Source organism: Adiantum capillus-veneris, chromosome 5 (genome assembly GCF_014529385.1).
Source record: "Adiantum capillus-veneris isolate H3 chromosome 5, ASM1452938v2, whole genome shotgun sequence".
Taxonomy (NCBI): Eukaryota; Viridiplantae; Streptophyta; class Polypodiopsida; order Polypodiales; family Pteridaceae; genus Adiantum; species Adiantum capillus-veneris.
Genome location: NC_140935.1, coordinates 91,305,490 through 91,377,578, shown reverse-complemented (window position 1 = coordinate 91,377,578; position 72,089 = coordinate 91,305,490). Strand labels below are relative to the sequence as shown.

The 72,089-nt window shown below is 44.4% G+C and overlaps 3 protein-coding genes and 1 pseudogene across 3 annotated transcripts; 1 reads left to right on the top strand and 3 right to left on the bottom strand.

Moving 5' to 3' along the window:
- Positions 1-12,175: 12,175 nt before the first annotated feature.
- On the bottom strand, positions 12,176-60,480 carry LOC147457712 (D-lactate dehydrogenase [cytochrome], mitochondrial-like). The gene is made up of 16 exons (XM_086512536.1): positions 60,217-60,480; positions 59,690-59,971; positions 57,135-57,211; positions 55,620-55,692; positions 55,382-55,485; positions 22,755-22,791; positions 22,578-22,639; positions 19,311-19,407; positions 19,166-19,240; positions 18,964-19,072; positions 18,782-18,891; positions 18,642-18,704; positions 18,438-18,517; positions 18,083-18,213; positions 12,626-12,669; positions 12,176-12,461 (listed from the first exon to the last, which is right to left on the bottom strand). Exons 1-16 carry the CDS (start codon positions 60,478-60,480, stop codon positions 12,342-12,344), a joined length of 1,728 nt encoding a protein of 575 aa, XP_086368662.1. The 3' UTR covers positions 12,176-12,341.
- LOC147457715 (uncharacterized) lies at positions 22,784-36,272 on the top strand. Its single transcript, XM_086512537.1, has 2 exons — positions 22,784-26,191; positions 29,567-36,272. The coding sequence occupies exon 2, from the start codon at positions 33,477-33,479 to the stop codon at positions 34,011-34,013; it is 537 nt and encodes a 178-aa protein (XP_086368663.1). The 5' UTR covers positions 22,784-26,191; positions 29,567-33,476; the 3' UTR covers positions 34,014-36,272.
- Positions 49,047-50,613, bottom strand: LOC147457714 (uncharacterized; annotated as a pseudogene).
- LOC147457713 (D-lactate dehydrogenase [cytochrome], mitochondrial-like) lies at positions 51,300-55,241 on the bottom strand. Its single transcript, XM_086512538.1, has 3 exons — positions 55,014-55,241; positions 54,821-54,935; positions 51,300-53,350 (listed from the first exon to the last, which is right to left on the bottom strand). The coding sequence occupies exons 1-3, from the start codon at positions 55,032-55,034 to the stop codon at positions 53,274-53,276; spliced, it is 213 nt and encodes a 70-aa protein (XP_086368664.1). The 5' UTR covers positions 55,035-55,241; the 3' UTR covers positions 51,300-53,273.
- Positions 60,481-72,089: the final 11,609 nt, after the last annotated feature.

The window sequence follows — 72,089 nt, the reverse complement described above, 5'->3', positions numbered from 1 at the left end:
GTTATGAAAAAACGGCACTGATAAAAAATTTGCACAAAATGATGAAATAGCCTGCGCAATACTGCTTGTAATGGAAACGGAGGTCGAAATGAGTCTGAATCAAAAATTTGAGTAGATCAAGCTTTAAAAGTTTTCCCAAAATATTTATCGACCTGCAGACGCTCACCAAAGCTCACAAAAATTGAAGAAAGTGAGCATGCGTGTGTTGGAGCTGTTGGTGACTAAGTGTGGGAGGATGCAACCTACTCTAATACCAATTTTTGAAACTCTAGCTTGGAGAAGACAAAGGAAGCTCAAGGCACACAACAGAGAGTGTATCACTTAGTGTGCAATGGAAAGATAGATATCCCTAGAGTGATGGGAGTATATACAATGTGAGGGGAAAAATGACCCAACAGTCCTAAGTGTGTTCACACACATCACTACCACATGTACGTGATAACAAGGAGAGATAGTTTGTATGAATATGATTGCCAATAATTTGGGGTATCCAATTGGATAGAATGTCACTCATAGTGAAAAAGTAGATTGGGTTATGCAACGATTGAATGTTAAATTGCACTACTGGAAATTATCCACATGGCCATTACATGTTTGCTTGCAAATTGTTCAAAGTATCTTCATGTCTTATGTTCAATTCTATTTTCCATTGCTGCATTGGCCTCACCATTGTCTCACTTCTCTTATGTCATCCATTTTTTCTCATTTGTGGCGAACTCATGCTCAGAAAAAAGGCATGCGTTTGATGTCAATGGAGAAACTTTGCACTCCCAAGCGCTTTGGGAATCTCAATTTCTTGGACTTTCGTCGGCATGTTCTTGCTAGAGAAGCTATGATGTTGCCTGCTCTTGTCCAACAAACTCGGCCTTGGGCCCTTATCTTGCCTGCTTGTATTAGCATGTTGTTACTTCCTTCTTTGTTTATTGGCAACCATCTCTCTGGGATCTCATGTTGTTAAAGTTTTGGCATCTCAAGTTAACTGCCCAAAGTGATCCCATTATTTATTTTGGCTTTTAGGTATTTATTCACTTATTTGGTAGGGCAATTTACTAAGGTGGGTATATATGTGACCCCTTGACCCCATTGTATGTTGTATCAATTCATTGCCAAGGTTGGTTGGTTCACAGTATCTCTTTCTCTCTCGTGCTTTCTCCCCTTGGTCTCTATGCTTCCGTATCATCAACTTTGGCATGGTATCAGAGCCTTATGCTCGTTGATTGCAAGGGGAGGAGAGCGCGTTGCAAAAAAGAAGAAAAGACGAGCTTTGAGGGTGCAACATATCCAGATGCTAGCTTTGAACATTGCCGATGGTGTGGAGTCAGCACTTTGAGAGGCAAGTTTTCCTCTCCTTAGCGGCAGGGTGTTCTGAAATTCCATCGCTGTCAACATTGCGAGACGCCTAAACCTTATGGAGCTTAACAGTTCTAGTGAGCTGGGTAGAGTGTTTTGAAACGCTTGTTTCAAGAGCTCATGAAGTGTCCCTGAATAGCATCCTGAAATGTTCTGGTTGGCGAAAACTAAGTTGCTTGTTGAGATGCCACCTCTTGCAGCTTATTGGGCAGCATCTTGAAACATAGGGACACTAGAGCTGTATATAAGTTTATCACCCGTGTTTTGAATTGCCCATGGCATGGAGGCAATGTGAAACACTCAATGTCGATAGCATTTTTTATTGCATTTCAAAACACCCATGCAATAGGGGCTTGGGAAGGTAGCAAGGAGTTATAACCAACGACGATTTGTTTGGCTCAAGAGTTTGATTAAGCCAAAGGAAAAACCAGGAACTCATAAGAGGACAAAGACAAAGGAAAGCTTGACAAAGATTACAATAATAAATATTTGACATACGAGATTGCCATGGCACACGTGGTGGCGACCACGTGTGCCATATCACACGTGGTCATGGCACACATGGTGGCGACCACAATGGCCACGACACCAGATTTCTAGTCAGAGGGCAGTTGTGCCGCAACTAGCTTCAGTCAAAGAGAGGCTTGTGGGTGGCAAAGAGGGGCAAGAAGTCCTCCGTATAATTAAATTGGACCCTTGTGTTGGTGTTCAAGTTATCAGTGTTTGAACACGTGGGTTGGAGTTCATGGCACATGCATCCGGCAGAGAACCAATCAAGCGTATCTAAAACACTATGGATAAGTGTACACCAATCCATTGTTGTTGGTTGGATTATGAACACGATGGGTTTCAAAGTTCATCATTTGGAAATTTTGGACATGATGTGTTCATAGTTCACAAATGTGGATTCTTGGACGTAGTGTGGTCTATAGTTCACTTTTCTAAAGGCAACCGATGTTCAAGATGGCATTCTTTTAAGGTAAAAAGTTGAGGGTAGCAAAACGCTTCTTCATCAACTTGGTCTCACTAATCATGTCCACTATGGGTTGCAAAGAGGGTTTTAGAGTTTTGGCATCTCAAGTGAACTACCCAGAGTGATCCCATTATTTATTTTGGCTTTTAGGTATTTATTTTACTTATTTGTCAAAGTCTAGATAGGGCAATTTATTGAGGTGGGTATATATGTGACCCCTTGCTCCCATTGTATCAATTCATTTCCAAAGTTGGTTCGTTCCGAGTCTCTCTCTCTCTCTCTCTCTCTCTCTCTCTCTCTCTCTCTCTCTCTCTCTCTCTCTCTCTCTCTCTCTCTCTCTCTCTCTCGTGATTTCTCCCCTTGGTCTCTATGCTTCCACATTGTCGACTTTGCCACGTGTTTGGCAAGATGGAAGGACACATTCCTAGATGCCCACTTACCTCTAGTTTGATTTCTTCTTGGAAAAAGGTTACTATTTATTTATCATGGCATGGTCAAAATCAAAGGGAAGGGGATTCTCTTCGATTGGAGAGTCTTCATTGGAATCAGGCTTTCTCTCTTACTTTGGTTGACAGTTCGCCTCGCCGCGCTTACTTTCTTTCTTGTCGTGGCCTTCGAGTAGTTGGTGATGTGGCTGATGAGGTGGGCTAAATATTTCAATTCCCCTTGCCGCTTGACGTTTTGGATTGGGTATGCATTACCGTCAGCTCTAGAGAGAGCTTCAACACATGCTCCTTGACTTTTTACCCATTCCGCTTTTGGCTGATGGTAACCGCATGTCTGATTGGTTTTTTCGGGACACCCTTGTTGAGGCTATGTCTACTTCATAGGTTTATGCTCTTCTTCTTCCCCATCCCTAGATTGCTGACCACTGTAATTCCCTATGGTCAATGCACAAGTCTAATACGTGGTGGAAGAAACTACTCTCTGCCTTGTAGAAGATCTGCTTGCCTTTGATGGAGCGGTTGTTTCTTTGGCAATGCGTGCTTGGAGTTCACCGGGTGGGCTCTTTTCTCAATGCGCATCATATATGCTCTTCTCGTTGTGTTTGTTGCTAGACTCTGAGGAGATTGTTTGTCACCTACGTTGGGATTGTTGCATTACTAGAGGGGTTCTTTGTCGCATAGCAACTAGTATGCGGATCCATTTTCCCTTTATGGTCTTCCGCAAAAAAGGTTTTGGGTTTTTGGCGTTCTCCTGCCTTCCATGCATCAATTTGCGATCTTCTTATGTGAGTCAAATTATGGGCTTATTGGACCATGTGGCATCAAAGCAATGGCTGCATGTTCCTTGGCTTTGATGTAGATCCTTTTAGTTTTTCAAGCTTTCCTTAGGCAATCTTGGTTAAGTAAGTAAAGTAAAAATAGATACTATTTTTTTATCAAAATGCAAGAGCATCAATCAAAATGATTAAGTGTTCTATAATATGCAAATGTTTCTAGGAGAACAATCATTTAGTGTGATGAGAAGTGATAGACTACTACTATACCCTAACAAATCACATGAGAGTCTTTGAGGATGGTAGTATGAGTGCTCTAAGTAATGTAATAGTTTAATGTTTGAAAACAAATTGAATAGTCCAACCAATTAATAGTCCAAGTAAGCATTATAGTGATCAAACTTCAAAAAAAAACTTGTGTTTAATTGCTCAACTGAAAGATTTATGTGTAAATCGACTACATTCCACTAACTAATCTCATGAGAGTTTTTTTTATTAACAAACCAATGTCAGGCGCGAGTAAGTATTGCCCTACCAAATCCTCAATATTATTGTGATTAAATTGCGGACCAGTATCAACGCCAGCCAATAATGCCAAGGCCGATCAAACCCAACATGGGAATAAGCACAAACTAGTAGATGCAAGTTCAAACCTTATTTAACTGCTAAAAGAGTTCCTCGCCATCAAGCTCAAGGGATGGAGCCACATTTTCTCAATCGATCCCCCAATATACACACATTTCTTAAAATAATATATTCATTTGCAAACTGCAGAAAAGAACAAAACAAACAACAGTATTCTGTAACAGAAAACATATTTTACATTTCACAATGAGTGTGGCACCAACCTGCGACGACGGATTTTGCTCAACCAATTCCATAGTGCTTTAGTTTAAGCAACCAAACGACAGTTCAGCAGCAAGTATTGACCACACTCTGCTCTTTCCAGAAAACACACACACACACACACACACACACACACACAAAATAAACTGAAAAAGACCTCATGTACAAAAATGCATCACGCACATGCACACATACCCATGTTCTATAGAGAGTGAATTAGACCATCACCACTATTTTTTACTATTATTATATGAAATTGTATCAATAAATTTTAAACTTGTATCAATTTATTTGATTCAAAAAAATGGTTAGAGTATGATTTGCACATGTACACACACACTCACTCTCAAACTTAGGAGATCCCTCCTTCCCCCCCTCCCTCCCCTTTTTTTGGTGGGTATCTTATTATTATTTGCTTAGGAAATTTTTTGGATATGACTCTCACCCAACCCTCAAATTTGAATGGTGGCCCTAGTTTGCATTTTGAAGACTCATTAAAACTACCTTTTCACTAGATGCACAAAAAGAAAGTCATATAAGTGCAGCCTTGAGAAAGCTCTCATTTTCTTTCTACACAAATTGAAAGGGTATAAATAGGATATTCAAATACTTTTTTGAATATCTTTCACTTGTTTTGAAATGTAGTGGCTTTTTGAAAGCTCTCATTTTCTTTCTACACAAATTGAAAGGGTATAAATAGGATATTCAAATACTTTTTTGAATATCTTTCACTTGTTTTGAAATGTAGTGGCTGCATTGACAAGGAAACATGTAGGACCATCACCTATACTTTTTCTTTTCAAACAAAGACAAAAGATGGGAAACTACTTTCCCTACCCTCTAAAAACTTCTCCCTCTAACTCTCATGCACACCAAACAAAAGAAGTTTTGGAAACACACACACACACACACACACAACTCCCTCCTATGCATTGAATTTTTAAAAAAATGGTATTGCTAAAAGAGGAGGAAATGGATTGTAGCTTTGCTGTCTTTTATCATTCTCTCTCCTTCTCACATGTACACACACACACTCTTACAATATTGTCTCTATGCAAAACAGAAATTAGTGTATCTAATAATAGGTCACTCTACTCTTCAACAGATTAAGGACATATGAGGATAAAAGGGAAGAAGAGTGACGGCTGCAAACCAAGAGAGCCTTGAGTATACACAAGCTTGAGTTGTACTACATAGTAGAGCTTGAAAGACTATTTGCTTACTTTCAATTTAGCATAATTCTATGATAGCTACATATGTTGCGAGGCCAATCAAAGTATAAATTGTAGCACTGTATCAATCATCAAGGTACCCCTTGGACATCATCAAGGTACCCTTGTACATAACAGTTTGGAGGTGATTTGCAACATGGCATTACTTCTTGCCACAACTTCACAGGTGTTCATCGTTTTGTCATCAATTTTAAATTTGGTGAAGAAATTGTTGCAACTTTTGTACAAATGTTTTCATATGTCTTCGCACACCCATGGGTACATGCATGCGTGTGCACGTATGTGCGCACGCGCTCACGCGCGCACACATACACAAGCAAATCAAAACACACCCTCACTTGAAAATACACTATACCTACAAAAATGCATGCTTATGTATAAAATCATGTGCGCATGTGCGTTCGTGTTGTGTGCACGCGTGCACACACAATCACTCATTCAAATGTAAGTAAGCAAAGCTAGAGATTATAACTAAATATATTTCTAATTGACATGCGCGCGCGCACACACACATACACGAACACACAATAAGAAAATTTGATATAGTGCATATGTATATTGGTTTATTTTTTACATCCATACAATGAAATTTAGGGTTTTGTGATAAATACAATAGGGGATTATATACTACAAATGTGATGATGGTTTTAAATATATAAGTTCTATGGACACACCCTCTACATTTATAGATACATGCAATCACAATAATATTTTTGTTGTGAATTCAATGTCTTGAGAAGATGTTCTCAACTTGTGTGATTACAAAATAAGAGATTGTTGTAAGTTCTACTTATCAAGATAAAACTCATCTCTATGAAATGGTGATTATTTTTTGCTCTCTCTCTCTCTCTCTCTCTCTCTCTCTCTCTCTCTCTCTCTCTCTCTCTCTCTCTCAATGGATAATTTACCTCATTATTGGAGAATGCAATATGCTACGCATTGCTAGATGTGGCAACTATAACACGTGGATGGGAGGCGCTTTACACCTATCACCCATTCAATACATGATTAATTCTAACTATGTAATGTCTGGTTGGTTGGCAGGTGAGTCTCTCATCCCTCAACTAGGAATGTTTGTGGCAGAAAGCATCTCCTACAAAATCCAATTCCTTTGTGAATTTATCTTTGTAAAGATGATTAATGCTATGTTCTTTTGTAATTTATGATCATAAAGATAATTTATTTTGTATTGAAACTTCAATCTAGATTGTACTTAAGCATATGATTCCAATTGTGGTTAGGATTAAAACATAAAACACACACGCACACAAGTATGCCGCTAAGTAAGGGGAAAGGCATCCCTCACCTTTATTTATAGTGTTTGAGGGATGCGAGAGCATCAATCCAAACAGGAGAGGATCCCACCAGTCAAGCCTCCAAGATCGGATCAACACCCAAGGCTACTAGATACATAGAGTGGTAGTGGATTTTTGCGGGATGGCTGAAGAAGCGGTCTATAAGCGTAGCAAGCACATGGACCTCTCCTCAATGGATGTGAGGAATATCATTAAAGAATGTCTGTCTGAAGATTTTGCGGATGCCTGAAACACTTGGGAAGGCTCAGAACCCACCACTGAAGTGGTTATTCTGGTGCAGGAACTTATAGATCCAGTTGCACAATATGCTCTAAATGCTATTATTTTGCTTTTCTCGGGTAAAATGCCCTTTGCACAAGATGTAGGCTAGTGGATTGACTTTTTGCTCAAAAGACAAGCTATGAGAGGGGTGTAGGCTTTTATGAGGTTTTGTTGGCAGATATGAAAGCTCGATCGCAACTATTGGAAATTCTACCTTTGTTTTTCAATATGCAAATGACGCATGTATTGCTATGGGCACTTACTAAAAATTACCAGAGTTTGATCTGCCACAGGTGTCCAGTCTGAGTGGAAATAGTGGGATTTCCACGTACTCAAAAAAACATTTCCTACCTCTTTTGGTACCACAATTAGGCAAAGTCATATGCCCTCCTAACTAAGAAACCAATTCCAATCGATTTTGTGTGATGTGGGATACAAACAAACCTACACCTATTGGAATAATGGTTAATTCTAGGGATCCTATGGTAGGCAAAAGCCCAAATGAGGCAAATTTGTGGGTGCTTGTTTTGGTTGCGGTAAATGTGGGCATATGCAATATGAATGTCCAAAGCCTCTATTGAAATTGCCGCCTTTTGCTATTCCTTCATATGTAAAGAATAATGTTCCTCCCTCTGCTTCATCTATGAAGAGAAAGCTGGGTGATTGCAATGGAAGCAAGTAATCTGAATAGGATAAAGATAAAAACAGGACTACCAAATGTACAATCTAATGCGAGGAATGATGCTAAGAATAAAGCAAAAGTGGACGATTTCAAAGATGGATGACAAACACCAAAAAGGGTGGCTAAGACGCGTGCTTTACCAGTGTCAAGAAACTATGTGCCTCTTTTGGATGTGGGGGGCAATCTGCATCTACCTCTAATGACAACAAAACGCTAGTTGAAGCGTGGGATAGAGTGGTTCGTTCATACAAAGATGCTTTGATTAGTGTTGTATCCGCGCCAGCAACAAATATGCACTTTCCTTCTTCGCAAAGAATACATATGGATTCTTTGTTGTTAGTCGTTGGCATGGATGCAGATATGTCAATGGGAACTATTTCTTCGTAGCCCCTTCTTGTTGTTCTTTTGTAAATATTGTATAGATGCATTCTCCTCTCATATGTTTTACATACAATGTGCGTGGGTTGTGAAATCACGATAAGTGGAAGCTAACTTGGCACTATGTACATACACATAAAGCAAATCTAGTGGTTTTGCAGGAACATAAACAACATGAATTTGCAAGTCAATCTTCATATTTTGCAGGATTTTGGATTGCTTATGCTGGCATTGGTACTTATTCTGGAGTTTTGATGATGGTATGTCATGAATTGCAGCCAATATTGGCACACAATGACCGTAAGGGGCAATGGATGGTTGTTCAATGTCTTGTTCAGGGGAATGTTTTGGAAGTAGCTAGGATCAATGCCTATACTACTACCACCCAAACAAGTTACCTTCGACAAGATCTAACCAAATACTCTTGGCGGTCGCATGCATTTTGGTGTGGGAACTTTAATAATGCGCCTGCAAACACTAACAATACATCTGGTCATTCGCATATGTTGAGTTCTGAGCGTTTCTCGTGGGACAATATGGTATGTGATGTGGGTATTTTAGATTTGTGGACAGAGGTTACACTTTTGCTCATGTTACACACTTGAGATATCGAGCAAGGTTGGATTTCTAGTATTTTCTAGGTACACAACAATATGATATGTTTGCATGTACCATGAGGGTTGATCGTTCCTTTACATTGTCTGATCGTTTCTCTCTTTGGCTGCTGTTTTATTTTGATCTATCTTTTGATGAGGCCCCTCTTCCTCCTAAATGGTTACTACATATCAATATTGCATACCTTTTGCATAAAGCTTTTCAAAATATGGTTGAGGCAATGATTCCTTCTCTTGAGGCTCATATGATTTTTTATGTGGATGTAGCCTGGTATCGTTTTGTTATGCATATCCAGGCAATCATACAAGACCTCGTACTTGGTATATGCAACGGCAAAGAGGTAAGGTGGAAGCGGATAAGGCAATATGCCAAGAGTTGGAAACGCTTGGAGATTCTAGGCAGCTCACTGTCTCTGAGCAAGAGACCTTATGTGATGCTAAATTTCTTTGATGCATAATAACAAACGAAAACTGGACAAATGGAAAGTTAGATCAAGGCAATTTGCTCTTATGGATAAAGGTTGCTCATCAAAACATTTTTTTTAAGCATTTGCATCATTCGCAACAATCCATGGCCATTAGAAGAGTGAAGGACAATGCTTGCCAATGGACTACTAATAAAATACAATTAGCACACTGCATGGTGAATCATTTTCAGCGAGTGCAACTCCTGAAACTCGCAAGAGGTCTAGCAAGCTAGACAACTGCTCTTACCGTATGTACATCCTATTATGATTGAGGACGATGCAGATGCACTTGAGGCTACTTTTACTGAAGCTAAACTATATAGAAGTCTGCTGCGTCTTGTCGTTCGGAATCCCCTAGGCGGGATGGTCTGACGGTTGAGTTTTTCCTCCAATTTTGGGAATCACTGAAAACAACCTTTACTCTTCATGATGAACCAAGTATGGACTATGCAATGTTTGCCACAATCTTGGAAAGGACGTCTAGTGAAATTGTTGCCTAAGCAAGTACTTTGTGAAACCTTTTCAGATTGGCACCGATTACTCTTATGTTGGTCATTACAAATTGATGTAAAAAATGATTGCTACGAGGATTAAAGACAACTTGTCTTCCTGCATACATGCCACTCATTATGGATTTATTCCTCGCGGACAAATCATGGATAATCTTGCTAATGCTTTCATCGACATTGAGTAAGCAAAGTGTATTGGCCAAGATGTACTCATCATGCAAGTTAATATAGAGAAAGCATTTGATACTTTCAGTGGGACTTTATTGCACAGGTCATGGCGGGCTCAGGTTTTGGATTGAATATGTGTCGTGTTGTTTACTTTCTTTACAAACACAATCATTCCTCCGGAATAATTGATGGTGAACTTATGCAGTCATGGAATCTTGGTTGTCCGATTAGGCGAGGATGTCCATTGAGTGCCATGCTATACGCTATTGTCACTCATCCTCTACTGCTTATTTGAACTCCTTGAGGACATATGGTCGATTGCATGGATTGGAATTACCTTCTCATAATCATTTTATGGCGCAAGCGTCTCGGATGATTATATGTTTTGGCATAGAATTCATCGACGATGTTCGTTGTATCATGGATGCCTTACGTATTTATGGGTTGGCTGCTAGGTTTCATGTAAACTTTCAAAAATCTAAGATGTTGCCATTACACCAAAAGGAATGCCATTCTATATTAAGGTCATGTGAAATAGTGAAGTTGGATTAAATAATGAGAGATCTTGGATACCCGTTGGCTTGGTCGGTGAACAATACTAAATGTTAGGGTTGGGTTGAGCACAAGATTAGATTCAAATTAGAGTATTGAAAGTTGTCTACTTGGCCATTGCATGTGCGGCTTAAAATAGTGCAGTCCGTTGATAGCATATATGCAATTTTTCTTGCCATTGTTGCAATGGTCAGCTCGCCGACTTCGAGCCTTGATGTCTCAAATCTTGGATCATTTTTAGTCTACTTCAACTTCGAGCCTTGATGTCTCAAATCTTGGATCATTTTTGGTCTACTTCCTCTCATAAAAAGGGATTGCGATTGCTTGCTATAGATAAACTACGTACTCCAAAGAAGTGTGGTGGTCTAAATATCCTACATTTGTGTTCGCATGTTAATGCAAGGAAGGCCACGTTGTTACTAGTACTGGTAGAACAAAAGCAGCCTTGAAAGCTAATGTTTTCTTTTTTTTGTTCTCGTGCGGTTTCTACACGTGCCTCTGGCTATTGGCAGCCTTCTTACGGGGATGTTGGAAAATTTCAAGCTACAATTCCAAGATGCCCCCCTGGCTTCCAGTCTGGCAAAGGATTGGACGAAGCAGTTGTCATGGCATGGTAGGGATGTTGAGAGTTGCAATTCACTTAAACGTGAGTTTGAATCGGAGTTTCGTTTTTTATCAAAACTTGATTCAACGAGCTCCAAGACGGGCATACTTTCTCTCCCAAAAAGATATTTATGTGATATCGAATGTGGTGGATGATGATGAGCATGTACTCTCATTTCGATAAGCAGCTCCTGTTTTTTGTCTCGGAATGCAGTATAAAAACGCATGGCAGATTGTCAAGGACATTGTTGATTCTAGATCTCCCATTTCGCCACTTGTTGTGGAGATCGACTTTGTGATTGGTATTATGCAAGATCTCCGTTCCTCTCTTTTACAATCATCTCTTTGGCTGGAGGAACAATATAATAAGGTATGGCATATGGATAAAGGTGCTAAATGGTAGCACAAAAGAGTCGTGAAAGTGTGGCATGCTAAACTTCCATTGAAAGAGCGATTGTTCTTGTCGAGATGTATTCTTGCGGTTCTCCGAAGTAGTAAATTTTTTCATTCAAGAGGAGTGGCCTCCTCGAAATGCGTTCGATGTGGTGCAGGTAGTGAGAACATTCCACAATTGTTGTGGTTATGTTCACACGACAATTTGTGGATTACATCTTTGCATGCCTTCGCAATCGTTTTATTGGGGTACAATTTGGCCATTAGTTCTAGATATTTGGAGTGCTTGAATTGTATGCATACTGTTTTCATTGGGTTAGATTCTGAGTGCTTTGGACAGTTTGGAAGGACGTAATTATCACATGCTTCGACAATTGAGGTGGATTATGTTTTCCTCTTCAAAACATTTGCTAGGGATTTGGATGCTTCCCCCTCTTTACTATGAGCTCTACTTCAGCTCGATTTTCCTCGCCTTGAGGTATCCCATTAGTAAATCAAATGATAGTACTGGAAAAAAAAAGTGTGTGTGTGTGTGTGTGTGTGTGTGTGTGTGTGTGTGTGTGTGAAAGAGAGAGAGAGAGAGAGAGAGAGAGAGAGAGAGAGAGAGAGAGCTTGATCAATTTCTGGTTTGACGACTTTTGGTCGAGTGTAGTTGACTACAGTCTTCCTACCAAACCGCTTCTGGATTGAATTTGGAAGAAACTCAATATCAATGCCCATTGGATATCTCATGAGCTTCAAGTTTGTAACTCAATTTCTAAATGTTTTTGCTATTGCTTTATGAGCAAAACTTAGAAGGTATCACTTTTCCTGGGTTCATGATGTTTCCTGGATCAAGAGCTTGTTTTATTGTCTGCATGGCTTTGAGGCTCTCTGCTCCTAGCTCCTTCTCAAGGTACTGCATGCACCAGAAATGGCAACATCCAGGGCTTCATATGAAGCTCTCTCTCTCTCTCTCACACACACACACACGCGTCCTTTCTTGATAGATGGAGGACACACGCACGTATATCCATCCCCATGTATTTTGCTCTTTTTTTCCTATTTGAGCATGAAAACTACCTTTGACTTTGCAACTCCGACACCATGCTCCCCATTGCATGTACCTGAAAAATGTTATTTTGTCATGAATACATCCAGCATAGGTATGAAGAGACACATATTGAAAAGAACTTATGGAAAATTGAAATCAACTTGGACCGCGCATGTATAACTGTAATTCCTGATCTGAATTTTAGGACTTAGCTGCCCAGGTTGGAAAAAGTCACAAATCCTCAACCTCCTCTATGGCATGCAAATAAGATCTTTCCACAATAATTTTCCTTCTCTAGACTCTCTCATAAAAAGTTCTCATATAAAAAGGCTTTACCTTGTCGTTTTGTAAAGCCTTCTCTTCAGTATTGTACACTAATCTTCTTGTGGCCAAAACCACACCTTGTCCTTTTGTAAAGCCTTCTCTACACTAATCTGAACCTCAACATACCTACCTCTGCCAGCCACATGTTCAACAACAATAAGATCCTTATTCACCCCACACCGCAGTCTTTACGTCCTTTTAGGTGAAAGCATGAATAGGTGGTACACTTTTAAGGGTGGAAGCTATTTTCCAATAGCTATTTTTTCAAAAGTGGGGACTCGTAAAAAAATTTGCAAATCAATTCTAAACTTTTCGCCCATTGTAGATTTAGGAAGAGCTATCTTTTGATATAAAACATGCCCTAGATTTTCTTCATTTTGGTCAGACGCTTCCAAAAATAGCTATGTCCCGGACATAGATTGCTTTTTTGTCCAACCACTCACGCGTTCACCCTTTTATGCTCACAGCTCTGTCCTTCCAACAGTATGGTGTTCCATTGTCAACTCAGAAAAATAGAAAAAGCAACAAGGAGAACAGAAGAGGAGGACTAGAGCCCTCCATGTGCGTATTACTGGTATCAAAGACACCGAAAATGTAGAAGACGAAGTAAAGGAACTCTTGCAACGCATGGGCATCCCGGAACCTATGCACACACAGGATAATTTGGAGTTATGGGACCTCCTCCAACACCTCATCTCCCTCTATCATCCGATCTTCCTCCTCAGGGGAGCTAGGATCTTGCAAGAGGACGAGTGCCATAGATGCTTCAGTCTGCTCATCATCTCTTCGATAACTTTCATTTGATTCCTACACAATGGTCACAGGTGATCTTTGGTTGACTGACTTTGGAAACAAGGAATGAATTCCTGAAGAAGAGACCAGCACTTAAGAAAACTGGAATATTTATGGGGGATGACCTTACTTTAGCACAAATAGCACATATGCAAGAGTTGATGCAAGAGATCAAGGCAGCAAGGGAGAAGGGAAAAATTGCCTTTTACAGAGGAGGGAAAGTAGTGGTTTTGGAAAAACGCATAGCATGACGGTGTGAGACATATGGGACCACACTCCGGATGGCGGCATGGAATTGTAATGGTTCATATAGGCTGGATGTGGGTGCCTTTGAAGATAGCTTCAGAAATAGAGACATTGTCTTTTACTCGGAGACACATCAAAAATCTGGACAGTTGATGCCAAGTGTGACTGGCTATTTATGGGAGACAGCTTGTGGGCCAGACGCTAGATCCCAGCATGGAAGTCGAGGTTCAGGAGGGGTGGCAGTCTTATTCAAGGAAGAGTTGTAGCCGCTATTACAAATTGTCCGGAGAGATGACCAGGCGAGATACATGTGGGTGAGACTGAGAGCTGAGACAGACAGATTCTTATACATTGCTATATGTTACTTTCCCCCTAGCACATCAGTCTATACCTCACCTAGAGGGCAATCCCCTTTCTCTATACTTGATGCTAACATATGGGAATTCTCTAGAGATGGAGATATCATTCTCTTGGGAGACTTTAATGCCAGGACAGCCAACTCCCAAACGGTATTTTATGATACCTCGGAGGAGATGCTTAGAGAGATGGATATATCAGAGATGGGACTTGACAGACACTCACAGGATAAAGAGCACACAGAGTATGGGAGATATCTCATGGAGATGACAACTACGCATGGTCTGGCCATACTTAATGGTCTAGAGATTTTTCCTTCGTCTGGGGGATTCACATGCTTTCCACACAGACATGGGGCCAGTACAGTGGACTATGTCATGACTTCACCGAGCTTCATCTCTCATATTCAAGATCTCAGTGTGGGCCCTAGGCCTGTTGGAGTAGCAGTGGACCATGCTCTCCTGACTTTTTCAGTCTCTTTCCAGTATAGTGTCTCTCAGACACCACGGAGGATTGCACACACACGGTATACTTTTACACCAGAGACGGATTCAATCTATGTGGAAGATATTTACAGACGGATGGGGGCAGCCGAGCCTGTATATACAGTAGAGGAGATCACCACTTTATTGACGGAGATTTTGCATGGGGCAGCAGCAGAGGCATACCCACACACTCAACCAAATCAGAAAAGACGTTCTGGGAACATGCCTCAGAATAGTTGGTATGATGAGGAGTGCAGAGAGATGAGAGTTCAGATTCAGAGCGAGCTTATACTTGGAGTCATTACATATAGACAGTCTCGGATTGCCCTTCGGCGTTTAGTGCGACGGAAGAAGCGAGCCTTTTTAGCCCAGATGGAACGTGATTTGTATCAGCTCTTTTTGAGCCGAGATTCAGGTGAGACCTGGCGTCTCTTCCATGAGCACTCACCTCCTCCAGTGATTACCTCTCCCGAGATTTGGGGTCAATATGCAGCATCATTATATACAGTACCTGGGCAACCACCATTACCAGACCCTCTAGAGCCATGTCCAGCCACTAGTACCTTCTTTACCACTGAGATGGTGAAGAACGCCATTGACAGGATGAGGACTAGGAGAGCATATGATCATGATGGTTTGGTGGCAGAGCACTTGATACATGCTAGAGATTTACTGTCAGAGGTTCTTGCGCGGTTGTTTAACCGTGTCATGTGTGATGGACTACCAGAGTCCTGGAGATTATCTACTATTGTACCTCTTTTCAAGGCAGGGGACCCCACGGTACCAGGGAACTACCGTACTATTATGATAGGGCACACATTGGCACAGTTGTATGCATCCATTCTTGAACAGCAACTGAGTAAATGGGCAGAAAATGAGGGCATACGAGCAGCAGGTCAGGCTGGATTCAGGAGGGGTTTCTCCACTTTGGACCATATTCTTACACTCTGAGCCATTATTGAGGAGGGTCGGGCACATGGGAGACGGATGTATTGTTGCTTTGTGGACTTCTGCAAGGCATTTGACACAGTGTCGAGGGCCAGATTGATGCACAGGCTACTGAAGTTGGGAGTACCCACAGAGATCATATGGGGGATCATGGCTTTATACAGCTCAGTGACTGGCCAGGTACGCACTCCGGAGGGGATTTCTGACATTGTTCATTCCACTATTGGAGTGAAATAGGGGTGTCCTTTGTCCCCTACACTTTTTGGTATGTATGTAGATGAGGTCTCTGACTACATTGACAGAGAGAGTGACAAAGGCGCTCAGCTGGCAGGGACATGGATCCCTTTATTATTATATGCTGATGATATTGTGTTAATGTCAGAGTCGCCAGAGGGCATGCAAAGACATTTGGATGCATTGCACAACTTTGCAGAGGATAGTGGACTGTCTGTGAACCTTGGTAAAACCAAGGTTATGGTGTTTAACACCACACCACAGTGGGTCAAGCGATCGGCACCTACACTCGTATATGGCCAGGACGCTGTGGAGTACACAGATGAATATACATATCTGGGGGTGGTATTCACGGGACCGAGGTTTACCTTGAGGAGAGCAGCAGAGACTAGACTATCAAGAGCCTATGCGGCGTTAGGAGGGCTAGAGAGGATGTGTTCGCAGGTTCAGTTTCAAGAACCATGAACAAAACTATGGCTCTTTGATACTTTGGTTGCTTCAGCTATGCTTTATGGGGTCCAAGTTTGGGGACCATCTGTGAATCATGACAGTTGGAGGAACATGGAGAGACCCTTGATATTTATGATATCCCGGATGATTAGAGCCAAGGCCTCGGTACCACATGCGATTATTCGAGCGGAGGTAGCCGCCCCTCCTATAGAGATTGAGGCTCTTACCAGATCAGTGTCCTTTATGCACAGTCTATGGGATACACATAGAGGCAGATATACTAGATTGGCTCTTGAGTCCTCTAGACAGTCAACGATGCAGGGAGATGCATCATGTTGGTATGCGCAGATGATCTCATGGTTTCAGAGGCATGGTCTCAGCATGGATAGATTGCCTCCCTTTCAGTATTCCCTGGATGCACCCTCCCTGCCAGTCACACGGACGGAGATCACTAGACTCATTCGTCAAGATCTTATATAGTTGGACACCAGAAGGACATGGGTAGAGCCGATACAGGAGTTGGGCACGAAGATGGCTTTCTACAAAGAGCACCTTCTCCAACTTTCAGGGGATGGGTTTGTGACTCGTCCGAACTACATGGACACTCATTTATCTCATGGTCTGCGATGTGCTATTGGTCAGATTCGCACATCCTCACACCAGCTGGAGATTGAGACGGGTAGAGTCAGAGGGATACCACCAGAGTCTAGGATATGTCAACTATGCGGTAGAGAGCCAGAGACAGAGCTACACTACATATGCCACTGCACTGTGTATTATGAGATACAAGGGCGCTTCCATTGCTTATTCAGGGAGGGTTTTGGACCCCTAGATAGAGTCATGAGGTATTAGGACCAGAGATGCCTTGGCTTATATCTACTTGAGCTACACCGACATAGAGACAGTCTGTTGGGGAGACATGGAGTACAACAGTCGCAGAGACAGATCACAGATTTCTTTGGATCGAGGGAGCCAAGAGACCAACCACCAGCACAGGGTTGTACCCGCATTCATACCAGAGGCACCCTCATTGACAGGGCGATTGAGCTCGGGAGATCGAGACGACCACGACCGAGACATAGGAGCACACTACATCGACGGAGACTCCAGCACAGGATCAGAGGCATTCTAGCACGACACCCAGATTGTCATTGAGGGCCTATTCTACATTTTCACATCTCACATTTCACACTTCATTTCAGTTTTCATTTTTACTTTCAGTACTTCTTGTACTTGTACTTCAGACATTGTATTAGATTCACCACTTTGTATCTGATGGTCTCATAGGTCATTTTGGCCTTTTGAAGACGTTAATATATCATTTCATTTCTCAAAATTGAAAAGCATCATCCAATATACATGCAACCGCCATCCAAAAAATTAAAAACAACTACATCAGGACAGAATTCTACTTCTGTGGAGCTTTCCTTGAAAAGTGTGCCTCCTGACAAACTTCAATCTACTGAGTTATAGGCCTTCTCAATATTTTGGAGGCATAAAAGGCAAAGGTTCCAAATGTATGATAACTGTTTAGAACAGTTCCAAATGTATAATAAATGTGTATCCTTTAAACTTTATCTTGTCTTGAATTTTGTTTATATCAGATGGAAAATTTGAAATATTCTTTTAGTAATCATATAAAAACATCACCTTCCATTTCAAGGGCCAAATTCACTATGAAAGTTGACAAACGCTTGGCTTCTTGAACATCCTCGTTACTCGAAGAATCAAACAAAATCAAGGTATGGCAATTCCCATCACCTGCATGTGCAAGACTTGCACTGGCAAAAACAAATTACACTTATCTCAGTTTTGTACAGCAAACTTGAGCAGAGAGTACTGAAAAACTGTCAGACAGAGCCACAGATATTTAAGCAACTCTCAATAACCCAATTCAAAACTCAAAAGTTTGGTGGTTCATGAGTTTACAAGAAGTCGGGAACTCATGATCATGTCCTACGTCACAGTTAATGAGCTGAAGCTGGAGAGAGGACTAAAAACTAACCACATTAAGAATGAAGAATCTGTCTCATTTGTTGTCCTCGAGATGCATTCTGCCAGCCTGGATAGAGGCACACATACGTCCTGTGTTTCAAAGTCTGAGCCATGAGATTCATCACTATAAAACTTCTAGGATTTGCTTAGTATGGGACTTTCTAGTTCACTAGGTGTACACCATGGTACATGTACAGATTACAACTTGACTTACTGTTGATATGGCACCGGTCTTTTCTTGCATAGCTAGACAAGCCCATAATATCTCCTTGCGCATCTACAAATAAGTGAATGAACCAAAACTATTATGCTTTAAGACACTAACAGCACTGATAAATGGCATAGAGAGCATACCGTCCAAAGTCGTTCCTTCTCCTCTAGAAGTTCAAAGAGCGTGTAGGCATTCCCCTTATGCTCATTGGCAATCTTCTGAACTTGCATGCTTTGCTCCTTGGCATACGCATCTAAAGCATAAATACAGTTACCAGTCTGCACCTCATATTGTTGTGAATCAGTATAATAAGAGAAGACTGCACCTGTGCCTATAAATTCGAACATTAAGGTTGGCTTCTCAGGAAATGTTTTGTCATTTGCTTTGTTCAATGCCTTCATCATGACTTCATCCAGCAACTCAAGGCGGCTTGCCTAAGCATCGTTGAAGGTACAAACAACACCAACCATAAGCTCTCTTTCCTCAGTCAAAATCCTGAAGTCTAAAAATTCCTTCTGCGAGTTTACCTGAATGCCACTGTGCATTATAGCAATAGCAACATCGGCAGCATCCTTCACACTTTCAAAGCTACAAATAGCGACCTATACAACATCTAAGCTTCTCATATTTTTAAGATAATCATAAAACCAAAACAGAGCCTAATCCACCTACAGCAGATGATTCTGGAATTTTTTGGAGACAAAGAGTAACTTCTATCAGTACTCCCAGTGTTCCCTCACTCCCTATCAACAATCTTGTCAAGTCGTACCTATGTTACACCAAAGTAAGCAGCCTAAGCTTGATAGAATCTTTTTGGCAAGATCCATTAAGGAGAGAGAAACCACAAGTATCCCAATAATTGAAGGAGAGCATCTCATTTACATTTCAAAAATCCACAAGAAACTCTATAATTGAAGGAAACCGTCTCGTTTACACAGACCTCACTTTCATAGACCTCACTATACACACTAACAACCTCTTCAAGTGACCTGTGCCACTATACAGTAATGATCAAACCAAATCAGTGGGGCCCTTTACTGTTGATAGTCTGAATACTCATTGGCTTAAGTTGAAGATCATTCTTCCTGGTGAAGATGCAATGCACCTAGTTGCACATATCATGCACCCGAGCCAAGTCTATTCCACAGTAAAAATCATTAAAAAAAAATTGCAGAGCTTTAATGCAAATCAAAAGGAGAAAATTGCAATATGAACACACATGCCAGTCCTCTGTCACGCAAGAGTAACAAAGAGCACATCAACACCCCTGTAATGAAAGCATATCTCGACACTTGAACATATGTAGCCAGTTTAGGTGGTTTGACATAGATTAACATTAGGTTCAGGTTACTTAGGATACCTTTGCTACAACAATGGGGACACAACATGGCAATTTTTCACTGCACTAAAATGGCAATATTTTCACCAAGTATTGCCCAACCTTTCCATAATAGACAATACAAAAGCAGAAATACTCTTTGCAACATCACACCTGAATTAATCAAACAATGGAGTTCAAGCAAAGCCTAAAGGGAATACACTCACCACATTGCCCCAGCCTTAGGTGCTGGTGAGACTTCTATCCATGTTATACAAATCGTAGGAGACCTTTTACTTGGTGGAAAATGAAAAATGCTCACCTAAGCCCATGGTTAAAATTACAGTTTTAGCGAACACATGGCAAGTCAGGAACAAGACATTGCCCACTCTATGCCAAGCTGTGAAACAGTTTACTGTCTAAAGATTTTTCCTTTAACCAATCCACTAGTAGATGTCATTGAATCTTCATATTCATCAAGGCAGTTGGCCACAAAAATGGCTGCCCAACTTGATTGGAATAGTGAAAGCTAAGAAAAAGCTGCCTATTGCATTTTCATAAGAGTGAAAGCACAAAAGAGGACAAAAGTTCATGCACTCGTGCGCTAACAACATTTCATGCCACATATTTACAGGGTAGGGAATAGGCGGGGAGCCCTGATTTTGGGAATGGTCAGTAGGTGACCATTCCCACCCGTCAAGGGAGGGAGGTCGGAGGCCAATTCTCTGTGCTGATTTGTCAAAGCGTGATCTACGGGTTCTGCGTACTGACTTGCCAAACCCTCCTTGACCTACGGGTTCTGAGTGCTGAGGTGGTGCCATATTCTCAATGCTGAGGTGGAGAGACCTGCATAACTCTCTTGACATTCTGCATGCTGAGTTGGAGAATCGTGATTGGTATGGAAACTGTCCGTAGCTTCTGACAATTCTGATTGCTGAGTTGTCCATCAGCTGACGGTCACATTAGATTGTCTGAGCAGGAAAGCCGAGGGGATGGAGCAGGCAGACCTGCTGCCCCGCTCCTCCCGACCTTGACAAATCAAACATACACAGCAGATGAACTTTGCTATTAGAGAGGCATCATAAGGATTACAGTCCTTATAAGGTCACCTATACTTTCCTTCAAGTCTCGTCAAGGTCGGGACTCGGGGGTTGGAGCATCCTCGCCTTTCACTAGGAGGCTTTTATCTGTCGTAATGCTCTAAGGCACCATCCAATGCTTAATACATCAGCACAGACACAAAATGAGCAGAGATGTCACTATCAGTGCACAGAATGTTGAGGCTAAGAGTCATCCTAGTGCTGACAAGTCAGCGTTGGAAATGGATCAGGGTGCTGACAAGTTGGCATTGGAAATGGAACAGGGTGCTGACAAGTCAGCGCTGGGAATGTTCGATGGCGACAACTGCTTGATTGAGCAAGCTCTACATCAGCACACGGAATGATCGATGGCCCTGCAGTGATCACCTGAGACTGCATCAACCCTGTACCCTGCACTTGTTTGTGCATTAAAGCACAGGTTTGGCGGCCCCCCTCTTCCCGGCATCTGACCACCAGGAAAGGTTATTGGCTGACCTTTCCCGGCATTTGCTGGTCGCCATGAGTCGCCTGGATTACAGGGAAAGTTCAGCCAATGGCCTTTCCCTACATTGTCATGGTCGTTGGTCAAGGGGCAGATCATCAGGGCTGTACAATCAACTGGCATTATTTTTTGGAATGTCAGCATGCAATCGCGTGATGGACGACACCTCAACATGGGGAACGTCAGAACGCACGGACACTCTGCAGACGAATGGCTTTCATCCAGCTCAGCAATCAAAATGTACACTGCTGATGATTATTGTCGCCCGTTCACGCTGCTGCCAACACCTCAGCCTCTGGATTTGCCAGGCGCACACACAGATTGCAGACCAATGACGATTCACCACCTCAGCTCTCGGAATAGCTTCTGCTGTTGACAACTCAGCATGCAGAAAGTATTCTGGCCCCTCTCCCAACGACCATGACGGACGGGAATGGTCCCCATGCTGCTCCCAAGACTGGCTCCCGGCCTCTGCCGCTCGCCAGCTTAGAGCGCAAGCATTACTGGGAATGGTCCCTGAGGGGACCATTCCCTACTCCATAACAGTCACATCAACGCCAACTATGCACTCAAGGCTACCAAAAATCTTCTGTGCAAGAGGTCACATAGGTTTTTGAAGCTGAGTGGTAACAACACCCAACGAAGTTGGGCGGTAACACAGTGGACTCAGGATAATACAGTCACCCGCTTGTATAATGAATGGTAAGGTGCTCGTATATCCAGTTATAGCATCTAAGACAGCATCATGAAGCTTCTCCAAGGGGCATTGCTTCTGTTCAAATCAGTCCCGCTGTAGCTCTATTTAACAAATTAGAATAAGTAACATGAATTTGTTTGCTACAAACTCCAACACTAGAATAAACAACATGACCGCATATTGCATCGAGAAACACTGAAAAATTTCTAATATACATTGTATAAAGAAAAAATCAATAGTCATCAACAGAGACAAATTCAGCAACAATAACACAAGCTCAAGCATCACATTCCAACTAAAATGCATAACAATAACCCAAGTTATGTGACTTTCAACACCTTACCCTGCTGCACTCTTACGAGCTCGATTTGCAGTTTTCACCACAGTACCATCTGCCAGCACAGCCTACTACAGTACAAACCTTTAGGTTGAGTTTAATGTTCCTTCTTGAGAAACATCTCAAAAAATTTCAAATAACAAACAGCCAAAAACTGCTCTAAAACATTTTAGAAAAACATACCCTGATTGCAAGAACATTATCCTTCATGGTCCCATATCTGGATCAAAATTGGGTCACATCACAATAGTTGGATGTCACAGAATGAGCCAAGTCAAGACAGCACGACCACATACAGCTTAAAGCGCAAGCAATTGTAAACTCTGTGCTCAATACAAGTAATGCAAAAAAAAAAGTGAGGAGAGATCGATAGTCCATAGGCATTCAATGTGTCAAGCCCCACCTTTGTATAGACAATAATGCAGTCAGCCCACAAAACGTTTTTCAGATTTGGGATATACACAGAACATGATCATGTCATTTTGTCCAAAGGAGGAGGAGTAAATTCGTTTAAGCCTAAAGGCCACAGGCTACAGCTTAGCGCTCTTCACATGGGGCTGGTGCAACAATAAACTTGGGATCTGTACTACAACGCTCAGAAACTCTTTTAGTTAAGTAATTTGAGATGGTAATACGAAACAAAATGAGGAAAACCCACAACAGGAATTGCATAGGGGATAAAGAGTTTGTGATTACCCAAGAATGAAGTAATGGCAACATGTTGATAAGAGAAAGCTTAGAAGCAATCAAAGCAGAGCTGTTGATTTCGAGCTCATAGCTCTTTAGAACCAAAACTGAAAAGATATGATTGTAAAAGGAAACGTTTAAAAAATGCAAATTAATTAGCTTTATCATGCCTAAACATGAGCACATTGCAAGATCTCCAAAGTGTCTGTTTCTAAATTAGCTAGTAGACATATCAGGACTATTGGTTAAGTAGCAGATGCACACAAAGAAGGGGAAGAAGGGGAATATGCTGGATGCCTCATCTTATCTGAAGGGGTGACATAGAGCATCATAGATAGAGTACACCTAAGCCATCCAAAATCGGACACTCCTTGAGTCATTCTAAAACTAGAGTATTGTGATAGGGGGATGGGTGACACAAGGTGGTATCTGACCATCTAGAACACACATTCTTGATACATCAAGGGGGTCATAGAGCAACGCTAAGAATTTGTTCCATAAAGTTTGGAAAGGAATTGACCGGATTGTGAGTATGTCTAATGCATCACAAGGTGGATGCTCCAAGGAGTCATTCTAAAAGAATGACTAGAGCAAAGGGATGGGTGACACAAGGTCATATCCAACCATCTAGAATACACATTCTTGATACGTCAAGGAATTCGTAGAGCAACACTAAGAATTTGTTCCATAAAGTCTGTTGTCAAAGGACGTTATCTTCCTCTTGTACACGAATCCTTAAGATGAACGAATTCTTCAACATACGTTAGTTTCATCTTACGGTAGAAGAATACTACTCCAAATTTGTACTCTTAGTCGCTATGCTCCACCAATGACTACAGATCAACAAATAGCTTGTTTCTGCCAAGGGCTAAATGCTCCCTTAAATACTCGTCTAGAAGCCATGAGGCCTGTAAATTTACAAGATGCTCTTTTAAGAGCTAAACCCTTAGCTAAAGAGATGTCAAACTCTCAAAGGGGACAAAATGGAAATATAAGGAATGATGCAAGGAGAGGGCGACCTATGATGTGGAACCAAAGGCCAGTTCACCCAACCCACCAAACTCATCCGATAGTTGCTGCTTCAACAACTGGAGCTCAAAATGCAGATCTTAGATGCTTTGAATGCAACGAGGCAGGACATTTCAGGAATGTATGTCCCAGGCGAGTCTCTGCAACAAATTTACCTAATCGAGCCAAAGGGCGAGGTCAAATAATAAATCGTGGAGGAAGAAACGGAGGACGAGGTCGAGGACGCGGAATGGCTGCCAGAGTCAATGCTATCATAGGAGAGCCAACATTGGGAGGAGAACAAGAGGAAAGAGCAACTCTACATACTGCAATTGATGACCCAGGAGCAAGACAACAATATGTTGTCATTTAAACACTTGCAAATCACGAATGTGAAAGATTTGAGCTTCTTATTGATTGTGGCAATACTCATTCTTTCTTGTCACCTAAATATTTAAAGAGATTAAAACTTCCTTTTTTCCCGAGAAAAAGATCCCTCTATTAGTTAATGAAACTGCCCATACGGCTACAACCACCTCTACTAGAGAGGGCTACAACAATCATAAGGGGAGACTCTCCCAATGAAAAAACAGCATATGTACAACGAGGCTAAATCAGGAGATGGGAGGAGGGAAAAGCCATGCAGGTGGACGGTAGTGCCATCTGAGCACACCCTAGACCATGGTGAAGAAAGGCCCAGGGCGCCATAATCAAAGGGAAGCCTCTCTACCCTCCCACATGCGATCGGAGCTGCCTTGGAGTCTCTCAAACTATCCCCTGAGAGTATAGATCAGCTCTAGCCAAAGATCTCAAGCTGTCTCTACTTGTGGTATAGGGCAAGCCTCAAAGATGCTGAAGCAGCGAGCCAGCCAAATGAACCAGAGTGTGAGGCCACAGACGAGCTCCCAACACTCCTCTCTCTCACTGCACCACTCCTGTGGAGTAAGCTCTATTAGCACTAAGCCCCTGAAGCAAAAACTCCTTCCAGGGCTCCTCCCCTGGAAGCAATCCTCTGACAACAAACTTCCCAAGAAGGGCTCTACTCTGCTATGCTGTGTTGGATCTACGATCCTCAACCCCCCCTGAGAACAAGGTAGAGTGATGAGCTACCAGGCCACTTTGGCTCGGGGCTACCTGAGTGTCACGCCCTAACCAAAGGAAATTCCTGATCAACCTCTCTTCCTGGCTGATGCAGGAACTCGAAAAGATCCAACAAGATGTGATGTACCACATAGTAGCCAACAACACCTGGTTGGCCACTACAAATCTGTCTACCAGAGAAAGTCATGCGGAGCTCCAGTGTAACAGCTTCCTCCTAATGGACAGGAGAAGGGGAGCAATCTGCTCCTCAGGAGACAAGTCCAAGCCAACCTGACAGCCCAAATATCGAAATGCAGTCCCAAGGGGAATCCATCTAAAACCCTCACCGGGCAGCCAATCAAACGTAGGAGCACTACCAACCAAGAAAGCCGTTGTCTTTCTTGATCAGTATGCCTGATGCACAACAAAAGGTCTCAAGAGCCTGCTCACACCTATGAAGGTTGGCCTCCTAGCCCTCCAAGTACAAAGCTGAGTCGTCTGCAAACTCAGCATCCAGTAGCTCGTCGCCCCGAATAGGGAGCGCTAAGCCACGTAGACCAACCTGCTGTGAAACCAAAGGTCTTCTCATCGGCTCAGCATAAAACAGAAAGAGGAAGGGGACAAGAGGACAACCCTGTCTGACCGAACAAGTGAGCATGAAACATATGAGTACACCTTCCAAAAGTACTTGATTGTGTGTCCGTCTGTAGAGAGCTGACACACCTCTAATCCAAGCATTTGAGAAGCCCATCTTGCATAGAGTGCCCTCCAAAAAGTCCTAGTCAACTCTATCATAGGCGTCTAATGCGGCTCTCACACAGATGATGCTCCTGTAGCATAAGAAGGTCAATCTCTCCTCCCACAAGGCATCGTTGAAGCTCCAAACGCAGTCGGCCCCTCTGGTGCTGAAATGGGGCCCACCTAATCCCTGCACATTCCATGAGACGATCCTCATGGGGAACGAGAGAGAATTGATACTGCAACAGCAGCAGCTAACCGTGCTATCTTCGAGGCAGGCTTGGATGGGAAGTAATCCGCATCCGAGCGTCCCCGAGATAGGCGTGATTGCAAAGAGTGTCTAGCCCAAAAGCCCAAGAAGAACGAGCCGTGCGCAAGGCAACCTCCTCTATCCAGGAGTCCTCTGTACATAGCATGGTGAGCTCTGCATGTCAGCAAAGAAGTGAACCACAATGCGTCTACATCCTGCTGAGTCTGGAGGTGCCACTGAAAACTTGGCCAACATCCACAGAGTCTGAACCAAGTCTGTAACCCCTAGGTCTCCCATTTAATGAGAGAACTCGAGGGCCTGTGCCTACAGCCACTCCAACACTAAGTCTGAAGTCTACTCAGGCTGGTCCCTGCCGCGCATAGGGAAAAAGAGAAGCGAACTGCTAAGTCCAGGGTCTCTATCCCTCTAGCTGCAAGGAAAAGTACATGAACTCCGAAGCAAGCTACCTCAAAGTCTGGTGAGGGGTCACCGAGAAACCGTGTAAAGTCGTAGGCAAAGAAATCCCAACGAAGACGAATGTCGAAGCTCGTCAGTCCACGAGGAACTGCTGCAAAAGGGGACGTCTGCACCAGAAGGGGGGTTCACAAGAAAGATTGTCCCTCTCTTGCCAAACGACTCGGGACAAAAGCGCTGCCAAGCGACCTCGTAGCAGCCGAGGATGGTCCTACCCCCTGGGACGGCTGCGAGAAGGAGCGGGAGGAGATGTAGAAGCAAGGGGTCTCGTGGGAGAAAGAGGAGAGGGGGGGCGAGGAGCGGTAGAGAGAGGAGGGCGAGGTGGAGAGGCGCGAGGGGGGGGGGGGGGGGGGGGGGGGGGGAACTCAGGGGGAGGACGGGCTGTTGGAGGTGAGGCTCAAGTGGAGGGTGGAGCAGGGACCTCGTCCTGCTGAAGAGAGTCGAAGAACCCACTGCTTCTGGACTGGAGCTTGGGGACCACTGTGAGTGTCAGGCTGGTGAGGTGGCTCCTATTGACGTCGACCACAAACTTACTGCCAGCCCTCCTCCGCTTGAGCCCCAAACTCGGAGGGTGGCTCTGCCTACGTACCTTGTGACTCTGTCTGCTGCTATTGGCCAGCCCTTGAAGACTTGAGGCTTGGCCTGCGGTGTAAATCGGGGTCTTCTCCCTGGACAAGACTTCGCAAGATGGCCCATCTGACGACAAATAAAACACTGATTCGGGAGGCCCGAATACTCCACGCTCTGAAGGAACCAACCTCCACTCACCCGAGGTAGTAGGATGACCTTCGAGAGAGTGGGGGTGTCCCGAACCAGAACACGTACTGTGGGAATGCCGGCCACCATGGCAGCAACAGAGGCTACCATGCGAGGTGTCTCTAGGACAGTCCCAATCGTTGAGCCTATCCTCGAAAGGAGCGGTAAGGGGGAGGCTGAGGCGGGAGAGGGCAACGCAAGGGGATATCGTCAAAGAATACTAGAACAAAATCGTCCAAGAATTCTCTAAAGATATCGTACCTTGTCCCGTCTCAAACCCCCCCCCCCCCCCCCCCCCTCTTCCGCTCCTTTCCAAGATAGGCTCAGCGATTGGGACTGTCCTAGAGATACCTCGCACGACAGCTTTTGTAGCTGCCAAGGCCGCCGGCATCCCCACAGTACGTGTTCTGGTTCGGGACACCCACACTCTTATGAAGGTCATCCTACTCCCTCGGGTGAGTGGAGGTTGCTTCTGTCAGCGTGGAGTATTCGGGCCTCCCAAATCATTGTTCTATTTGTCATCAAATGGGCCATCTTGCGAAGGCCTGTCCAAGGAGGAGACCCCGATCTACACCGCAGGCTCAGCCCCAGCCTTCAAGGGATGGCCAGCAGCAGCACATCCCCACAGTACGTGTTCTGGTTCGGGACACCCACACTCTTCTGAAGGTCATCCTACTACCTCGGGTGAGTGGAGGTTGCTTCCGTCAAAGCGTGGAGTATTCGGGCCTCCCAAATCAGTGTTTTATTTGTCGTCAAATGGGCCATCTTGCGAAGGCCTGTCCACGGAGGAGACCTCGATCTACACCGCAGGCTCAGCCCCAGCCTTCAGGAGATGGCCAGCAACAGCAGACAAAGTCACAGGGTACGCAAGCAGAGCCACCCTCTGAGCCTGGGGCTCAAGCAAAGGAGGACTGGCAGCAGATTCGTGGTCGACGCACGGGCCACCACGCCAGCCAGGCACTCAGAGTGGTCCCCACGCTCCAGTTCAGCACCTGTAGGTTTCCATAGAAAACCGTTTCGAACCTCTTCAGCAGAACGAGGTCCCTGCTCCACCTCAGTCTTACCTCTCACAGCCCCTCCTTCCCCCGAGTGCCCCTCCGCCCCTCCCCCCCCCCCCACCTCCTCCCTCCGCCTCTCCACCTCGCCCTCCTCCCTCTGCCGCTCTCCGCCCCCCTCTCCTCCTCCTCCCACGAGTCCCCCCTATTTCCACATCTCCTCCCGCTCCTTCCCCGCAATCGTCCCAGGAGGCAAGACCATCCTCGGCTCCTAAGACATCTCTTGGCAGCGCTTTTGCCACGAGTCGCTTGGCGAGAGAGGGACAACGTTTCTTGCGAACCCCCCTTCTGGTGCAGACGTCCCCCCTTTGCAGCAGTTCCTCGTGGACTGACAAGCTTCGACATTCGTCGTAGTTGGGATTTCTTTGCCTACGACTTACACGGTTTCTCATCCTTGCAACTAGAGGGATAGAGATCCTAGACTCAGCGGTTGGCTTCTCTTTTTCCCTATGCGGCAGAGACCAACCTGAGTGGACTTTAGACTCTGTTCGAGTGGCTGCAAACACAAGCCATCCAGTTCTCTCATCACACGGGAGACCTAGGGGTTACAGACTTGGTTCCAAACTCAGCAAGATGTAGACACGGTGTGGTTCACTTCTTTCCTGACACGCAGAGCCCACCACGCTATGTACACAAGACTCCTGGACAGAGGAGGTTGCCTTGAGCACAACTCGTTCTCCTTGGACTTGGACTAGACACTCTTTGCGGTCACGTCTATCTCGGGGACGCTCGAATGCGGATTACTCCATATCTAAGCCTGCCTCGAAGATAGCACGGTTAGCTGCTGCTGCAGCAGCATTAATTCTCTCTCGCTCCCCATGAAGATCGTCTCATGGAACGTGCAGGGATTAGGTGGGCCCCAGTTTCAGCATCAAAGGGGCCGACTGCGTCAGGAGCTTCACTGATGCCTTTTGGGAGGAGAGATTGACCTTCTTATGCTACAGAAGCATCATTTGTGTGAGAGCTGCATTAGACGTTGTGATCAACTTTTGCGTGGGTGATATGACACATTTTGGTCAGCTGCATTTGGACCTGGTGGCATCCAAGGAGGGGTATGTATGACTATTGCGGACTCTTGGCAGCAAGCCATAAACATTTAGGTGACAAGAAAGAATGAGTATTGCCAGAATCAATAAGAAGCTCAATTTTTTTACCTTCGTGATTTGCAGGTGTTTGAATGACAGCGTATTGTTGTCTTGCTCCTGGGTTATCAATTGCAGCATGTAGAGTTGCTCTTTCCTCTTGTTCTCCTCCCAATGTTGGCTCTCCTATGATAGCATTGACTCTGGCAGCCATTCCGTGTCCTCCACCTCGTCTTCCGTTTCTTCCTCCACGATTTATTATTTGACCTCGCCCTCTGACTCGATTAGGTATATTTGTTGCAGAGACTCACTTGGGACATACATTCCTGAAATGTCATAGCTCGTTGCATTCAAAGCATCTAAGATCTGCATTTTGAGCTCCAATTGTTGAAGCAGCAACTATCGAGGATGAGTTTAGTGGGTTGGGTGAACTGGCCTTTGGTTCCACATCATATGTCGCCCTCTCCTTGCATCATTCCTTATATTTCCATTTCGTTCCCTTTGAGAGTTTGACATCTCTTTAGCTAAGGTTTTAGCTCTTAAAAGCCTATGTTAATGAAGCTCTAATGATCTCTTTCTCTCCCTCTCTCTTCTTCTCTCACATTTTCCTTGTGTTATCTGCCGACCCTTTACCATGCATCCTAGCCGCATTCAAAGCTAGTTGATGCCTCTATTGTATACTCCCATGATGAGGCGATCGTGCATTAGTTTTGGTGTAGAGGTCACCAAGTCTGTTTTGCATTTTCGCCTCTCATTTAATGAGAGCCGATTTTCAAATTTTGGCCCACCTCTCTCTTGGAACACACTCGACGGTAAGTTTTCAAAGCTTCACGAAGGAACGACCACTAAAAGTATTAAGATTTTACATAAACTCCTTGGCGGAAGTTTGTCATGGGACGGATGGTCATTAGGATGCATTATGACCAAGAAATGGCGGAGCCAAAAGCATCAACTTGATAACTACAAAGAAGGGTAAACCTGATGGACACCCACCACCTATGCTTTGTCCCCTAGATTAAGCTTAGAGATAAGCAAGTTTCAGCACCCTAATCACTCTTTTAGCCTATAAAAGGAGGCCTCCTCTTTTGTAAACAAAGACACACAATCAAGCTCTAGCACTCACACTTTCACCTGTACATCCTTGTGTATGCACCTCTAGGCACGAATAGTTCTACTATGGCATGGTATTGGCTATGGTTGTTTGTTTTGGTTACTTAATGGCCAAGTGATTTGAGTTACCATGTACACATGAGTTTCTAAAATGTTGATTATATAAAATTTCCCTCGTGAATGTTGGTATGTTGTTTATGAAGCCTATGTTAATGAAGCTCTAATGATCTCTTCATCTCCCTCTCTCCCTTTCTCTCACATTTTTCTTGTGTTATGTGCCGACCCCTTACCATGCATCTTAGCCGTATTCAAAGCTAAGTGGTGCCCCTATTGTGTACCTCCCATGATGAGGCCATCGTGCATTAGTCTTGGTGTAGAGGTCGTCAGGTCTATTTTGCACCTCCGACCCTCATTTGGTGCCCCCACTGAGGAGGGCTTTGCAAAGCCCTTCAGTTAACAAAGAGTAGCGATGCATGTCACCAATCATGGATGAGTGGCTACAGGAGTTTTCAAACTGGAAGACTGAAGAAGAGAAGACTGTAGAAGCACTAAAGACCTTCATCGAAGTGCTACTGCCAGGTTGTAGCCTCATCAATATCCAAGAGATAAGCTCCCCATCTCACATTGCTTATGCTAATTGCAAATCGAGAGCATTAAGAGGGAGGGCTACAAGGTGTCATCGCTATTGTCAACCAAAGCATTTTGTGAATAAGTGCCGATAGAGAAGGTGAAGAAAAGACGATGAGTTTGCTTTTGAGAACCGCATAAGCACTCTTACATCAGTCAGATTTTGTGTAGCACCAAGTGTTTTCTTTCCAAAGGTAAATGAAGAGTCATCAACTACATCAACCACGAAATCCAAGCCACAAAGCGTAAAGCATTTGGTAGAAGCAAATGGACCTACGCTCTCTCTACGCCTAGAGGGTTCAAGTAAAGTATGACAACCCAAGCATCACCGCCGCATGCAAAATGAAAAGCCGATTGAGATAGACTCTCCTCGCAAGACGATTGAGGTAGACTCTTCTCGCTCAATCTATTTTTAACCCAGTATGGAGGATTATGTGGGCTTTAACCAAAGATAGAGACATGTGGTGAAGGTGTCACCTTGTCAACACTTAAGATGCAACTCTAGTGTTCGAAGCCTTGCCCTACACCCATCATGGATAATAACAGTAGGCCATAAGTTTTTTCTTTTCGTTTCTTGCAACACATGCATGTCAACGTGTACATCGATAGAAAGATATTCTACCAGCAAAAGATTGTTTTCCTATTTGAAGCAGAGATGCTTGGCAAAATCCTAAGATCCCTACATCCCATCATCTTGCCCATTCATGATTACTAACACTCTTTAAATGTAAGCATCTTTATTCTATTCTAGCCTTTTCCTCTTCTTAGCTCCAGCTCCAGTTTTCCAACCTTGTATAGACCTTTATGAATCACTAAGTCATTCCAAAAAAAAAAAGGGGTTTTGATTATCTGCTCATTGATATACTACCATCACAAGTATCTCTTTTTCCACATTTAGTGGCAAGAAGGGAGAAGACATCACCACCGATATTTTGAATAACTTTGACATCGCTTGTGTGGTTTCTAACAATGATGACGATGCCTCACGGCTACGAATCTTTCCTCTATTGATGAAAGTAGAGGCCAAGTCTTGGTACAATGCTTTGCTTCGAGCTACCCAATATGCACGGAACTTACTACATGCTACCTTTGTGAAGAGGTTTGGTGGAGGCACAACCTCAAAAAAGTTAAAGAGCTTGTTGGCTTGTGTTCGCCGTTTAAAGAGAAGGTGAAGGGGAGATTCCCTACAACGTATGAGTTGGCAATGGAAGTAGCCCGCCTTAAAGACAAGAAGCTACACATGCAAGCAAGAGTCAACGAGTCAGAGGAATCAAGCTTAATCTGACTAACCCTAGTAGCTACAACAGTCGCTCAGAGGGCCCAACCACAAGAGGCATCAAAAGAGCAACAAGACCTGTTGAGCCACATCACTACTGAGCTCGAGAATCTATTTGTGCATTTGATGCAGCAAGGCCATGCACACAACCGCAACAAGAGCAAGGGAGAGGACAACGAACGCAAAACCAAGAATACCACTGCTACAATTGTGGAGAAGATGGCCATGGCATGTATTATTGTCCACAACCAAGGAGACAGAATTTTAACAGAGGAGCAAGACAAAATCAACTCTCACCACCAAGAGCTTGGACCATCACCACCAAGGCCACCACAAGAAGTACCACCTGTGCAAATCCTACAACCATCCGTTCAACCACATTTACCACCACCACAACCTCTCATTCCCCACCACCAGTCGGCAATAAGGCAGTAAGTGTCATCAGTCTTGAAGGTAAAGGAAAGGCAAAAGTGAAGGAGAATATCAAAGGAGTGGTGAAAGGTAAGACCAAGGTTGAAGCGGTAGATGCCATGGGATTTAATCACTCTAGACATGAGGAAGCTTCACAAAGGGAAGAAAAGATGAAGACCAAAGGAGAGTCAATCAAGAGGAAGTCTAAGCTACGACGAAAAATTGGCATTTCAGATTTCACAATTGGTGAGTCTATAGAACCTTGTGATCTTGTGAGTGATGTTTCTATGTAGGGCTTCAGCATCCCTAAGGGGGGGAACTTCCCAACTATCTTAGGAAGACCATGGGACCATGGATCATGGCCATGAGAGAAAAGCAAGATTTGAACACAGAAATTCTCAAGATACAAGGTACAAAGGGCAAGGACATCTATACAACACGAAGGCTGGTAAGCAACAAGGGATGGACCTAGAGACTACAACATATGAGCTCTTTAACAATTCTACTACAGCATCAAAGGAAGAATCTACAACAACGAATGATAGTGACGACTCTCTTAAAATCATGGGTCTCATTCTCACTGACCACAAGAAGGTGGATCCACCAGATATACAGTTGCAAGCAGGAAGCATAAAGTCTTTGGCACTATACCAATCAGAGGAAGCAATTACATACCAAACTCAAATGGTTGTTACCAAGGAGTGGGATTTTCAAGTCCACCCTAAGGAGATTCTTAAGCAAGTGGATGCAATGGCAACTTATTGGAGATCTAGGTTTGGCAACCTAGATGTAGAGATTGTGTTTGATCGTACTATATTTGATGCATTTAAGAAAAGATTTAAAGAACCCTTAGCACAAGGGTGTGTTTATAGGAGTCACAGAGAATAAATCCCAGCATGAGAAAGATTAGAGTACAGTCTTGCATGCATATAGTCGAGATGAAGTGGTTTTCAACCAGTGGATTGCAATCTATCTTTTGTATATGCTATGCACTTTGGTACAGCATGTATCAAGCTTGTCTTTGAGCTACAAGGTTGGTGGCTTATTAATAATGTCAAGAAAGGCAATGAACCTTTTTGACAACACCCAAGAGGATAGTGACTCTTTTGCTCGCTTCAGTAATAGCGGTAAGCTAGGTTCCGAAGAAAACTAGGACTTGCCCCATCAACAAGGAAGCCGTAGATTGATACAATCTTGGGGATCATGATCCTAAGTATTGTCTTGGAAGGAGCTAAAGTACTCAATTATCTTTTCACTTATGGTGGTTACAAATCCTATCCATTTTTGCATGAAGCAAGAAGTCCTATTATTAGGACATTGCAGGGAACTATCCTACTCTTTACCTGGGATCCTGGTGGATATTGGCACAAAATTTTGGAAGCTATGGGCTCCCTATTCATTCCAAGGAAACTAGGATTGTTGGTCATTGAATCTCTAGCTCCAGAGGAATTTCAAAACTTATTGCTCTTCTTCGAGACTCGTGAATATCCCAGAGATCTCACTAATGGCCAAATGACTCTTCTTCGGTTGAGGTGGAGAAGTCTCCCTCCTCATGAATATCCATCATTGGTGCTTGATCAAACCTAACAAAGTATTGCTTCAGCCTCCATCCATTGACACGTATTTTGTGGAGCCTACCATTTGCATCCATCAATCGGTAACTGCCATTGTTGTAGCGCTTTCTAATGACGAATGGCCCCTCCTATCTGGGTGAAAACTTTTTATCCTTCCTAGTGTCAAACATGTTGTCATATCTTAGAACCAACATACCTTTTGCCTTAAGTCCCTTGTTGAAGGTAAGTCGACGTTGCTCTGCCTATGCTGTATAATAGTTGATAGCATCTTCTCTGTCTAGTTGCAACCTCTATAGATGAAGAATGTGGTTGTGAAGATGAGCATTAGTACGTTCCATTTGTCTAGCTAGCATCCTGGGACTAGCCAATTGTACTTCAATGGGTAAAATGGCCTCCTTACAATACACAAAGTGATATGGTGTGAATCCAAGGCATGTGCGAAATAAAGTGCGATAAACCCAAAGTGCAACCATAAGATGCTTGTTCCAATCACTTTAGTGATTGTTTACCTGTTTAGTGATGATCTTGCAGATCATACCATTTTGTGGGTAGTAGGGAGTTGCGTGTAGTCGTGAGATGCCCAGCTTCTCCATCAGCTCTCCTACTAGGTCTCCTCTAAAATCTGGTCCCTTGTCAGAAATTATTTCAAGAGGAGTGCAAAAACGGCAACAAATGTTTTCAAATACAACGTTAGTTACTTCCTTAGTTGTAATCCGGGTAGTAGCAACTGCTTTGGCCCATCTGGTCATGTAATCCATACCCATGATGATATACAATTTACATGATTGGGTCCTTGGCAAAGGCCCAATGGCATCAATTCCCCATTTCTCAAATGGTCCATAAGAGATAATAGGAGTTTGTGGCTCGTATGAGAGTCTCCTATCACCAACCTTCTGACACTCTTTGCATGTTTTGCACCAGTGGTGCACGTCTCTCTGTAAACCAGGCCACACAAACCCGGCTTGTAGAATCTTCCTACTGGTGATATCAAGTACAAAGTGACCTCCATAAACACCATCATGGCAACTTGAAATGAATTCGGTGATCTCTCTAGAGAGAGGTACTCGCTTAAGGATTTAATCCTTAACCTTGCAATACAGGTCGCATTAATAAGGCGGCATTTTATTGCCTTACGCACAAGCCATTGCGTTTTGGCCCTTAGTAAGATCTTTAGGACACTCTCCTATGTCCAAGAAACTCGTAATGTCAGGCATAGCATCGCTACCTCGGAAGAGAGGCAACTTTAACATGATCGCACCCACTGGAATATCTTGTAGTTTCTCTCTAGCTAGAGCGTCTGCTTCTTCATTTTCTGCTCTAGGTACATGATGTAATTGCACAGATTGAAATCTTCCAAGAAGCTCCTTAACTTGGCATAGATGGCCTAACAAGCTATGATTTCTACAACTTTAACATGATCGCACCCACTGGAATATCTTGTAGTTTCTCTCTAGCTAGAGCGTCTGCTTCTTCATTTTTTGCTCTAGGTACATGATGTAATTGCACAGATTGAAATCTTCCAAGAAGCTCATTAACTTGCCATAGATGGCCTAACAAGCTATGATTTCTACAAGCCCAAATTCCTTGTGCTTGTTTTATTCCTTGTGCATCACCAAATACATTTAACCGTTGAATACCTTGTGTCACACACCACTCTAACCCAAGAGTTAAGGCTGTATATTCTGCTTCATTGTTGGAGTGGGAATCCAAGAGATGCCCAATGGAGAATACCTTTTCCCTTGTTCGTTGAAGACGACCATGCCTGCTGCAGCTTTGTCCACTGTCCTTTTATAGGCTCCGTCAAAGAAAAGAGAGTGAGCCCTCTCTATCTTAAGGACTTCCAGCACAAGTGTTACTTCTTTGTCACTTGTCTTCATCTTCAGCTTCTTTTCATAGTGGCGATGAGTGAACGCCTCCCAGACTGGCTCTTGTGGAGCTCTCCACTTGCATTGTGTAGTCAAGCTCTTGCAACCTTGTGAGCCATTTGGAAATCATACAAGAAACATCCATGTGCTGCATTACATAAGGAAATACTTCTTCCATGGTTAACATTATGAATGGTCTAAATAGTAAATAAGAGCGAAACTTGGTAGTAGCAAGCATTAATGCAAGCACCATGTGCTCCGCTGCTGTGTATCCCTTTTCTGATAGAGCCATCATGCGACTAGAGAAGTAGATAGGACGCATGAAAGAAGTTTGAGGATCCTTTTGCATCAATACCACCCCAAGAGTGTCATTGCCCACATTAGGGTTTACATAAAATGGCTCGTCCCACTTTGGAGGTGCAATGGTGGGAAGCTTCACTCCAAGTAAAGATCTCTTGTTGTAAGGGAGAACCGCTTGAGAGAACAAGTGAATAAACCTACTCAAAAACCTTACCTTTTGAAGAAAAGAGACCAACTGCTTTGTTGTGGTGGAAGAGGGCAAAGCCACCAAGGCTGAACCTTGCTTGGGTCAGCTTCAATGCCCTTGGAAGAGATCACATGGCCAAGAAGAATAACCTTGCTTTCACCAATGTGGCATTTCTCCACATTGAGTTGGCCACCCAAAGCTTGCAGCTTAGCTAGACCTTCATAGACTTTCTCGAAATGAAGAGAGCGGCAACTATAGATACAAAAGTCATCAATAAAAACACGGATTGATTTTCCAAAGAATGGCTGAAAAACAAATGGCACATAGCACCGAAAAGTGGTTGGAGCATTGGTGAGACTAAAAGGCATAACTGTGTAAGCAAAACATCCCCATCATGAGCTTAATGTGATGTTGAACTACTGTGATGCCATGATTTTGTCATATTCATCAATGAACAATTCAGTAAAATTACTTAGCATCAAAACATAACCTTCACGCTCCTTCCCACACAGCTCACTCAAGAGCATTTGATATAGCTTGCTTCTACCAAAGATTGAGATTGTATACTTGGTAGCTGCATTAGGTTGCTCCGTCTTCTTAGGGTCCTTGAGAATAACCCCTATCACCTCAATGCTACTGTCACTTGCTTCAGTCATTGTTAACTCCTCTAAAGTGGTTAAAGAGTCACTACTAGAAAACTCATCCTCAGAGGTTTCTAGATCCATGTCACATTGTTGACATGTCTTTCATGTCATAAAGTATTGGCTTCCCTTTGGCATCCTTCATATGGATTATGTCAGTAGCCATAAGCCAAGGCCTCCCTAGAATGATAGGATAGCCCTCCCCCGTGTGTGGCACGACAAAAGAAATCCACATCCACCTCAGTGTTGAACGCCTTTACCTTACTACATTTATAACACCAACACATTGAACTTTTACATTATTTGTCATTTTGGCTCGACATGGTGCCGGCCTACTCACCTCTAAACCTAAACGGTGGATCATTTTTTCACTCATGACACATATTTGTGCGCCACCATCGATGTAGATATTGGAGATGTGTTGCCCTTTGGTGTGAGCATCCATCACCGGTAGTATGTCATCTAGATTCCTCCTAGAGATAGCCCCAGCTATCTTTGGCTTCGGTCGTCTCGTACTAACCATCTTTGTTCATTGTCTCCTCACCCTAGGTGTTAGGTGGAGTAAATGAGGCCAGGTGATTTTTGGACCCCGCACAGAAACATCTTGATCCAAATCATATGGTTTAGAAAATTCACCCAGGAAAAATTCTAAAGTCAATTTGACGTCGTAACTTGGACGGCTTTTTACTAGATTCCCCTTTAGTTTTCATATTTTCTTCCTTTTGAGAAGATTCACCATGCCTAGCACGCTTTACCCCCATGGCATCTGCCCCTTCAACCTTGGACATACCTTTCGTCACTCCTTGATATCCTCCTCCACTTTCGCCTTTCCTTTACCTTCAAGATTGTGACACTTACTGCCTGGTTGCCGGTTGGTGATGGGGGTAAGGATGGAATGAGAGGTGGTGGTGGTGGTGGTGGTGGTGGTGGTGGTTGAAGGGGTGGTTGTAGGATTTGTACACATGGTGCTTGTTGTGGTGGCCTTGGTGGTGGTGGTCTTGCGCTTGGTAGTGAGAGTTGATTTTGTCTTCCTCCTATGTTAAAATTTTGTCAATAGTTCTACACATTGAACTTTTACATTATTTTCCATTTTGGCTCTACATGGTGTCGTCCTACTCACCTCTAAACCCAAACGGTGCATTAATTTTCACTCAATATGCATATTTGTGTGCCACCGTCGAGGTAGATATTGGAGATGTGTTGCTCTTTGATGTGAGCATCCGTCACTGGTAGTATATCCTCTAGATTTCTCCCAGAGATAGCCCCAACTATCTTCGACTTTGGTCGTATCATTGTCTCCTCACCCTAGGTGCTAAGTGGAGTAACTAAAGCTAGGTGATCTTTGGGCCCTACACAGAAACATCTTAAACCAAATCATACGGTTTAGAAAATTCACCTACAGAAATCTACAATGTCAATTTTACGTCGTGACTTGAACATATGTTTGATAGATTCTCCCTTGGTTTTCATCTTTTCCTTCTTTTGGTAAGATTCTACGTGCCTAGCACGCTTTACTCCCATAACATCCACCTCTTCTACCTTAATCTTACCTTTTGCGACTCCTTTGATATCCTCCTCCTCTTTCGTCTTTCCCTTACTTTCAAGATTGATGGCACTTACTACCTAGGGTAAGAGTAGAATGAGAGGTTTTGGTGATGGTGAACGTGGTTGAGCTGGTGGTTATAGGATTTGCACATGCGATGCTTGTTGTGGTGGCCTTGGTGGTGGTGGTCTTGCTCTTGGTGGTGAGAGTTGGTTTTGTCTTGCTCCTCTGTTAAAATTTTGTCTCCTGGGATAAGAAACACGGCTCGCTGTTGCTGCCCCCCTCGCTGCGCCATCGCTCCCCCCCCCCCAACGCTGCTCGTTGTCCACCCTCCCGCTACCCTGCCCCGCTGCCTCTTGCCCCGCGCTGACTGCCCGCCGCTGCCGTCCCCGCCATTCCCACACGCTGCTGCCGCGCTATCCCCCCCCCCCCTCCCTCCCCGCCCCGTTGCCCGCTGTGGTTTTTTCTTTGCCCAGTGACCTACTTGCAATTTGGCCCTCCAGCACTCCGTCAGTCATTGGGGCAGTGTTTTGTGCGCCTCATTGCAGCATCCTCCCGTCGCCTTCTTCTCATGCCACAGCAGTAGACACAGATGGAGGCTCCAGCTTCGCCACAGAGGGACTCGTCAGAAGTTCCCCTCGCCCGACCCCGTTGAGCCCACCATTCGACTTGCTCTCTCGGCGACAGAGCAAGCGAGCCTTGCCGCAGAGGTAGAGCGATTGCAGGCGACTTCGGTCATCTGCAAGATTCTCGGCACTCGACCTAGCAGAGGAGAGATGCGAGACCTTCTCCAGGCCCGCCTTCTCGCAGAGGTGGGCAAGATCTTGGATGTCCAGATCCTCAGACGGGGTTACTATCAGATCGAGTTTGAGACCTCCGAGATGGCGTCCAAGGTCATAGCTATGAGTCCACTAGCCATCCGAGCATCACGCGCCCACTTTCGACAGTGGCGACATGGTTTTGACCCGGCTTCGGATGTTCTAGTAGAGGAGGCAGACATCCCCATCTCGGTCTGCTTTCCGGGTTTACGGAGGGAGTACTTACCACTTCTTTCTAGGATTGGCTCCGCCATTGGGACTATCTTGGAGACACCTCGTACGGCAGCATAAGTAGCTGCCAAGGCGGCACGCATCCCCTCAGTTCGAGATTTGGTCAAAGATACCCACACACTCCCGAAGGTTATCCTTCTGCCTCAGGTGAGTGGGGGTTGGTTTAGACAGAGTGTGGAGTACTCGGGCCTCCCGAACCAGTGCTTCATTTGCCGATAGATGGGCCATCTAGCGAAGGCCTGTCCACGGAGGAGGCCGCGACCTACACCACAGCCTCAACCCCAGCCTGCCAGGGCTGGCCCGCAGCCACAACCAGCGGCACAGCGCACAGATGCAAAGCCACCCTCCGAGCCTGAGGCTCTAGCGGAGGAGGGGTCGCAACAGGCCCGTGGCCGACGACGCCAGGGGCCACAGCGTCAGCCTGGCACTCAGAGTGGCCCTCAGAAGCCTACTCAGCAGCAGTGTGTTCCCACGACGAACCGCTTTGGTCCTCTTGAGCAGGAGGAGATCCCTGCGCCAGCCCCCACCTCCGCTTCACCCTCGACAGCAGCTCCCCCCCCCCCCCCAGAGTTCCCCCCCCTCTTCCTCATCCTCCCCGCCTTCTCTCCTGTCGCCTCTCCACCTCGCCCCTCTACCTCTGTCGCCCCATCCCACCCCTCTTCTCCTCCGCTCCTCCCAACTCTTTCTCCCCCCCCTCCTGCTCCAGTTTCACAGTCGGCTTAGGAGACTGGTCCCTCGCCTGCGGCTAGGAGATCTCTTGGCAACGCCTTTGCCACGAGTGGCCTAGCGAGAGAGGGTCAGCCCTTCTTGCGGCCCCCTTTGCAGATTCAGACATCCTCCCTTGCAGCTATCCCTCGTGAGCTGACGAGCATTCACATCCGACGCCGCTAGGACTTCTTCGACTACGGGTTCACTTGTTTTCTCGGCGATTCCGCAGCAGACCATGAGGCAGCCAGCTTCAGGGTCCATGTTTTGTTCCTCGCCGCTAGGGGGACAGAGGCCTTGGACTCAGTAGTTGGTTTCTCCTTCCCCCTCTGTGGTAGGGCCGAGGCAGAGTGGTCCCTCGACTCAGTGGTGGGATGGTTGCATACACAGGTCTTAGAGTTCTCTCACCACATGGGAGAACTTGGAGTTACAGATATGTTGCAGACTTTGTGGCCATTGGCCAAGTTTGCGGTGACACCCCCAGACTCGGCAGGATGTAGCCACATTGTGGTGTACTTCTTTGCTAATACGCAGTGTTTGCCTTGCTCTGTATACATTCGTGCAGAGTTTTGGTCACAGATTGTTGAGTCTTTGCCGCAGGCCGATCATTGGTGTATAGAGGGGACTTCAACATGTTGGAGGACCCTTCTGACAGGATTGGTGGCAGCCATGCTACTGCGCATGGAGTCGAGTTGGCAGCTTGGGAGAGATTGTGTATGACTTTGAGGGTCTCGGATACATGGCAGCACTCGGGTTTTGTGAGGCCCCCAAACAGTCTTGCCTTCTCTAGATCGGACCGCAGAGTGGGAGGAGTGAATCTATCGCGGATAGATCGCTTCTACACTAGTGACCACTTCAGTGACTTGGGGGGATCAGTGGGCATCCTGGCAGGGACATCCTTCTCGGACCATGCACCAGTGATCCTCACGGTGGCAGACAGGCAGAGGAGTGGGAGCATGATGCTTCGCATCCCAGAGAGGGTCTTGTTGGACTCAGCACTCAGAGAGAGGGTAGAGGCTCTCTGGACAGAGGGCATGGACAGCCAGGTTTCACCTGCAAACTGAGGCCAAGGTTTCACCTGCAGACAGAGTGGCCTCAAGCCTAGCTCAGCTTAGCCACTTTTTTCTTCAGGAGTCTCTGGCTTGCCGGGCTGCAGCTAGAGAGGCGGAGCAGCGTCTCAGACGAGGCATTGCTTCACTACAGAGGATGCAAAAACAACCAGACAGTCCATGGTTGGAGGAGCAGTTACAGCAGGCTCGACAGGAGCTTGCTAGCACAGAGGAGAGGCGTCATGAGTTTGTCTTTCACCGACAGGCATCTCAGTGGACTCAGGTGGGTGACAGAGTGACTGGTGCTTTTTGTGAGACAGTGGGACCTCGGCACTCGCATGCAAAGGTCATTCAGTTGAGGAGGCCCAATTGGTCAGTTGCTTGTGAGCCCGAGGATATGCGTGCAGTTTCGACTGACTTTTACCGTGAGTTATTGTCGGCTGAGCCTCAGTCAGAGTGGCAGGATGCATGCAGGGAGCAGGTTTGGGCAGACAGGCAGAGGAGTGGGAGCACGATGCTTCACATCCCAGAGAGGGTCTTGTTGGACTCAGCACTCAGAGAGAGGGTAGAGGCTCTCTGGACAGAGGGCATGGACAGCCAGGTTTCACCTGCAGACTGAGGCCAAGGTTTCACCTGCAGACAGAGTGGCCTCAGGCCTAGCTCAGCTTAGCCACTTTTTTCTTCAGGAGTCTCTGGCTCGCCGGGCTGCAACGAGAGAGGCGGAGCAGCGTCTCAGACGAGGCATTGCTTCACTACAGAGGATGAAAAAACAGCAACCAGACAGTCCATGGTTGGAGGAGCAGTTACAGCAGGCTCGACAGGAGCTTGCTAGCACAGAGGAGAGGCGTCATGAGTTTGTCTTTCACCGACAGGCATCTCAGTGGACTCAGGAGGGTGACAGAGTGACTGGTGCTTTCTTTGAGACAGTGGGACCTCGGCACTCGCATGTCAAGGTCATTCAGTTGAGGAGGCCCGATGGGTCAGTTGCTTGTGAGCCCGAGGATATGCGTGCAGTTGCTACTGACTTTTACCGTGAGTTACTGTCGGCTGAGCCTCAGTCAGAGTGGCAGGATGCATGCAGGGAGCAGGTTTGGGCACAGATGCCATGTCTTGTGACAGAGGAGATGCGCCAGAGGCTAGAGATGCCACTTCAGCTTGAGGAGCTGCACACGGCTCTTAGGGCCCTTCCTCGTAGTAGCTGTCCATGTGAGGATTGGTTGACTCCCAGCTTTTTCTTGGAGTACTGGGACCTGCTTGGCCCAGATCTTTGTAGTGCTTTTCAGTACATTTTGCACACGGGAGTGATGCCTGACAGCATGAGTGAGGGCCTGATCTACCTCATTCCCAAGGAGGGTGGCTCCTTGGATGAGATTCGACAGTGGCGCCCCATCACCATCCTCAACTCAGCCTACAAAATTCTTGCCAAGGCTCTGAGTTAGAGGATTCAGCCACTTTTAGAGAGCCTTATACATGGGACTCATACAGGTTTTGTCAAGGAACGCAGTATCCTTGACAACATCTTTACTTTCTGGGAGGCTTCTGCCCTGGCACGGCTCCGTGGTGAGGACCTTGTGATTCTTCTTCTCGATTTTGAGAAGGCATACAACCGAGTTGATTGGGACTTTCTAGAGGGCACTCTCCGCAGGATGGGCTTCTCAGATGCTTGGATCAGAGGGGTGTCAGCTTTGTACAGACAGGCTCACAGTCAAGTGCTTTTGGCAGGAGGGAGAGGTGAGCGCTTCATGCTCACACGCTCGGTCAGACAGGGTTGTCCTCTTGCCCCCTTTCTCTTTCTGTTCTATGCGGAGGCGATGAGCAGATTTTTGGTGTCACAGCAGGTTGGTCTTCGGGGCTTAGCACTCCCTATTCGGGGAGATGAGCTACTGGACGCTGAGTTTGCCGATGACTCAGTCTTTGTACTTAGATGGCCAGGAGGCCAATCTTCACAGATGTGAGCAGGCTTTGGAGACCTTCTGTTGTACATCAGGCGCACTAATCAACTGGAGAAAGACAGTGGCTTTCTCGGTTGGTAGTGCTCCTGTGCCAGATTGGATGCCACGAGAGGGTTTCAGGTGGATTCCCCCAGGGACTGCAGTTCGGTACTTGGGTTGTCAGGTTGGTTTGGACTTGTCTCCCGAGCAGTAGATTGCTCCTCTTCTCCTGTCCATCAGGAGAAAGCTGAAAGCTGTTACATTAGAGCTCAGCACGACTTTCGCTGGCTAGTAGAGTAGTAGTTGCCAACCAGGTGCTGTTGGCGACTATGTTGTACATCACTTCCTGTTGGATCTTCTCGACTTCTTGTATCAGCCAAGTAGAGAGGCTGATCAGGAACTTCCTTTGGTCAAGACGTGACACTCCGATGGCCCGAGCCAAGGTGGCTTGGTCGGTCATCACACTTCCTTGTTCTCAAGGAGGGCTTGGGATCATTGATCCAGCACAGCAGAGCAGAGCCCTTCTTGGGAAGTTCATAGTCAGAGGACTTCTTCCAGGTGAGGAGCCTTGGAAGGAGTTCGTGTTGCAAAGGCTTCATGCCAGGGTGCCTCAGTCAGGAGGCCCTTGGCAACCTTCGACCAGATGGATCTTTACAGAGATGCGTCGAGTTGGTTTGAGCAGGAGACTAGAGGACTGCTTCGCTGTGAGTTTGCTTCGTTCTTGGGAGCTCTTACGGCGTGGCCTGGAGCAGCGACAGCCGATGTGCACGGAGGAGCGCCTACGGAACCCCATGGTTAGCACTCAGAGAGGCCACTTGGTTGGTAGTCGGCCTCATGTTTCCTGGGGTCCCATGGCGTCCAGCGCGCTCTCTAGGTGACTGGCTAGAGTTCACAGGTTTGTCAGAGGAGGTGCAGGGTTTCCAGCTGCAGGGCATGAGAGGGGTGCAGAGCATGTGTCAGGACATCTCAGAGTCAGTTCCAGCTGAGTGGCTCACGCCTCTCGAGCTAGTAGCACCCCGGTGGATGGGAGCCTTCACACGACTGGAGGTTCTCATTTCAGTCAGGGCTTGCTCAGAGATTGTCCCAGCCTTGTTCTTCAAGCTTCAGGGTGGGGGACGATTACAACAAGTTGTAGTAGAGGCCCCGCAGGTAGCAGAGTGATGTTTCCAAAGGATCCGAGTTGTGGGCATCTGTGGGAGGACTTGCGTCATAGACCCTAACCCAGCAGCTCTTAAGACTGGACACTGGAGGCTATGGACTTGGAAGTGTCATCCACTGGCACAAGTACAGTGGGATCCTTGTGAGTGGCTATGGAGGGACCCCTTCTCTTCTGTAGACCACCCAGGAGTCCCCTTCTTTCAGTACACTGTTCGGCTTGGACGTCATATACTTGCAGCACAGAGAGAGGCCCGCCCCGCTGCAGCACGTCATTGGCAGGAGGAGGGCCTCACAGTCAAGTTCTTGGCAGCCTTTTGGCAGAGGCTGTGGGACTCCACACAGCCGAGGCGCGTCACTTTGTTTCAATGGCTGGTTGCACACAGAGCTACAGGAGTAGGGAGCTGGCTTGTGCATAGTGGTCTGTCGGCCGCATGTGCAGTCTGTGACCAGTTGGTGGAGAGTCAGCGTCATTGTCTTTGGGACTGTCCCTCGGCCCAACAGGTGTGGCTACGAGTTCTTCGGCTGATGCCTACTCTCTCCACGGCTAGACAGTACACTTGGGGGGCAGCGGCTTGGTCCACTCTCACGGGCCCGGCCCTTCAGTTTGAGCTATCGTCCACCAATAGGATGATAGTGATACAGGGGGGGCGACCTACACTCCAGCCTGCTACAGAGCTTACTCCATAGGAGTGGTGCAGTGAGAGAGAGGAGTGTTGGAAGCTCATCAATGGCCTGACACTTTGGTTCACCTGGCGGGCCCGCTGTTTCCGCATTTTTGAGACCCGCTCTGTGTCGCCAGTAGAGACTGTTCGTGACTTTTGGCTAGAGCTGATCCATACTCTCAAAGGACAGCTTGAGGGACTACAGGGCAGCTCCGACCGCATGCGGGAGCGCCGCGAGGCTTTCCTTCGACTCTGGCACCCTGGGCCTTTCTACACCATTGTCCAGGGTGTGCTCGGCTGGCACTATCGACCACCTATGTGTCTCTTCCCTCCTCCCATCCCTTGATTTAGCCTCATTGTATATATGTTGTTCTTTCATTGGGAGTCTCTCCCCATCATGTTTGTTGTAGCCCTCTCTTGCAGAGGTGGTTGCAACCCTACAGGCAGCTTTCATTAACTAATAGAAGGATCTTTTTCTCCGAAAAAAGAAAAATTTGTCTCCTTGGTTGTGGACAATAACACATGCCATGGCCATCTTCGTGATATTCTTGATTTTGCCTTCGTTGTCCTCTCCCTTGCTCTTGATTGCGGTTGTGTGCATGTCTTTGCTGTACCAAATGCACAGACAAATTCTCTATCTGAGTAGTGATGCGGCTCAATAGGTCTTGGTGCTCTTCTAATGTCTCTTGTGGTTGGGTCCTGTGAGCGGCTGTTGCAGTTACTGGCGTTAGTCAGATTGAGCTTGATTCCCCTGACTCATTGACTCTTGCTTGCATGCGTAACTTCTTGTCTTTAAGGCGGGCTACTTCCACTGCCAACTCATACGTTGCAAGGAATCTCCCCTTCACCTTCTCTTTAAGCGGCGACCACACAGCTAGCAATGAAACAGTCCGTCACGAAATTAGGTGCTCCTTCACCTTTCTCCAGTGAGGCAACCCACCGCTCCCACAAATCCACAAACTTGGATTTGTAAGTGGCATACTCTAGCAGACCCTCCGCTTTAACTCTGTCAGCAGCTGCCATAACTTTTCTGAGGTTGTGCCTCGATCAAACCTCTTCACGAAGGCAGCACGTGTAAGTCCCATACATCCTTTGTAACTTGGGGCAAAGCATTCTACCAAAGCTTGGCCTCTACTTTCATCAATAGAGAAAAGATTCGCAATCGTGAGGCACCATCATCCTTGTTGGAAACCACACAAACAATTTCAAAGTTATCCAAAAAATCGGTGGTGACGTCTTCTCTCTTCTTGCCACTAAACATGGGGAAGAGACACTTGACATGGTAGTAAATTAATAAGCAAACAATCACAGACCTTTTTTTTTCTTTTTTTCTTTTTTTTTAAATACCTAGTGATCCATAAAGGTTTATACACGGGTCGAAAACTGGAGCTGGAGTTAAGAAGAGCACAAGGCTAGAATAGAATAAAGATGCTTACATGAAAAGAGTGGTACTAATCAAGAATGGACAAGATGATGAGACATGGGGATCTAAGGATTTTGTCGAGCATCTCTACTCCAAACAGAAAAACAATCTTTTGCTGGTAGAATATCTTCCCATCAATATACATGTTTACATACATATGTTGCAAGAAACAAAAAGGAAAGCCTTCTGGCCTATTATTATTATCCATGTTAGGTGTAAGGCAATGCTTCGAACACTAGAGTTGCATACCGTAAGTGTTGACAAGGTAACACCTTCACCACAGGCCTCTACCTCTTGTTGAAGTCCACATAATCCTCTATACTGGGTTCAAAATAAACTGGGCGAGAAGAGTCTACCTCAATCGGCTTCATTTTGCATGCGGCGGCGATGCTTGGGTGGTCGTACTTCACTTGAACTGTTTAGGCTTAGAGAGAGCGTAGGCCCACTTGCTTCCACCAAATGCTTTAGGCTTTGTGGCTTGGACTTCATAGTTGATGTAGTTGACGACTCTTCTTTGACCGTTGGAGAGAAAACACTTGGTGCTACACAAAATCTGACTGATGTGAGAGTGTTGATACGGTTCTCAAAAAAAAAACTCGCCATCTTTTCTTTACCTCCTTTGTCGGCACTCATTGACAGAATGCTTCGGTTGACAACATTAATGACATCCCTTAGCCCTCCCTCTTAATGCTCTTGATTTGCGATTAACACGAGCAATGCGAAACAGAGAGCTTACCTCTTGGATATCGATGACGCTACAACCTGGCAGTAGCACTTCGATGAAGGTCTTTAGTGCTTCTACAATCTCCTCTTCTTTAGTCCTTCAGTTTGAAAACTCTTATAGCCACTAGTCTATGATTGATGGCTTGCGTCGCTACTGTTTGTTAAAGGTCTTTGCAAAGCCCTCCTCAATGGAAGCACCAAGTGAGAGGCGGAGGTGCAAAACAAACCCGACAGCCTCTACACCAAGACTAATACACGATGGCCTCATCATGGGAGGTACACAATAGGGACAGCACCTAGCTTTGAATGCGGCTAGGACGCATGCATAGTAAGGGGTCGGCACATAACACAAGGAAAATGTGAGAGAAGGAGAGAGGGAGAGGAAGAGATCATTAGAGCTTTATTAACATAGGCTTCATAAACACCATACAAACATTCACGAGGGGAATTTCACATAATCAACATTTCACAAACTCATATGTGCATGGTGACTCAAACTCTTAGCCATTAAGAAACCAAAACAAACAATCATAGCTAATATATGCCATAGTAGAACTATCCATGCTTAGAAGTGTATACACAATGATATACATACGAGAGTGTGAGTGCTAGAGCTTGATTGTGTGTGTTTACAAAAGAGGAGGCCTCCTTTTATAGGCTAAAAGAGTGATTATTTTGCGCTAAAACCTGCTAATCTTTAAGCCTAATCTAGGGGACAAAACACAAGTAGTGGGTATCCGCAAGGCTTATAAGGAATTAACATGCAAAACTTGCTGAAACGATCAACAATTGTCAAACATTGAGTGTTCATTGGCCATCCCATTTTCAAACTAAAACTGTGTTGCAGGAAACTTTTCCTCCAAGGAAATGTCGATAGGTAGAAACGTGAGGAAACGGCTACACCAAACCCAAGGAAACGTCGGGAGTAGAATGAGTTGATGAAATGTAAATTATTGAGACTTACTAAACATGGCAAATTTGACAGTTTGAAGACCAGCATGGCTGAGTTTTTGAACAAATAGAAAGCAACAACTTACAACACTCAAACTTTAGAGGCTAGTAGGACAAAGTGCACACTAGTGATTAATCAACTAATTGATGACAAAATCACTTACAATGGGAACATGTCTTCATCCTCATCTTCATCCTCAAAAGAGCCATCCAATGAATCCCCATCCAATACATCCAATGCCTTGCATGGACCTGAAGAATAAGAAGGTTGTTTCCTTGAAATGAGCCTAAGATTGCTGTGTACATAGACCAAATCATCTGCCTTGATGTGCCCTAGGCGGTTAACGCTTCAAAGAATGTATGAAGCCATAAGTGGACCAATTGCTTTCACACGCTAAAGTGCTTGAAACTTGATACAAGACATGAATTGCTAGCCTTTGCATCTTTAGAGCTCCTGTGTCATAGTTCTCCCACCATGCAATAGGAGAAAGCTTTTACATGTCACCAAAAGCTGATGTGTCTTCATGAAGCCCGATGTAGTCCGACAATTGTGCCTTTAACGTTGTCTTCTCTGCCTTATCCCTGCTCACCCTATCCAATGTCTTTCTCCACCCTTTCATGACCTCCTTATCTTTGTATGGCTTCTTTGAAAATAATAACGGGTTCAAAAGAAAGGCTGTGGCATGCAGAGGAGAATGAAGCATGTCCCAGCGCTCTTGTGCAAGCTCACGAATCTCCTCATACATGATGGCCCCATCTTTGTCTTCTTTCAAAATCTCCTTGATTTGCTCTGGCATCTAATCAATGGCCTCATACACCACACCCATGATGGGCTCATCCCTGTCAACCACACAAAGCATTGCCATGACCGACCACAAAACCTTAACATATTTCTCTACATTCTCTCAAAAGTCACCTGATAGGACCCGTTTCTCAATAGTATCAGCTTGGTCATTTTGTTTCTTCCACTGATCCCACTCCTCACTAGTGACTAGCTACTTCAAGGGGCTCTTTACCCTCACCAATAGATGCAACATCATGAAGTTTGAAGCGAATTGAGTGTCAGCAAGCCTTACAAGCTTCAACTTAGAGAACTTACGAAACATAGCCTTGGTTGCATCGTGGCCCTCCTTCCCTTCATTGATAGCTTTGTCCATCCACCCGATAAGAGCCAAGTACTTCAGCAAAAGATTCAAGCAATGAGTGGCACATGGTGTCCAAAATATGTGTGGAAATACTTCCTCCACTAGGTGTCCAGCAAGCTTGCAATTGGCAGCATTGTCGGTAATTACCTGCACAACATTTTTCTCACCCACCTTTCTAATTATGGCCAGAAGTACAGCTGCTATAAACTCTCCTATCTTCGAGCTGGTTGAAGTATCAATAGACCTCTTGAAGACCACACCTCCCGCACTCGAGACCATAAAGTTTATCAAGGGCCTCTTTGCTGTGTCTATTCACCCATCTGCGACTATGGAGCATCCAACATGGTCCCAGCTGGACTCTGTACCTGAGAGTTGATGACAAATTCTGGCCTTTTCCTTGTCTAGGAGCGTTGTGCGAATCTTTTCATAGTTAGGAGCCTTGTATCCCTTACCAAATGAAGCAATTGCACTCACCATGTCTTGAAAGTAAGGAGATCTTGCAAGAACAAATGGCAAACCACATGCATAAAAGCATGGACCAATTGCCTCATCTACTTCCTCTCGACATGCATTCTTGAACATACCTTCCACAAATGGCTGTGTAGCCCACGTTTCTTGTTGAATGAGTCGTTGGTCGTCTTTTGCTTCTTGGCGGCGCTATCATGGTCCTCTTTAGTTAAGCTTGCTCGCTCTTCGGCTGAGACCTTGCAACACACTCGGATCCCTGGGTTCTTGATGCCAAGAAGATGAGCCCGTACACATGGATAAGAGCCAGTAAAATGCAGCTTGCAAAAGGAGCACGACCATTTCTTGTTGCCTCCCTTCGCAAATGATTCATTCGCAACCACATACTTCCACAATGGTTCAGGAGGTTGAGATGACTTAGGCTTGAATGGCGTGACGAGGGAGACTACTGATGAAGAAGGTGAGGAAAACATGGCTACACTTGTGCAATCAAGAAGGGAGAGGATATCTACGAATAGCTGGTTTGTAGGCTTTCTCCAATGCGAGTTTCTTGGTGCAAAGCCAAGGGGGGTTAGGAGTCAGCTTAACACATTGACAGTGTGCAGCTCTATGACGTATTGCATCTCCAAGGGAGAGGAAATATTTGGGTTTCAGAGGGCACTTGAAAGGCTCAAAAATAACATTCTAGGCACACAATTTAAACAAAAGCAAACGGGTTGGGGTGCACAATTGGAGCAAGGGTATGATGTGTCCTCCTCTGTGGGCATGAGAAGAGACACATTGTACTATCTCTCTGGGCAGATTCTCTCTCTCTCTCTCTCTCTCTCTCTCTCTCTCTCTCTCTCTCTCTCTCTCTCTCTCTCTCTCTCTCTCTTCTGCCAATTCTAGAAACGCTCAGCCGTACGTGGTGTCGCCCAGGCCACGCGCAGATTCAACCAGTATGTAGTACGGCCCAAGCCACGCACGTGGATTTCACGCTTGATTTCACCCAAATTTCAGCCACATGGCAAAAAAAATGGTCCCTAAAATTGAAGCCGTCATAAGCGTTTCCAAAGGTGGGAAACGTACGCAAAGCTAAGAAACGTTAGAACGGCATTTCAGAGACCGCCTCTCACATTTCCTGCAATACAGAACTAAAAGATATTATATTACTTAAAAAATTATTGAGTGGAGCCCCGTGGAAAAAAAAGCATGGAAAAGGAAGATGCTCTTGAGAGTGAAGCCCCATGGAAAGAAAAAACAAGAGGAAAAAAAGACGTTTTTAAGGGTGGAGCCCCATGGAAAGAAAAAACAAGAGGAAAAAGAAGATGCTTTTGGCTCCGCCATTGCTTGGCCATAATGCATCCTCTTGACCATACGTCCCGTGGCAAACTCCCGCCAAAGAGTTTATGTGAAACCTCAAAACTTTCAGCAACCATTCCTCCAACCGTCGAGTGTGTTCCAAGAGAGAGGTGGGCCAAAATTTGAAAGTCAGCCCTTAACGTAAATGCTTGCATGGGGACAACAATGTCATTGACCAGTAGATTCTAATTGATTTCGTTGAACCTCCTACCCAACCACATGAACCTGAACAAATCTTAGACTATCATGATTTACATACGCGTCATCACGTACATCGACAAGCTTTAGTCAAGTGGAATGATCGACCTGCAGAAAGTGCCACTTGGAAAAACATTAGTGTTCTTAAAAAGAAGTTTCCCACATTTGTTTTCGAGGATGAAAACGCTTCTCCAAAGGGGGAGTAATGTCATGCCAAGGGCAACCCTAGGGGGTCAAGGACCTGGGCCAAGGACCGACTGCTAGAGGACATGGAATCCTACAAGGCCAAGGGTCTATAAATAGGGAGGTAGGGAGGAGGATTCTTCTAGGCTATTCCCAGGGGATTTACATAGTGAGAAACATGTCAAGGCCGAAACGTTTCATCCTCAAATGACAATGGACAGTAAAACATAAGAACAAAACGCGCATATACGGATTTTGAAAGGACCCGCCGAAACGCGTTTCATGGTGACTATGCCACTAACCAGATCTACCACACATCACTAATGAATCTCTCTTCTTGATCTTAATCATAATAAGTTTTCGAGAAAGAGATTCTGCATGAGAGGAGTAGATTACATCACCTTAACTATGTTGACTATCTTTCTAACCTTGTTTATTTTTTTCCAACTTCCCTCACTGCCAAACTCCACAATGCCAACAATGTGGGAAGGGATCGATGAGTTTGTAAAGATTAAACAAAGGCAAAGAATAACGTCGAGCATTGTTCTAGAAATACCGTAGCATGAGAATTATCTGGGCCTACAAATAAACTCAGAATCCAACTTTGACTTTACTATTGCATGGACATACTTGTGATAAGAACAATGCTACAACAACGTCGGAAGGGATCAACGAGTTTGTAAAGATTAAACGAAGGCAAAGAATAACATTGAGCATTGTTCTAGAAATACTGTAGCATGAGAATTAGCTGGGTCTGTTTTATTTCCATGTATTACAAGTAAACTCGGAATCCAACTTTGATTGTACTGTTGCATGGACCCCCTTTTATAACAAATATTTCATACATACTTGTGATAAGAACAATGCTACAACATTACCTGACTGTACTGTTGCATGGACCCCCTTTGATAACTACATATTGCATACATACTTGTGATAAAACAATGCTACAACATTATCTACAATTCAGTAACTTGATCTCCATTTATCAAGCCCTTGTTCAAAAAATCAGACATCAACACCACGAGACAAAAAACTACCATCCATATTCAGATTTAAAATGTGAAATACTGCACAGCCAAGGAGCCAGAACAACGCGTAGCACACATGCCTCCGATGGAAGCTCCCGGTCCTAGGATGACAAAGGCAACAAACAAATGGTAAATATTTCAACTCTTTACGTGCCAACCACAGAAGATCAAAAACCCAAAAGAATGTAACACAAGCGGAAAAAGCATCAAGCAATCTAAAATTTAAAGGCAAAGAAGAGAAGAGAGATAAGACATTCAGCAAACGATTTTAATGCCTGTTATATATGTCAAACCCTGTTTATCAAGTGAAGGCTCTTGGAGACTTCCCTTTCTAAACCATCCTGCTAACCTTAGACTTTTGTTGAAAAGGGAAAGCATCTGCTACAGCATAAAACCTTATACTAACAAAAGCATTTCGATTAACCTCCCAAGCTCACCACTTGTTCTATGTATGATGAGAGCGAAGGCCTCCATTTCCCCACAAGATCATTAGAGTAGAGATGGAGGCAGCACCTACTGTGGTTGAGGCCTTGTTCCAAAGTAGTGACTTTTCTTGACAAATTATGGGAGCTTCCTCGATATAGATATGAATAGCAGTGACACACTCCATATAGTTGGCAGCTGCGCCTCACAAACACTGTTGGTATGCTTAAATGAGCACTTGGATGAGCCTACCTAACATACACATAAATAGACTAGTACAGCTTAAATTTTTCTACACTTGGACACAGTCGATCAGACCTTGAACCAATTTATTACAAGAACCTGGATCAGACCCGCTTTCCCTCAGGCCACGTGCATGAAACAGTACTAGAGTCACCTTCTTCATCTCTCCATGGTTAGCTTCATTGTCGCACCCCAATACATGGATACCTAGCTTTCACAAGAATTATGCACAGCTACTGGCTAGATTCGGTACCTCATCACATCTAGGTCCGATAGATGAGATATAAAGATAGGCCTTAACCGCCACAGAGCGCCAAAAAGGGGATGAATACTACCTACAAAACCCTTGAACCTTTGGCTACTGTCTAATTTGGTACAGTCCTTCAACAACTAGTACCATACCAGAATGCATTCCAGAAAGGGACCAGAATGCATTCCCTGTTTTAAACCCAGTTGAAACAACACATGGCCAAAACAGCATTTCCAGAACGAGAGTGACCTCCAAACTCATTGAGTAAAATCAGCTGGATCGAGTAATTTCTCTCCAGCCCATAGACTCAATCATAGTTTTTCCATACGTCAACCATACGTCAAATGCATACGGGATGGAAGTATGGGAAAAGCACCAAGAAATTCCATGCGTGCCGTAGTATATCAGACCAAATAAACATGCTACTTGTGAAAACTATATAATGCCAGCTCACACTTGATAGCCGCTGCTTAAAAAACTTTTACACATCACTCTGGCTATTGTCCAAAGTTGGACATAGATAATGTTCTAGTTCATCTAGTAGATTAGTTGATCATATCACACTATGGACTCAATGAAATGAAGAATATCTGTGCCTAATGTGCCACTTAAAAGGCTTTTAGCACAAAGCACTTGACACTCACAAACTCTTTACCAGGGTCCAAAGGAAAGAATAGCCCATATGGCTTTAGACATTCATTCAGCTCCAACCAACCAATCCCAGGCTCTACCACCACATCCATATCCTCCACATTAAGTTTTATGATTCTCTGCCATAAGAACTGTTTCTCTCAACCAACAAAGTAAGATGATCATAAGGAAAAGCAAAAAAAAGTCATGTTTCTTGCCTTCATCTTCCTCATATCCATGCTCACACCTCCCGAAGGTGATAAAATTTGTCCTTCAAGAGATGTGGCTCCCCCATAGGGCACTATAGGAATCTTTGCACAATAAATAAATTTTAAAACTGGTTAAAAACTAAACCCTCTAAACAATCCTTCTTATATTAAAAACTAACACACGAGACCATTGTTAAAGCAATATTCCTCCACTCCATGGCCCTCTCTTAAAATATTACTCACCTTATACTTACTGCAGATCTTGACAATTGCAACAACATCCTCCTGACATCTAGTTTGTGAGAAAAAAAAAAAAAAAAACAGCTTTCCTCAAGCGCAAATAATTCAATGCTGGGCCATACAAGGTATATTGTTACCTTGGATAAACTACCACATCGGGAATTTTTATCACCGGATGAAAATTGCTAACAGATTTTGAATGAAAAGATCTCTCATCTTCATCCACAGAAACTCCATCAGCCTAAAATACAAAATGCAGGATGCACGCTTAGATATTTGAAGAAGGCAGGCAAATGCTTTTCGGAATTCGTACTCAGCAGGTATTAGCAGAAACAGAAGAATATAGAGAAGGAATGAACCTAATGAACTACTCACTCCACAAATTCTCCTTAGCTCCTCTACAAAGGATGATGGCAAGGATTCAGCTCGCCCTTCATTCATAATCTCACTGTTTCAAACAAGTCAAGTCAAATCATTACTGTCAATATTCTAAGGCAAAGTTATCGTTATAGCGTGGCATACATCTTTCATCCAAAGGAATATATAGAATGCAAGTGAGCCGGTGCAATCAAAGTTTGCAAGAAAATCCTGTGCAGTAATAAATTATTTAAAACACCAGTGTACTGGTCCTTCAAAGATGTGTGAAAATCTCATAACCCTCACCCAGGGGACTTCTGCTCCTTCTCTTTTGCTGAAACCAAGAAAGTAACCAAGAGAAAATTGCCAAAAGAAAGGTGTTGTGAATAGATGATCCCAGGTTCCATCATTTCCTTGTGTAAAGAGGCTTTCAAGTTGCTATGGAAACAACACCCCTGTATCTCTGATTATGTTATCCTATGTAGAAAGTCTTTTGATGATGCTCTCCAACATCATAAGCACAAAAAAAACAATACTTTGTTAACCCCTATGCCGAGGACCAATTCCTACTTACATTGTAACAGAATAAAGTGTTGAATTTTTCTGGTCCAATCGTATATCATTAGCTACTCCTAATCCTATTTGAGATAGAAATGTGTGTAATGGCTTATACCAAAGGTCGCCATTGATGCAAGATACGGTATGTGTGAAGTCGTCTGACCCAACAATGATGCTTGTTAGTGTTCATGGACACAAGTACGGAAGTCATCACATTGAATTCAAATGGAATTCAGTTATGGAAAATTTGTAAGAGACAAGGAAATGAGTAAATGACTTTTCTTGAGAGAAGAAACCCGTCAGAATGTGCAAGGTGTAGTCAATGTCTTTCAAAATTGTCAAAACAGAGCGAAACAGTATTGGCATGTTATTAAACAAAAGTTTTGAAGAATTTTGACTAGAAAGAAGAGTGATATAAAGGCCTTGTACGCTTCTACCTTAAACCACCTGGAAGAGCTCTCCAAGCAGCTCCCTAGCATAGGAGCACTGCATAAGATTTTCCACCCCATTACGAGTACCCCCTTCATGTAGATATGGCCCTACACACTCAGCCGGACACTAACCAAGCATGCCAAAGCCCAATATGTGCCAAGCTACACACCTGTGTGGCCATCCAGGCCTCCTCGAGTCGGTATAGGCACTCAGATCCCGTGTGGACTCCACCCGTGAGTTCTACATCCACAGTGTGCTCCACGCATCTATCTGTGCATGTGTGCTCCGTGATTCCAATGATATAGCTGACATTACAAAGAGTGATTTTTTTCGCAGAAGAGATCCATTTTATTTGTTCCTTAACAGTAGCAAAGCTATTCAAGTTTTGCCCAACTTCAGACTTTAAGCACGCAATGTATTCCAAGTTTGACTGGTTTAGCTCCCATTTTATGGACTTAACACAGCATTGTCATCATTGGATGCAAAAGATTAGGTTGCCAAGCAAACACAATTGAGAAAAGAGAAAAAGTCAGAGAATTAAACCCAAATTGTGCGTCATCTTGACAAAGGAGCAAAGGGGCGGATCCGGCAGCGGTCAGGACAAGAGATGCAGGCCACAGCTAGCTGAGCTTGAAAGGAGAACCGCAAGACAACGCAGAAGAGTGAGTTGATGAAGAGGTTGCGTCCCTCGTCAGCAGCCTGAAAAGTTTAGGGACAGCTGCTGCTCGCCGCATTCGTCGCGCAACCATTCCTAGCGCTATCGCAGCCATTTTGCAGTTTGTTCTAGGGACACAGAAGACCATTCGACTTCAGTGTCATAATTCCAGCGCCCACGCTTCACGTGTGTGTTGGCAGTGCTAAAGGCATTGCTAAGAGCTGGGTCTCGCAAGGCACTTAACAAGACTAGCTCTTCGACGGGTCTCATTCGTTCTTATTATGACACATATGGTATTTATAAGGTGTTTAAAAACTTCTTCTAACTAGAGTGCTTCGTTAGCTATGTTCCATCGAATTGAGATCGAACAAAATATTGAAAACTGAGAGAGTAAGAGAGAGAGAGAGAGAGAGAGAGAGAGAAGAGAGAGAGATTTCATGAAAGAGTGTTAGATTTTTTTACCTAAGAGTGTTTGGGATATCGATCGTCGTGGTTTAGTCGTGTAGCTCCGCATAAATTGGTTATCGATCGTAGTGCTTCAGAGGGGTATCTCGCCAAAAACCACAAGGAGTGTTAAGAGTTTTGTCAAGCTCAATGTTCATGATCATACAAGATGTCAATGTTATTAATTGTTTGTTGTTCCATTTTTACGTTTTAAAAAAAAGAAAACATGCAAGTCTCCTTGCATGGGGGAGTTTGCACAGTCCTCCCCAATTTTTATAATACGAAGGAACGTGCCATTCCCACGGCAACGCGCAATTTTCAGTGTGTTCATTAACTACATTCTGAGTGTCAAAAATCAAAAAATAATAATGTTTACTCACCGCGCGATTGAATGTCTATCGCCAATGGACTTCCTTGTATCAACGATGTTGGGCAACTCCTACACTTAACCCGCTGCAAGAGACGACATCCCTGGGAGGATACCCTTCAAGAAGATTTTGTGCTATTGTGAGAACACCACATTTTGTATACATATCGATCAAACCACCACCAAGCATGAAATCGTACTCCCAACAAACGTTGACTAGCGATCATATCATGAATTCTAATATCTATGGCTGTGTACATCATTGCATCTGCTGACCAGCATGCCTTCTAGATTCTTGTGTAGGCGTAGTCGATTGCATCTGGATAGAGACCCTTCTTGCGATCTGTTTTGCACAACATGTAATCAATCCATTTCAAGAGGCGACATTCCGGAAACGAAACTCCTCAAGCACTTTTTCTGCCCATATTAGCTTCTTGCGTGGAGCTACATGCCTTCATGCCTGTGTACGTGATTGCATCTGGAGAGAGGCCATCGCTTCGCATCTGTTGAAAACAAAATAGAGCTTGCTGGCCCTGCCCTTGTGGAGCAAATCATGCAATCAGCACATTCTAAGAGTCGACACTCAGGACACGAAGCTCCTCGAGCACTTGTGCAAAGCCACATGCCTTGAATGAATTTGGAGAGATATACTTGCTTTGTGTCCGCTAAAAACAACCTACAACTTTCTTGCCCTGCTCTTGTTGCGCACATGCCGCAATCAGTGCATTCCAAGGGGCAGACATTTCGGACAGAAAACTGCTCTAGCACTTTTTGTGCTCTCTCAAGCACACCACATTTGGCATACATATTGATCAAGACAGTCCCATGCATGGCATCTCCTTTCAACAGCCATGTTCTTGTTGTGCACATTCCGCGATCAATGCAGTTCAAGAGGCGACATTTCGGACAGGAAGCTGCTCAAGCACTTTTTGTGCCCATAACAGCTTCTTCAGTAGAGCTACATGCCTTCATGCATGCGTACGTGATGCATCTAGAGAGAGTCCCTCACTTCGCATCTATTGAAAATAGAACAGAGCTTGTTGGCCCTACCCTTGTGGAGCAAATCATCCAATCAGCGCATTGTAAGAGTCCACAATCAGGACACGAAGCTCCTCGAGCACTTGCATAGAGGCACATGCCTTGATTGAATTAGGAGAGATATACTTTCTTTGCATCTGTTAAAAACAACATAGAGCTTTCTGCCCCTGCTCTTGTTGCGGACGTCCCGCAATTAGTACATTCGAAGAGGCGACATTCCGGACAGAAAGCTCCTTAAGTACTTTTTGTGCTCCCTCAAGCACACCACATTTGGCATACATATTCACCAAGACAGTCGCAAGAATGACTTTTCTTGCGTAGAGCCACATGCCTTGAAGATGCATGCCTAGGTGATTGCATCTAGAGAGAGGCCAGATGCGAAGCATTCCAAGAGTCCACACTCCAAAAAGGAAGCTCCTTGAGCTCTTGCATACAGCCACATGCCTTCAATATGTAAGCATAGCCTTCAAGACGCAAGTATAGGATGCTGAATTTAGAGAGATACACTTGCTTTCCATCCATTGAAAGCAGCCTAGAGCATGATACGCTTCCCCAAGAGCATCGGACCAGGTATGGGCTCATTAATTCTCTCACCCATGCCAACTCCGCTATCTTGTTCAGAACCTCAGTTACACGTGTGTAGGCCAGTTCTGACAAACCTTCACGTGCAAGGAGCAAAGAGAGCTGACACAGTTCCTCACTCGGTAGACTCATAAGAATTTTAGAGGGGTCTATATTGCTTTCTGAAGAAGACGTCGATGCCTCGAGATCAAGATTCTCAGTTGCCCTAACCTGCACATCAGAATCGCCCCCCGCTTCAGCTGGAGCACTGGCAGTGTCCCCATTTGTTGGTGCAGCTACAGCTTCTCCAGGTTCCTATCCATCCTCCAGACTAGCTCTAACAGCTGTACTATCTAATGCTGGGACTTTCGCTTGAATGTGTGACTCCATTATTTCACGAGCCTTGCTTGTTACCACATCAATTAACCCCAAAACCTGCTCCAAATGGGCATTGCTTCTGGAGTAGAGTGGTTGATTGAGTAACTTTAAAAGTAAGATAAGAGGTATTTGGGTTGTGTCAGACGTTGCCTCTTACATTTCATCATCTACCTTCAACTTACCTTTCTCATTCCCCTGCCCCTGTATTTCTGATTTCCCTCAAGCTTCTTATCAAAATACAGTAGTAAACTTGCAACTAGAGATTGATGTTTTGCCAAATATGTCAAAATATCTAATACCCGCCATGAGACCCGAGGAGGAACTCCATCTGATGGCTGAGGTCGAGCATATAAAACATTCAATTGACACCCACATAAACGATGTGTAGGCGCTCCATCAGTAGACAGCCCATTATTTGACAACACATCAATATCCGGTTGGAGCATATCCAACAAAAGGTGCACAAGCGTAGCACACGTAGAACTGTGCGAACACAAATTATATAGCAATCACTGAAGAAGCTATTACCATATACATGTGGTAGTGATGTGTGTGAACACACTAGGACCACCGGAGCATTTTTTTCCTCTTTAGGAGGTTTTTTCCCCCGAGCATTGTATATACGCCCATCACTCTAGGGCTATCTATCTTTCCATTGCACACTAAGTAACACACTCTCTATTGTGTGCCTTGATCTTCCTTCGTCTTCTCCAAGCTGTGGGTGTTTCTCTGCAATCGTAATTCCAACAATTGGTATCAGAGCAGGTCACGTCCTCCCGGGCTTAGTTGTCAGCTGCTCCAGCACACGCATGCTCACTTTCTCCGATTTCAGTGAGCTTTGGCAAGCGTTCACAGGTCGACAAAAAATTTGAGAGAGCTCGTAGCTCTTGGTCTCCTCAGAATTTTGAATTAAGCTCATTTCGGCCTCCGTTTCCACTACAGGCAGTACTGCACAGGATATTTCGCCATTTTGTGCAAAATTTCTGTCAGTGTCGTTTTCTACATAACAGGTGCCTTATAGTCTTCTACGATTTGTGCTATATAGCACAGGTTGTTCCCGCTCCATTCCTCCTATTTTCGGGCAGTTTTCACATCAGGTGCAGCATTTACCATGGCTGACAACAACAACACATATGTGTTCAAGATGTTTGCTACTGAGGACAGGTTGGATGGGGACAACTACCCTATATGGGCTTATATGATGCAACATGTTCTTGTGTCAAAGGGTGTCTGGAACATTGTGCAGGGAATTGATGTACGTCCTGGTTCTGAGGATGTAGGCAATGTTGAGGATGTTGCAGGTCTTGCTGCAAGGATTGCAGCTGTTAGAATTGTTTTTCCTACGGTAGAACAAGCTCGTTGGAATGTTAAGGATGCGCAGGCTCATGCATTGATTGCGTTGTCTATGAAGCGCACCATTGTTCCTCACATCCGTTCAGCAAAATCTACAAAACCGGCTTGGGATATTCTAGCAGGTCTTTATGCAAGCCGCAATGAGGCTAAAATTTCTTTGCTGCGTAAAGAGCTGGAGTCAAAGATTATGCATGAGGAAGATTATATGGACACTTTCCTTGCTAGTGTCAAGGATATCAATGAGCAACTCATTTCTGCGGGTGAAGTTATTTCTAACAATTCCCTTGTGCAGACTGTTCTTGATGCCTTACCAGATTCTTACCAGACTTTTGCTAGTACTTGGAGACTTATGACCCAAGTAAATCCAAAAGTTGTCAAGTTTGATGCATTATGCACATTGCTATTGCAAGAGTCACTTTCCAGAAAAAACAGGACTAGACAGCGTGCAGTTGAACAGGCTTTTATTGCTTCTCAAAGAAAGGGTGGTAACAACAATGCAGCCACTTCTTATGGTTCTGCTGCGAGTGGCAAAAATTATGTTCCTAATGCTTCTGCTGGCAGCAATTTGTCTGGAAATTCTGGTGATAAGGGCAAAAATAAGATGCGTTGCCATTATTGTAAAGCCAATGATCACTTGATCAAGTCGTGTCCTAAGTTGAAGGCCAAAGAGGCTAAGAAGAAAGAGGGTGGTTCCACTGCAAATGCTAGTTCCACTACAAATGCAGCCATTGTTGAGTCTTCTGTGAAAGGAGACTGTGTTGCTGATGTTGATGCAGAATGGGCTTTTAGCGCAGAGTGCACTTACAATCCTGCTGTCCATGATGCATGCTTGTCAGTTGCTGCAGATTCACATGTGTGGTATTTCGACAGTGGTGCTACAAAGCACATTACCTCACATCGTGAATTGTTTACCTCTCTCGAGTCTGTCCCTCATGGGAATTCAATCACTTGTGCCAACAACGCCTCTTATCGAGTTCAGGGAGTTGGAAAGATTGTGCTCACTGCTGCTAATGGCAGTTCCTTCACACTTGTTGATCCACTTTATGTACCTGGAATCAAGAAGAATCTCTTGTCTGTATCCGCACTTGCTAGACTTGGACTTGTAGTCAAATTTGTGGATGAGAGATGTACAGTTCATGATCTCAGTTTTGGTGATGAAATTGTTGCATCTGGGCTTTTGTGCAGTGGGCTGTATAAGCTCACTTTGTATGACAAGTGTGGACAAAATCTTGCAAATGCTGTTGCAGATTCAAGGGCTATTTCAGATGCAAAACTTTGGCATGCACGTTTTGGTCATCTGAATTTTGCTAGTTTGCTGCTTTTGCAGAAATCTGATATGGTTGCTTCTTTGCCGCCTCTTGAAGCACTTGTCAAACATGTTTGTGAAGGCTGTATTCTTGGTAAAATGTAGCGTTCTAAGTTTCCAAAGGATGGTTCAGTTAGGGCCACATGCAGGTTGCAGCTTGTGCATAGTGATGTTTGTGGGCCCATGCAAACTCAGTCCTTGGGCAATTATGTGTACTTCGTGACTTTCATTGATGATTACTCCAGGCATGCATGGGTATTTCCGCTTAAAGTGAAGTCCGAAGTTTTTATGTGCTTCAAACAATTTCTGGCTATGGCTGAAAATGTCACGAAATGTACTATGGGCACCCTCCGTTCCGATCGAGGGGGGGAGTATATGTCTCATGAATTTAATGCATTTTTGGCTAGTTGTGGGATAAAACACCAATGTACAGTGCCTTATACACCTCAGCCAAAATGGTGTTATTGAGAGGAAAAACAGGTCACTGACGGAAATGGCACGATGTATGATCAAAAGTCAAGCTTTGCAGCATTCTTTTTGGCTTGAGGCCATCATGTGTGCCACTTATGTACTTAACAGGTGTCCTATGAAAGCTTTGCAGTCTATTACTCCATATGAAGCATGGCATGATAGAAAAGCCTTCTATTGAGCACATGCGTGTTTTTGGCTGTTTGGCAAATGCTTTGGTGCCACAAGTGCAGCACAGAAAATTGGATGATAAGGCTGTCAAATGTATTTTTGTTGGTTATAGTGCTGAAAGCAAAGGTTACAGGTTGTATCATCCGCAGACAAAACGTATTCTGGTTTCTCGGGATGTAGTGTTTGTGGAAGATTCTGTTCAGCCCTTGCTGTCATGTACTAGAGACAGTAATGTAAGCTCACAGGACATTTATGACACTTTGTTGCCTCTTTTTAGTGGTGGAAATACGAATGTAAGTTCCAATGAGGAAAATGTACAGCCTATGGGGGTTTCTGAAAATGTTTTAGATCAGCCTATTACTGATGCAGATGTACATGATGTACTTGATGAGGAAAGGGCTGAAAATGAGCAGGCTAGAGGAATGCCAAAATGGTTGGTGCACACTTTGCGTGACAGTAAATTGGATGCACCTTTGTCTAGTCGTACTGGTTCAGGCTCTCGCCATGCATCTTATGCATCAGATTGTTATGTTTTGGCTATGTCTAGTTTACATGATGTTGAGGAGCCTCTATCTTTTGATGAAGCACAGAATTCAAAAATTGGATGGCTACCATGCAATCAGAATATGATGCACTTATAGAAAATGACATATGGACTTTGTGTGATTTGCCTCTTGGCAAAAAGGCCATTGGTACGAAGTGGGTTTACAAGTTGAAACGCAAGCCGGATGGTGAGATCGATTGGCATAAGGCTCGACTTGTTGCAAAGGGTTATGCACAACAAAAAAGGCATAGATTATGAAGAGACTTTTGCTCCCACTTGTCGTATGACTATTGTGTGTTTTCTATGTGCATTGGCAGCTCATTTTGGTTGGGATGTACATCAATCAAACATTATTACTGCTTTCTTGAATGGTGACATATTTGAGGAAGTTTATGTAACGCAGCCTCGCGATTTTGTCATAAAAGGACAAGAGGAAAAAGTGTGCAAATGTAACAAGGCTTTGTATGGGTTGAAGCAATCTCCTCGTGCTTGGTATGAGAAAGCTGACACTCATTTGGTCAAACAAGGCTTTCGTAATAGTCCAACAGAAAGCACATTGTATGTAAAGCGTGAGGGTGATGTACTTCTCATGTGGTTCTTTATATTGATGATTTGCTGATCACTGGACCAAATGAGAGACATATTGCTGAATTTAAGGCTGATTTGAATGCTACTTTCAAGATGAAGATTTGGGCCTGTTGCATCATTACTTGGGCATACAGTTTGAGCAGTGTGATGGTGGTATTGCCTTGTGTCAGAAAAGTTACATAGAGACATTGCTATGTAAGTTTGGACTTGAGGATTGCAAACCTATTGCCACTCCCATGGAAACAGGTTTGAAGTTGAGTCTACATGATGCTGGCGATCCTGCTGATGTCACTCTTTACCAAACTGTTGTTGGCTGCCTCATTTATGTATGCAATACGAGGCGAGATATTCAATGTACAGTCTCACAGGTCAGTAGATTTATGCATAGCCCAGGGTCTAAGCATTCGCAGGATGTCAAGAGGATTTTCCGCTACCTTAGTGGCACTTTACATCTTGGCTTGTTTTATCCCAAGGGGGGATCATTGCCGCCAAACTTACATGCTTTTTCGGACTCAGATTTGGCTGGTTGTTTTGACACGAGAGTGTCCACAAGTGGTTTTTGTTTGATGCTTGGCAGTTCATGTATATCATGGTTGAGCAAGAAGCAACCTACTGTGGCCACTTCGAGTTGTGAGGCTGAGTACAAGGCAGTCTTCACAGCTATGGTTGAGTGTGTATGGCTCAAATGCCTTATGGCTGATTTGGGTGTTGGACAGCACACTGCCAACACTATCTACACTGATAGTCATAGCGCATTGGCAGTTGCGAGGAACCCAATTTTTCATGCTCGCACAAAGCATATTGAGGTGCATTACCATTATGTCAGGGAGAGGCTCTCAGCAGGAGAGATCAGTTTGGCTTATGTGCCAACACAGGACAACCTTGTAGATCTTTTTACAAAGGCATTGTCTCGTGAGAAGCTTGAAGCTTTCCGCAAAGCTTTGGGCTTACTCCCCTTTGTGGATTGATCATGTCCTCAGGGCATGGCACTTCCCTCTACTCATGTGCCAGCTCTCGTTCACCGCATCACTCAAGGGGGGATTTGTTACCATATACATGTGGTAGTGATGTGTGTGAACACATCACTATCACATCCTAGTGTGTGTGAACACACTAGGATGTGTTCACACACTAGGACCGTCGGGGCTTTTTTTCCCTCTTTAGGAGGTTTTTTCCCCCGAGCATTGTGTATACGCCCATCACTCTAGGGCTATCTATCTTTACACTAAGTAACACACTCTCTATTGTGTGCCTTGAGCTTCCTTCATCTTCTCCAAGCTGTGTGTGTTTCTCTGCAACCCTAATTCCAACAGAAGCCCTTTTCCCAGAGGCTGGGCCAATCGGAGAAGCCTAAGCAAGTCTTTAAGGGCCAGGGTGTCAACAAGAGGCTTGCCTTCACTGTGAGGTGGACCCCCGCCCTGCATCAAAGTTGAGGCCTCCTAGTCTGTGTGGAGCACCAAAGATACTGCGGACTTGAAGTTGACTCGTAGCCCTTTCTCGCAAAAGCCTAGCTTCAGCCAAATCGAATTGAACTGCTTGTGGAGAAGATCGAATTGAACTGCTTGTGGAGAAGATGGAATTGCTCTTGGGAGCAACGTTGCTTACTGCTTGTGGAGAAGATTGAATTGCTCCTGAGAGCAACGTAGAATGCTTTTTCTATTTTATTTGCTTTGTGATGGCGTAGTTTTTTTTAGAGCTTCTAAGCGTTGGAGCCACGTGGAGTTATGACAAGCGAGGGATTACAAAATGGCCACTACGCTAACGAAGTAAAAACTTGTCACTAAAAATTTCATCATCATTCCTCAAATGCAAACATAAAGGTTGATAGTTGGATTTAGAGCTTCTAAACCCATAGCTCATTGGTGTATGACCTTGTACGAAGTGGCTACCAAATGATCATATTCCAAGTACCGGACAGTTTTTCCCACTTCGCCTTTGGAGAGAGAGAGAGAGAGAGAGAGAGAGAGAGAGAGAGAGAGAGTGAGAGAGAGAGAGAGGAATGGGAAGTTGTAAAGCTAGAGGCCCTCCAAACCGGCCATTATGTGATACATACATAGTGTTCCAAAATGGCCTACCAATCAATTGGTCCCACTTCACCTTCAATCCAAGATAGAGACACAGAGAGTGAGGAGGAGGAGTTTGAGGGAGAGAGAGAGAGAGAGAGAGAGAGAGAGAGAGAGAGTACAAATAAGCACATCATCAAAGAGTGTTTTTTCAAACAATATATTTTCTACAGCACATAAATTTTAGAGAGTACATTACTTTACGATGGCGCCCCCAGTGGCGGTATGGCCCATGTGTTAGAACTTTCATGTAATTTGAGAATAAACATTTGAAAAGACAGCGTTCAACTCTTTGCAATTTCTAATGGAAACCTTTATGCAATGACTTAGGCAAAAACTTTCACAATACACACTTAAACTAACTTCACACTCACAATAAAGATTCGGTGATATTTCTTGTGTCAAATTACAAAGACCACTTCTTGGATCCAAATTGCAAAGCAACATAATTGGAGCATTTTGTTTCACGTCCACAACATGTGATGGAAAACCTCCCCTAAGATCTAAACTATTTATGAACTCACTTGTGAATAAAATGCTATCACAATCTGATTTACACACTGAGTCTGCACTGACATATTCCTTATAAGCACCAAGAAATTGTTACAATATCAAATTGTTTATAGCATCCACCTCCTTGTTGTGAAGCGCAAAAATTTCTCTATCCTTGAAAAGGTTGCATGGCAAGAGAGTGTTGAAGGTCTCCATATATGCAATAAAAAATATAACAATGTCCAAAACAATATTTATGCGTAGTACATAGAGATTCAAGCTTTCTACATCCTAAAGTGTAGTCTACAACATGCCCTATCACGGTATCGAACCACCCATGTGTCAGTGATGTAAGACACATCGACCAATCACTGGAGAAAGAGACCCCAAAACAAAAATGTTTAGGGACCAAGTACCATGGCTAAGACTCTGAGCAAATACAACATTCATTGGGAGGGTTCTGTCTAACTCCGCAATGGTGGTAGGTACTCTGACTCCTCTCTAGATAGTAACCTAGACGTAGGAGAGCAAGCTGAGATCAAATGAGGCTTCATATATATCCACTAGCAAGAAATGTGGATAATTTTGTAATCTATCCATTCAAAAAGCTATTAGTATTTAAAAAAATAGATACAAAACAAAACCTAACTACTTTACTGCATCAACATTGTTACCTTGCTACATCCAAGACCTCGTGAAGATGAATAACCTCCATGGTTGTGATAGGACCCCTCCATAGTAGTGGATCTAAAACATAGTTGGTGTTTGTGAGTTTCAAATTCTTTAGAGAATCACAATACCACAAACATATAATCTTTTCATTGGATGTGTTGAGGTCACCTTCCTAGTGTGTAAGTCACAAAGGCGTTAAGATCCATCTTCATTCATACAAAAAATATTAGGTGCTCGTCAAAACACGTGAAGTTATAAATGAGGGTCAAAGATTGTTGAAATCTTTTGGGGAGGGAGAGAGAGAGAGAGAGAGAGAGAGAGAGAGAGAGAGAGAGAGAGAGAGAGGGAGGGAGGGAGGTGTGTCTCTCGAAAGACATATTGACAAAACACATAACACAATTATGGAGATCCCCTATCATATCACTATATATGTTGGGGTAAAGGCATTGTGCCCTTTGCACGAGCCGGACAACTAGTGTCTGGCCGTCCACTCGCCTTATTTTTGTACATATACAAAAAATAAGGGGCATCTCATTTCGAGACTTTCTCCACCCACACAACACCTTGCACTCTCTCCTTCTCCCCTTCCTACACGTACACACCACACCGCACGTATGCAATTCGTGCATTGCACTCTTCAACTAGTATCGGAGCGCATTGCGATCATGGGAGCACGGTAGCTTCGAGAGCTCCGAGGTGATAGCTCATTCACTCTCGATGATGGAGAGATCAAGAAATTTTGGAAGCTTGAGTTTTTAGAGCCAAGAATGAGCTCTTTTGGACATATAACTGATAAAAGTTTTGGCATCTCAAGTGAACTACCCAATGTTATCCCATTATTTAGTTTGTCTTTCAGGTATTTATTTTACTTATTTGTCAAAGTCTTGGGTAGGGCAATTTATTGGGATTTCTATATAACCCCTTGCCTCCATTGTATACATGCTCACTTATTCATTGCGTTGATTAGTTCAGAAGACTCTCTCTCTCTCTCTCTCTCTCTCTCTCTCTCTCTCTCTCTCTCTCTCTCTCTCTCTCTCTCTCTCTCTCTCTCTCTCTCTCTCGTGCTCACTCCCCTTGGTCTGCACGACAGTGTCTCAGAATGCTATCTGCCATCTCCTCCGCCCTCTCTGGCCCGCCAGTGTTTCAAAACACACGACTGCCCCTTCTTTCTCCCCATTGGCCTGCACTGTCATAATAATCAATATCTAATTCTCCTAAATGATTTTCTCATGCTAAACTGATCATTTAATATGGGGAAGTGCCAGGGGAGAAAAAGCTAGAATATTGGTTAAGCTAGCAGACTGGCCACAATAGGGATCCAAAGGAGGGGAAAATAGCGATCCAAAGGGGGGCCATATGCAAAAGAGCAATGTGCAACAATGGGCTTAAAAGACCCTAAGGTTCATCCCATTAAGACTTCCAAAATGCTAAGGTTCCAAAATTCAAAGGTTGTGTCCAAAGGCCAAACACTAGGGAAATTGGATGCTTAGTGTGTGTCACAAAAAGTCTTTGTCAATCCCTACATAGGAGGGGGCGAGCCTTGCAAGTAGGGGATGAGAGAGAAACACACACACACACACACACACACACACACACAAGCTCCCTTTACACAAAGGGAATGAGGGACACATGCCAGTTCCCTAGCCCAGATGCCCACAAGGTGTACCCAATTCCTATTGGATGGCCTTGGAGGTGGACCAATGAGAATTAAGCTAGAGTAAATCTAGTTTAATTAATTTAAAAACACTTAATAAAAGAACCGATAAGAATTCAGCTCTCTAGAAGACTATTGGATAGTCTCCCAAGTGGTCCAATGAGCATTCAGCAGCCCAATGGCTTGCCTGATTCCTATTGGCTAGGAGGCAAAGGGGTCCAATGAGAGTTTAGTTGCATTTATTAATTACCTAAAGCTCTCACAAAAGGGGAAAGGGGGACACATGTCAGAAGGCTATCACTTATGCTGCTTAATTACCATTGGCTAAGCCTGGGGAGGTCCAACAGGATGCTAGCAAGAGCAAATAGCAAGAGGGGTCGACCAAGAGAGAGAGGGGGCTGATTTTTGCAAGGCATTATCGCACACACACACACTCACAAAATCTCATGTGTGAAGTAAAGAAGACTCTCACTCCTTCTCAAGCTTTAATGGAAATCTTATCACCTACTACAGGCTTGTGAGAAGGAAGGACTACACCAACAACTCTTGGCTTTGTGATGCAAATCCAACCAAGAGCCAAGCTTCAATGCATGCTCATCTCCTCTACCATGCTAATTACTAAGCTAAGCTATGCTAATATGAGTGATTATGTGAGGAGATGTACATCTTTCTCGTAAGAATACTCCTTCTTCCTCTCAATCTACTCTCATACCCCGCTAGCTCTCACCATCTTTGAAGGTGTGTGAGGTCTTGGGTCTGAGACCGTGAGGGAATTGATGTTGTGTTTGATAGGTGTTTTTCTTAGTGCATGAAGTTTCCGTCTTCATTGCACTAGCTAGTATTGAAGGAACACAAAGAATTGTATTGTAAAATGTCTCTCTTTATCGGAGAAACCATAATACAAAGCCTTTTGGAGGGGGGACCGGCTCCATGAAAATCTGGTCCTCAACTGTTGTCAATTGCTTAATTTCTCTCTCTTTTGAAGTATTGTTCATGCTATCTAACTAGGTGTTATGCTTTTAGTTGTTTTCTCCACCCAAGCACTCTTGTTATTCTCATTAGGAATCTATTGTAATGACATGCTCACTATGTTCATGCTATTTTCCGCTACACACAAGTTACTAGACCATTAAATGTTATAGTGGTATCAGAGCACAAGGTTTCTCTTTTCTTGCTCAAGAAGGGAGGTCCTCAAGTTAGCTATAGATGGTTGGTACTATTAATTGCATGTGAGTAAGTAGAATAGGGATTTTTCAGCCTTGCAGTGCGCCTGCCTTTGTGCAGTTAACGGGGCATCATCATCGAGAGCTATGGTCTTAATAGTGGAGTCCTACGGGGCTTGCCTATGGCTTAACCACTATTGAGTTATTAGAAGCTTGACAGGAGCCGGTGTTGTTTTGGTGTTGAACGACCCTCTCTTCTATTCCTTGCAATTAATGGTATTCGAGCCATGGGTACAGTAGCTTGAGTGCTTTTTCTAAAGGGATAAAGAGGAGTAGCAACTAGGGCTTGGAGTGCCAAAGTACACCTAAAAAGTTTACACCTAAAAGCTGTTAGAATGGCTGACAATAGTAAAGAGAGTGAAATTAATATCGATAACTTTGATTTTGCTAATGAGCAAGCTACTAATGATGCCTCGATGCTTGTTAACTATCTTGTTTCTAGGCTTCAACAAGCCATGGGCAATCCATCCCTCCAAAGTAAAGTGCAACAGAATCTTAGTGCTCATGGGATTCTCCAAGCTCCCCATCATGACGAGAGAACACCTAGGAAGCCTCCTTACGAGACTTCCAAAAGAGGTCTCTCTCCGATTCGGGAAGAAGAAGAGGATCCCTATGAAGGGCTCAGAAATTTGCTCCTTGATGACGCATCTCCTTCTCAAAGGAGAACTCAAGAGCCTCCACCGAATGAATGAGAAAGAAGTGAGTCTCCCGCCACCTCGATGGAGATGGCTCCACGAAGACGGCGGGCTAAACGCTCTCCATCACCTCCAAAATGGAGAAGACCATCGCATACTTCTCCACACCATACTTCAAAGAGGGATGACAAAAAGCAAGAGAAGAAAAAGGCGAGAAAGAGGACACCCTCTTCTCCATCTTCTTCATCCTCTTCCTCTTATGAAAGTGATGGTGAAGACAAAGAAGATCAAGGAAAAAAAAAGGCGAGAAAGAAGTCACCCTCTTCTCCATCTTCCTCAAATTCTTCATCTTCTGAAGAAAGTGATGGTGCAACCTTTGAACCATCAAAGAAGAGGCCATAGGAAATCCTATGCCGCATGGAAGAGGTCGTCCAAGCTCAACAAATTCAAAGAGGGAGGGAAGAGCATCTCTTTCCTTACCTATGATGGCACTTTTGGTGCTACGGACAAAGTCTTGGCCTTTATTCAACAATATGATGCGGCGTTCGGAGATGAGGGCTTCACGGAATCCTCTAAGCTACACCATGTAGCTATGCACTTTCAAAATTTCGCCAGACAATGGTGGTCTAGCCTACGGGCCAACGGTGAAGCTCCACGAACATGGAAAGCTTTAAGAGCTTCCATTATGAAGTAGTTTTTGGCCACCGATGCCAAAGACAAAGTAATCACCGAATGCTGAAGCTTGAAGCTCTCTCCCTATGAATCCATCCACAAATATGTAGACAAGTTTTGGGACCTACAGCTCAAAGACACTGTCTTCAAAAAGTTGGATTTTGGAGAGCAAAAGCAGCAATTTTGTGCGGGCTTAACCGAAGAAATGGCGGAG

Bases quoted from the DNA above. Each gene is read 5' to 3' on its own strand.
- LOC147457715 (XM_086512537.1), top strand. From the start codon at position 33,477: ATGGATCATGGCCATGAGAGAAAAGCAAGATTTGAACACAGAAATTCT.
- LOC147457712 (XM_086512536.1), bottom strand. From the start codon at position 60,480: ATGCTCCAACCGGATATTGATGTGTTGTCAAATAATGGGCTGTCTACT. The intron at 19,408-22,577 runs GTAAGGTGTTGA...GGTGTAACATAG, and splicing joins GCTCGTAAGAGTGCAGCAGG to GTACGACTTGACAAGATTGT. The intron at 18,518-18,641 runs GTAAGTCAAGTT...TTTGAAACACAG, and splicing joins AGACCGGTGCCATATCAACA to GACGTATGTGTGCCTCTATC.
- LOC147457713 (XM_086512538.1), bottom strand. From the start codon at position 55,034: ATGGATATGAGGAAGATGAAG. The intron at 54,936-55,013 runs GCAAGAAACATG...TTCTTATGGCAG, and splicing joins TGGATATGAGGAAGATGAAG to AGAATCATAAAACTTAATGT. The intron at 53,351-54,820 runs GTAAAGAGTTTG...TTGTCATCCTAG, and splicing joins ATTCTTTCCTTTGGACCCTG to GACCGGGAGCTTCCATCGGA.